Here is a 72,089-nt window from a genome sequence, read left to right on the forward strand (position 1 = left end):
GTGCAGCTGACCCATATACTTCCCGTCGAGATTCAAGTCTGTGTGTGGCATCATCATCCTAAAAAGACACTCTGCTTGCTGAAGCTTTCTAGGACACCTAGTCAGCTGCTTAAGGTCACCTCACCACAGAAGGCCACTGAGCCTGCAGTACTAAACCCCTTCTTGTAAATATACCTCCCTGCAAATAAATGGGCACCTTTCTTTGATTCAAAGACTATTGTTTCTGAACATCATTCCCACACTACCCCCAGCATCCCACACATATTTATAGTCGAAGTTGTGTTAGAGACAGGCACCCAGTGAATTGTAAATCAAGTATGAAAAACAGGGACATTTTAAATGTTTGAGAAACCAACAAATGCAACTGATTAGTCACGTAGATCTGGCCTTTCCTAACTTTAATCGCTACCGCTGTGCAAACTGGGATGTGTATTTCCTCATCAAGTTTAATCAGGGATTACTTTTTGCCCAGGACTACAGTCCCACAATTCATTGCAGCGATGGTGCATATCTTAAACATGCAAAGTGAAATCAAAATTATTTTATATCAAAAGGATAAAAGAAAGATAATACAAATAATCGCATGTAAAGTTTTAGTTAGTTCACAACAGGTTATATGTTAAATCATACCTTCAGATTCTTATTGATTGGCACTCAGTAATTATGTAGCAAGGTCAACAGAGAGAACGCTATGTTTTGTACTGTGTAATTAACCAGTTTTATTCTATTAATTAATACCAACAACATAAAACTTCTAAAAGGGAATTACTTGGAATATGCAATTATTGGCACACCCCTTCATTTTTACCATAAAAACAAACAATATGTTCAGAAAATAAAAGCCTTGACACCCATTTTGTGTATTTTTATTAAAACTTCATACGTCTATCTTTAGTTTTTTCACATTGTTAAGACACAGTTGGCCAGTAACAGTTGGCCAGTAACATTTCAAAGCTGCGCTAGGCTATGCAGAATCTGCACAGATTTCTGTGGGTGTTGAGTGACGTCTACAGCGCATCTCTGCGATTCTGCGATATAAGTATACAAGTTTCTGTGTATTAAATTAGTATGTAATTGTTACAATCAACCTACTGTAAATAACATCTTGTTGTTTCTTTGCAGCTACCTCAGTGTGGATTGTTGGGCACTGGGAGGAATGCCGTGCCAGGCAAACGCTCGGGCTGGTGGCACTTTTTTTTGGTTTTGTTTATGATTTATTTTTTAATTCCCCTTCTTCCAAACCTGATATCCTAGTGATTCATGCTGGAGGCAATGATTTAGGTAAATTGAAAAATGTAGATTTAACTACTGCTTAATAACAGGAACAGCATTTTATTTAGGTTTGGTGTTGAACTTAAAACACGTTCATGCCTGCCTGTGCTCCCACCCCCACGCAGGAACATTACCCTGCTAACTCCGCCTATTCAAAAATATATAACAATAATAACGATCTGGTTATCTCTTGCCTTTTTTCAATGAATAGAATTGAATTAATAGAAAACAAAAACAAATCAAACTAGCTAGCCTAAACTGATTTTTTTTTTTTTTAATCTCCACAAACTGCACGTTCAGTTGCATCACAGCGCTGATAATGATAGATATAACTAGATATTACTACAGCGCAAACCACCAATATTTGTGTAGGGTGCAGTGTGTGTGTGTGTGTGTGTGTGTGTGTGTGTGTGTGTGTGTGTGTGTGTGTGTGTGTGTGTGTGTATATATATATATATATATATATATATATATATATATATATATCAATGTTGGCCTTCTGGAGTCATCTGAATGCCTTTCCACTTTTTATTAAATTTTAAACCACTTAAATGCCAAACCATAACAAACCATAACTACAATCACTTTAATACTAAATACAGAGGTGGCCTTATTATTGCACTTTAAATTGCAATCAATATGAGCAATTAGGTCTGTAAAAAGTGTTCTTAATCATGAGGTGTCCTTTGCAAGCTTTTACTATATTTGAATACGGATAACATGAACTGAAGCTGCTACTGGGATCTCCTTACCCATAGATAATATGGTACTGATTTGAGACTAAAGAGCCACAGAAGCCACTTTTCTATGTGTATTGCATTGCTGGTTAACAGTTTCTGTCTTCTCGGGCTGCCTGGCAACAATTTATTTACACAATCTTTCCCAACTTCAAAGCACAAACTTTGAAGTCATTTTACATAATGACTGAAGTATTCTGTTGGTTATCTGTGAAATTAGTCAGGATAAAAGAGCAAATTGCTTGTGATATACCGGTACAGATTTGTTTTTTATATGGTCCCTTTCCTTAAAAGTTGGCAAAGGTACACAATAACATTCATTTCTCCATACAAGGTAATGAAAAATGCCTGCAGTAGACGTGAAGTTGTTTTGAAAATACTGGCTGCACTTCATAAACTGAACCACTAGGTGGAGACAAATGTTTCTTAATCTAATGAAAATGTGCATGCTGCAGTTTTTTATGCCGTTGTTTTTATGGTCAGTATCTCGATTTCAGATTTGAATATCAAATACATTTTCCAGTCACATTATTTTGTACCCATTTGAACAAAGCTTGACCAAATCTTAAAGAGAAACTTGGTATGTGTGGATATCTTAACAAATGCATTCTTGTTGTTTAGACCCCTTTTTTATATAATTTTATGTTTAAGTCATCAGCTATGAGTCATCATTGTCTTTTTAAAAACTTGGGAGTAAAGCACGCCAGTGGCGTCAGTGGAGTTGTCAAAACCAGTCTGAAGTCAATCAGATATACTAGAGTTTATGGAAAGTGGACTGGATCTCCTTTCTGATGATAAGTTAATAAAGCTGACATGACAGGTTTTTACATCTTGACGGCAATAAACCCTTGCCTTACCATCCAATTCAGTCTGTGGAAATGCTAACACAGATTTCCATTTGATTGATATGTATCAACAGCCCCTTACCCATGCAGACTAAACATAGAATTATAGCCATGCAGTTCCACTACGCCACTCGGTTTCGTTACATAGCAGCCATGTTTGTATTGCAGACCAAGTAAATGAAAATGACCTCAGAGGAGGCCATTGTAGTGACTTTCTAATGGGTTTGCTGAAGCAGTGAAATGGCCAAAGCACTGCTGGGCAACCAAGCTAGCTCCCTGTTTGATTGGGGAAGCTCAGGCTGTAAGCACCTTAAACTATGACTTGGTGAAGCAGGCCACTCATCAGAGACTGGAGGTCACTAAAAGAGACCCACCACCGTCGTTTCGACACGTACCACCTGCCATTGGGAATGGCCCAGTGTTTCAGGGCAGCTCTTGACAGATTACTGGGCATACTGTCTAAGTCCTCAGACATGGTCCATCAGTGAAACGGTGGACATTCTGACTGTTGTGCAGCTGACCCATATACTTCCCGTCGAGATTCAAGTCTGTGTGTGGCATCATCATCCTAAAAAGACACTCTGCTTGCTGAAGCTTTCTAGGACACCTAGTCAGCTGCTTAAGGTCACCTCACCACAGAAGGCCACTGAGCCTGCAGTACTAAACCCCTTCTTGTAAATATACCTCCCTGCAAATAAATGGGCACCTTTCTTTGATTCAAAGACTATTGTTTCTGAACATCATTCCCACACTACCCCCAGCATCCCACACATATTTATAGTCGAAGTTGTGTTAGAGACAGGCACCCAGTGAATTGTAAATCAAGTATGAAAAACAGGGACATTTTAAATGTTTGAGAAACCAACAAATGCAACTGATTAGTCACGTAGATCTGGCCTTTCCTAACTTTAATCGCTACCGCTGTGCAAACTGGGATGTGTATTTCCTCATCAAGTTTAATCAGGGATTACTTTTTGCCCAGGACTACAGTCCCACAATTCATTGCAGCGATGGTGCATATCTTAAACATGCAAAGTGAAATCAAAATTATTTTATATCAAAAGGATAAAAGAAAGATAATACAAATAATCGCATGTAAAGTTTTAGTTAGTTCACAACAGGTTATATGTTAAATCATACCTTCAGATTCTTATTGATTGGCACTCAGTAATTATGTAGCAAGGTCAACAGAGAGAACGCTATGTTTTGTACTGTGTAATTAACCAGTTTTATTCTATTAATTAATACCAACAACATAAAACTTCTAAAAGGGAATTACTTGGAATATGCAATTATTGGCACACCCCTTCATTTTTACCATCCAAAATAAAAACAAACAATATGTTCAGAAAATAAAAGCCTTGACACCCATTTTGTGTATTTTTATTAAAACTTCATACGTCTATCTTTAGTTTTTTCACATTGTTAAGACACAGTTGGCCAGATTTTCAAAGCATTAACGCAAGTCTTTAATTAAAGCCAATTTTTTGAAAGATTAAAATTCACCAGTAATGTGCAAAACTAAACATTCCTTAGATGTTTAATACTAGTTTTGTATAGTCAATAGGTGTTTTTCTCCTTTCAAAAAACATGAGTTAAAAGACTGATGGAAACGCTTAAAAAATATTGTCTAGCATTTTTTGAGAATATCTTTTGTTACTCTTTTCAACAGATACGTTTCAACTGCTCAATATTTGAAAATTGTGTTCTTTTCACCTGCAACCTCTTCAACTCAGTCAAGCACTATAACATACAAAGGAGATATAAATTATATAGCTATAGCATCAGTGTTTTGATGGCATTGTAGTTCTTGGCACTTCCCCTGGGTGAATCGGGTGCCATTCTTGGACTGGACAAATGCAGCAAGCCAGGGAGAAAGTATCCTGGGAGACAGTCAGCATGGTTTTAGGAAAGGACGATCGTGTCTAACTAAACTCCTTGATTGTTTTGAGTATGCAACATTGAAAATGGATAATTGCAATGCGTATGACACGGTTTATTTAGATTTCCAGAAAGCTTTTGACAAAGTCCTGCATAAAAGATGAATTCTCAAACTGAATGCAGTAGGGATTCAAGGAAATGCATGCACATGGATTAGGGAATGGTTAACACTTTCTGTTAGAAAACAGAAAGTACTGATTAGAGGAGAAAGCTCAAAATGGAGCGAGGTAACCAGTGGAGTACCACAGGGATCATAATTAGGTCCTCTGCTATTCCTAGTCTACATTAATGATTTAGATTCTGGTATAGTAAGCAAACTTGTTAAATTTGCAGATGACACAAAAATAAGAGGAGTGGCAAACATTGTTGCAGCAGCAAAGGTCATTCAAAATGATCTAGACAACATTCAGAACTGGGCAGACACATGGCAGATGACATTTAATAGGTACTGCACGCAGGCAGTAAAAATGTGCATTATAAATATCATATGGGAGATACTGAAATTGAAGAAGGAATCTATGAAAAAGACCTAGGAGATTATGCTGACTCAGAAAAGTAGACAATGTAGGGAGCTATAAAAAAAGGCCAACAAGATGCTAGGATATATTGTGAAAAGTGTTGAATTTAAATCAAGAGAAGTAATGTTAAAGCTTTACAATGCATTAGTAAGACCTCAGTTCTGGTCACCTCGCTACAAAACAAGAAAGAGTGCAAAGAAGAGCGACTAGAATTATTCCGGGTTTAAAATGCATGTCATATGCAGACAGGCTAAAATAATTGAATCTATTCAGTCTTGAACAAAGAAGACTACCTGGCAATCTAATTAAAGCATTCAAAATTCTATTTTGACAATATCGACCCAAGGGACTTTTTCGACGTGAAAAAAGAAACAAGGACCAGGGGTCACAAATGGAGATTAGATAAAGGGGCATTCAAAACAGAAAATAGGAAGCACTTTTTTACACAGAGAATTGTGTGAGTCTGGAACCAACTCCCCAGTAATGTGGTTGAAGCTGACACCCTAGGATCCTTCAAGAAGCTGCTTGATGAGATTCTGGGATCAATAAGCTACAACCAAACGAGCAGATGGGCCGAATGGCTTCCCCCTCTTAAAAATAAACAATATTGTATCTGGAAATGTTTAATTGTTATTGAAATGAACGTCAATATATGTTTTATTTATTTAGCGTGACCAGTTATTTAACCACTATATTTCTCAGGAGACCTAAAGGTCAGAGGGCATCCTTCGATCCTCAGGCTAATTGCCTCTTTACACCCAGGAGCTGTACCGGCCCCAGGAGGAGACCAGCCCTGCAGGTCTCTGCTTTCAGCTCACCGGGTGCTTGGCCATTAGAAAAAGCTCCTGATGATTTTGCTTCCATAACCCACTGGAGTAACAGAGCCAATGCTCCCTGTGCAATCCCTAGCAAAGATCAGAAACTGATCTGTATGATGATTCGGGTAACCGTATGAATCACTCTGCACACCACCTGGCTGTTCCTTTACTAAATGAGCCAGGGACCCCTAAAATATATCATTTAAAATTTTTTATGTATTTCACCTCTCAGGTTACTTGACAGTGTGATTCAATTGAACACACACCACGATTACTATTTAAAAAAAACCCCAAAAAAACATTTATTTTAAATTTAACATTGTATTTTTTACCTACTCCACAACAATATTTCATGCACTTCCAAATGGTTTGCTGTGCCATATTTCTCCATTGGATACATTCCCCTTAATTCATCTTGAAAATAACAAGGACAAACTTGTTTTTATTAAATGGAATGAAAAAAAGTATAAACTAGGGAGCAATTAAAAACGGATACATAGATAATGAGAAAGGCGAAAATATTTGGAAAATTCAAGGGAAAAATATGAACTTGAAATGGTTTGGATAGTGTTGAAAGTCTCAGTGTATTCCTCTGATAGGGAGGTCAGTATGCGTTCCCTGTAGAGAAATGTAGAAAATCCCCTCATGTATGGCCTAATTTTGTTGCTGCACAAAAGTTTCCTGGCCTCACAGATTTGGACTGATCTATTTAAACAAAAAAATGTTCCAGATACAGTAAATGAATACTTTGCTCCCAGGGGCAGCGCTGAGGCTCTGTGAAGGCGACATTTCCTACTGGTCTGCAAGTCATTCTGCTCATGCTTTGACCTAACTCCATGATGAAAGGTCCAGTATTAACATTCCAGTATTGTATGCCTCAATGGGGTTAAGCTTTCCATGAATAAATAGAGGTTACTCCATAACCACTCTTAGAGCACCATGTATAGTTACATCAGTGAGGGTAGCTGATTAGCACGTGAGACCCCAAACTATGCATCTTCAACTTGGGACTTGTTTGATGCTCGAAGGAGGCAGAGTAACAGGCTTAACATAAACAATCAGCAATCAACAGTCTTTTTATTAGAGGTCGGCACGGGTACAAGAAAACCTGGGTACCCATCAGGTTTTAAATTATCTGGGTCTCTTTTTACTACACGTATCGATTTATTAATTTGAGAATTTAAAGAAAATGTAGAAATACATGAAGCCTTTTCTTATCAATGTTTTACAGAAAACAATAACACATAGCGAGCAGCAAGTAGACCTCAATAATAATAACTGAGGCAACTGTTCTTCTCAGGAACTAAATCTGAGAGAAAACAACATAATAACATCCTGTTGGATTATGTCAGTGATAACTGTGTGATCTGTTAATAGTGTGGCTTCCAATAGGGATACGTTATCTACAGTTTGCACAAATATAGTTTCTTACCAAAAAGATAAAATAAGTTATTTAAAAACAAATAAGCAAATAAATAAAAATGAAATAATGGGAAGCACATTAAGTAAGTGTGCATCCTTCTTTGAATAAAATATTTCCTTACAAATTCTATATTCTCCTACTTGGTAAAGAAATTCAACCCAATGCTTTGCTTGGATGCTATTATTATGTATTGACAAGACAGAATTTAATGATCAAGAATGGCACTTTTTTTGTTATAACCAAACACAAGCACACATTTCCCAACTAACTCTTTTGCAATGTTGTCAAAACCCAGCTGGCTCAATTTACAGTAGCTATGGCAACAGACCATAATGTAATAGCAGTGCTGTACTACTGCATTAGTTTTAAAACTAGACATAACAGCCATGTTACAACAACAACAACAACAACAACAATAACAGCGGAATATGGCCAATATATGTTGCAAAGAATCCCACAGCATTAATTAAGATTAATAACAGTATTAAAACTGACGTGTTTATTATTATTATTATTATTTTGATATTTCCAGTGCTGAAAAAAGGTTACACAAGTCTATAGATCCGAAGGGACTAAATGTAGTGTACTATATAGTATTTAAATATCTATGATGCACTTAAAACTTTAATATATGTTGTTTTTTCTTTTTTTAAACTTTACCCGAAAAAGATCCGGTTCTGGATTTTCTAGCCGTGCCGACCTATCTTGATTCATCTCTGCAGATTATTATTTTTTTTCTAGCAGTTTTATCTTTTGGTCTTGTAGCAACAGCCAGCATAGATAGTTAATCATAACTATACATTTCTTGTTGCTGCTGCTTAGTATGTATTATTTCAATAGTTCAGCGCATGATCTTTTCAATGTCTTTTTACCCAATCCACCCTCGACTTGACTTGAACTTCGTAAAGGTGTGTTCCGGGCTCTGTCTGTGGTAACTAAAAAAGCTGGTATGTTGAGATCAGATAAAAGAAATCAGTCACAAATGTGTCAAAAAGTGGTAATAGAGCCGAGCTTTCTGTCACCACGTTACACAAAGAACGAGGATGTAGAAATTAGCTTGTCTGTGGCTACATTCAATTTCTTACATGTATCAAATAAGCTCACTTCTATTTTGCTCCTACTTTGCATCCAAAACAGCATCAGTATCTTGTTTAGCATAATGAAAGTTAATAAATATTTAAAAAATAATATTTCTTAAAGATTTGGTATTTCCAAAGGGAAAATAACTTCTGTACTTAATATTTCATTTTTGGCCATTACTTGTATTCAAAATTCTAACAGACCCTTGTTATCTGCTGTGGTGCAAAATCTTAGTAAATCTAGCCTAATGGGTAATCTACAGAGCTGGGAAGATGTCCCTGTGGCAAAGTGCCCCGCCCCTGTGTGTATTTTGTGTGTTAATGTTGGTGTATAGTCATTGGTACAGGGGATATAAACGGGTCTGTGTAACACGAGTGTTTAAAATGTATATTTGTATTTAGGCACGAGGATTGCACAGCACTTCACGTGCAAGTAAAAAGAAATAATATGTGAGCACGGGGAATTGCACTTTATTAATTCACGTGCAGTTGTACTGTGACTCCAATTGAATGATTGATTAGCAATCGAGTCTCGGTGCAGCTGCATAAAAGCAACATGTTTTCACTCACTTGGGGTTGTGTGTTCAGTGAGTGGAGAATGGGATTGGAGACGGAGGTAATAATCAAAGTAATAGTTAAAATATCAGCTCACCGTGATTGTCTGTGTAGTCCATTTTGTTTGTCTATTTATTTTGGCCAAAGTGCCGTGTCCTGTGTTTTGTTTGTCTTTACAACCTTTTATTTTCTGTCTGTTCATTATTAAATGCTGAGCGAAATCAATCGCTCAGCTCCACCCAGCTCCACCTCTCTGTTGTTTATTTCTTGGTTCCTGTTTCTGGTCTGACGTCACCCATTACAGACAGTCCCTTATAAAAAAATACCTGTAATCAATTAAAATTGATGATATTAAGGATCCTACAACATTGAAATATTTACTGTAGTTTTTTTTTTTTTAACAATATGTCCTTCTCACAATGCTTAAAATCCATTTCTGTTTTGTTCATGCAAGCACCATAACCATGAACATTTGGGTTGTCACAAAAAAAAAAAAAAAGGTCAGAGCAATGATCAACCTGACAAAAACACCAGCAGACTGTGACGTCATACAGTTTAATGTGTCCAAATGCCTGCTCTAATGACTGCCTGAATGGGGTTTTCACACAGCTAATGGGCCAGCAGATGACAAAAGTTGTTTGGTCAATTTATGAGATGAGACCTTTAAAAAAACTTTGGGAGCAGATACATACATGGTTCACCTGTATGGTGAAATACTCCTAGTCATCCACTAATATATTTAGCAAGGTAAACATGTTTAATGAAATGGAAAATTAAATTGCTCCTTTTTAGCCATATGTGCAAAAGTCTTGCCACATTGGTCACCAAGTGATGGGGACTATAAATATGGCCACTCCAAAGCTAACTTTCACAGCTACTTTCCACTACTCGCTATCTTCTAAGTTCTGATTTTCCCCTGAAGAGGTAAGCATTATACTTTTACTATTGATATTTTTGCTAACCATTGCTGTGATACTGCAAATCTAGGATCTGTGAGCCTGGACTGAAGGTGTGTGTGTTTGGAAGGGCCATTTCATGAAAGAACTCCTCAAGTTTAGGTCTTATATTGTGCTTGTTCTAGTGGTACCAAAAATACAGTTTTTATACTATATGATTCACTTTTTCAATTATATTCTCTCATTGACCTTTAAAAGGGTTAAAAGGGTTTCTGGTTTAAACAAGTTTTTTAAAAAGTGTAACATATTGTTATGGATTTCCAACTTTTGATCTTATGATACATTAACAGAAAAGTCAAACATAATAAAAAACTTAAGAGTGTTAGTAAGCTATCTCAGCTAAATCTGGCAAATTGGCTATTTTGGATTTATTATTTTATTTATTTAAAAAAAAAACAACATGTGGCTATTGAGGGCAGTTTAACAAGAATTTGGGCAAAAACAACAATCAGGATTTACGTCAGTTCGAGTAAAAGAACTAGGAACTGGCACAAGCCCATTGTTTGGCATTCAGACCAAAGAAGGGGCATACAATGACATTGTATTGGCTAACAAAGTGATGAGCCAGACAAGATTTGAGATCCTTTCCAGCTTGGGTTGACTGAATTGGCTAAAAGAAACAAAAAAAACCCAACAACATCATAAGTGCCTAGTCAAAATAGAACAGGTCTCCACCCTTTGCGCCTATCAACCGAAAGCTTGTGCCATCTTTTGGAATGCATCAGACATTAATCCCTGTCAAGTTACTAAGCAAACTATGCGTACATAGCAAGATAACAACTTTTATTAACATTGTCATGCCCAGAACCCTGGGTTAAGTAGCACGAGTTATTGTGCTGATTAGAAATGACAAACACAAATGTTTGTTTGATCTTACCATCTGGAAGGAGTACACCTGAGGCAACCATGAGATTACATTTCAGTATTAATTAGCCTTGAGTGGATTCACTTTTGTGAAATGAGACAATATTTTGAGGAATAGCTTTTTAAAAACAAGATGCTAATAGCATCAAACCTTTTAGTATCTCCCTGAGGAGACCAACAAAAAGGGAATTGTATCTAGCATCAATCACACCTGTAACTATAACATTACAGTCCTAGTCGCATGGTGGTCCTGATATAGATATACTATGGTACCACTGACAGTTTGTAATGGTTCATACCACTGTTGTGCTGTTGGAATGTCACAATACAACACTGTTACCCACTGTACACAGCAGCCTTTTAGCTGTGCTGCCATTGCCCCCTAAATCAGAACCATTGCCATTGTAATGACAGCACTGCAGGTTGGTAAAACAAACAACTATTATATTGTTATTTTTTGTTTATGAAATACATGGGCTTGCATGGCTCTTTCTTAATAAGGTTATAGTCTTACCTAATGTTTTAAAATAATTAGACAGTAAATTGGAATAATAAATTTAAACAGCTACGTGTCTTTAGGCCATCAAAGAACGACACCCTCTTATAAGTAAGCAAACAATTTTTTACAAGCTTGGGTTTGAATACCCATGCTTTATAAATATTAGCAAGTTGTATATTAGACTTGGTTTAAGGGGATGCATATAGCTGGAGTAAACATTTTAGATGTTTTTTTACCCATTACCTTTTGTTTTATGCAACATATGGGTTTTACTGAAAGGCCTATAACTCACTGTGCCCATGCAAACAGGTTTTTTTTAGATACATAAGAACATAATACAATTTACAAAGAAGAAGAGACCATTGAGCCCATCAGTGCTCCTCCAGTTCCTAGCCACTGAATGATCTCAAAACATATAAAGTTGCATCTTAAAGGATCCCAATGATTTAATGTAAACTACTTGGTAAACCAATCCATACACTCACCACTCTCTGTGTAAAAAAGTGTCTCTTACTCTCTGTCCCCACTTTATTTCCATCTGTCCTCTGGTCTTGCTTTTTTGTGCTCAAGTACTGAATAATGTTTACTTTGCCAAATCCTTTTCTGATTTGAAGGACTTCAATGAAGTCCCCTGTAACCCTTTGCACTAGGCAAAATAGATTCAGTTCCCTCAACCTTCAGAACCTGTGATTATCCTTGTTACTTTTCACACAATGCTGTCGAGTTTTGAAATATTAAATTAAAATTAAACAAACAGTCAGGTTAGCACATTATCTGTGACTTGAGAATGGCATCCTGACTTGATGTTTTCCTCCTCTGTGATGCAGCGCTCTGTACCATATTCACAATGGCCCTCTGGTTCCGAGTGCTCTCTCTGCTCGCTTTGCTTGTCTTGTCCTCGCCGCACGTGAGCAAGGCTGCCGCGAACCAGCATCTCTGCGGATCCCACCTGGTGGAGGCGCTCTACCTGGTCTGTGGAGAAAGGGGTTTCTTCTACACTCCCAACAAAGTGAAGAGAGACATGACCTCTCCTTTTAGTAAGTACAGTAAAAATACTATTTCTCAAGCTCTCCATATGTATTATTATAACAAATAACTACAAATGAATACAAATAATTTACTAGATGACAGACATTCAGGGGCTAATATTCTGCTAAGGATTGCTACATATAGTTTCCTGTGTTCCTGCAGTTATGTACAATACAGTATATACAAATATTCTATTATACCACACCTGACTGACCAGGCTGTGAAACAGGTGTTGATTCTTGTTTCAGAGCAGGAATATAGTTAATGTTTAGTTACAGGAGATGACGATGTCCCATTATAAATGTTCCAGTATTGTTTATTTTTCTACAGATAAATATGTGATGATGCCTGTGAATTTATAAAACAGAGCATGATGTGATTAATCAATTAATGGCATATCTTGTAAGACCTATAGTTATGTAATTGTAACTGCAAAATGTATGTATTTACTGCAAAAACAGGATTTTTCTTTTCATTCAAATAAACAGTAAAAGTACATGGAAAGGTGTTTCAGTAAATTAATTAATAATCTTTAAACTGATTCAATATTAATGTGCTTACTTTTTTGTATAGTTAACTTTATTTAACTTAACACATACTTGGTTATAATTAATTTAATTTAACACATAGTTCGACTAAATAAGTAACAGAACCTTTACACTTTCCTTCCATCAGTTAAACTTAATTATATTTTGTGCATATCTCTTAAATATGTTTGCATATATTCCACCATATGGGCTTTTCTTTCTAGAAAATAAATGGTGCAAAATATTAATAACCCTGTTCCATTCTGCCATTCATTCATTTGCTTTACTTGCCTTTTTCCAATCTTGCCATCTTAGGCAGCAAATGAAAACAGAGCAAAACAAGGTTGATAAAGAACACTAGATGTTTTATTCACTGAAGGATCAGCTCCTTAAAGAACATGTGGCAACCTTAAGCACCATATGGTAGCAGGCAACCTTCTGTAACTAATTACTGTAGCAACTTTCTCCTTTGAGGTGACCTTTGTAGTAAACCCAGCAGCTCCCACAAACCTGGTTATGCCATTGCTTAACAATCAGTTTCTATACCATTGTAATCTCCGAGCAGAAACAGAAAATCCACGGTAATTGTGGAATTTTTAACTGTTTCTAGGTTTCCTGTCTGGAAAGACTGCTTCGGAGAACGATGTGGACGAGTTTCCATTGAAGCAACAAGGAGAGGTGAAAGTGAAGAGAGGCATTGTGGAACAGTGCTGTCACAGCCCCTGCTCCCTGTACCATTTGGAAAATTACTGCAATTAAGCACAATTTCAAGGTGGTGTTTTTTTTTTTTTTTGCTATGCTAACTTAATAAAGAGGCCTTGTAAATTAATGTTTCTTATCAATCATTTTGCTAATGTAATGAGCCGTTTTATGCTGCACGTGAAAACAAATAAATACTGAAGACTTACACCCCCCCTTTTTGGATTATATTTGTGAATGAATGAATCAATAAATGCGCAGAGCATCAAGTACCACAAACAAGAGCAAGGGGAGCATGGTCCAAAAACTGAGAACCACTGGGTTAAGGAATTCTCCTAGTAAAAGTAGAAGTCCATCTTTGAGATGCAAGAAGGACACAAAGGGACTTGCTACATCCCATCAGGTGTCCCCTTTTCTGGAAAGATATAGGGAGTATGGACAAATATGGCAAAGCGATCTTTGTATGAAGATCTGTTTTGTAAAAGAGGCGCTTGTTTGTAATGGGAATGTATCAGCTGAGTTGTGTTTCATCATTTTTATTTTCAATAACTAATGGTTAACCTGAATACATCTAAATAATTCCTCCAGTTAGTTTATTACTAACCAAACATTAAGGAACTGACAAGTCTAATAACAAAGCCTTTGGTTTTGCACAGACTGGCTATAGATATTTTCTTGTACTCCACTACAAAAGAACCACCTGTGTGCAAATAACTTTTCCTTAGTATCTGATTTAAAAAGAATATATATAAAATAAATAAATAAATAAATAAATTCTTGACAAGGCCCTACCCATCGTTTAAACAGTGCTGCTCAGTGTACTTTGAAGAGAGAACATAAAAGAGAAGGACTATGTAGCAGTTGTAATTGCACTCTTTTTAGGCAGAAACACAACGTAATGGGAACAGAGCTGTTTCAACTGAAGGATCTGAAGAGCCGTGCTGAAGATGAAATGAACAAAGAGGTTTTAACTGGTACAGTCATTGATGATAACCACTATTGTTTAATATGTTTATAAAAGCAAGGGATCATTTATGTTATTTACACTCTCTGCAGTCTATTTACTGAGTTGAGTTTCTCTGGTCAATTTCATATTCAAATCTGACATCAGTTGCATGACAGTGTTGCTGATGCTTATATCGGAGTTAAACAGCAAGCTTAGGTAATAAAGATCTGAGGAAACTAGGAAACTAAGTGATTGGGTGTATTTTAGTAACGCTAAGAGTACCAAAATCTAAGACAATATTTTACACCACAGACGAAAGCAAACAAAACTTTACGCGTATAAGATCAGGTTACAATTTCAAGCGAAGGGAATTCAAAACACAAGGACAGATCCTTCTAGCTTAGCTCCCTCCTGTCTCTTCTTTTGTAGCTTTATACTGTCAGTGTAGCTATTTATGTAGCAAACCAATCTCTCTTTCAAGGGCTGATTCGCAATTTACACATTTAATTTAAAACCATACCAATGATGTCCTTTCAAATACAAAGCCCATTGTTTCAGTACAGGTATTCCAACAGCCTTGTGCAACTGTCTTCTTTATGTGTAAATTGGACTAATTTGCCAAGCAGGAGAGAGATAAGAATAAGAACATCTGTTCAAATGTTAGAGAAAACCCATGCAGTCTTATACATGGGGCAGAACTGTTTTATGAAAAAAACAACAAAAAAAAAACAAACAAGCATTCAAACAATGATACCTCCCCCAAACAAAAAACAATGTATATTATTGTGTGGTGAGTCTGTCAAACAGAAGCAAAACAATTGTTTATGACTGGTCAAACAATTTAGTGGTAACACGGGATATGTATGTCTCAAAGTGGTAGAGACATGTATTTTCCATTAGGCTGTTTAGGTGGATACTATTTTTCTTAAAGTAATTGTAGCTAATAAAATAGTTGCAGAAATGTCCAACGCCAAGCAAGTCAATTCACTGACTAGGTCTCAGTTTTGAAACACATGTTGAACCAAACATGTACTTTCAAAACATGACATCTGGTTCTATACCAGGTTAAAGTTTGCAAGTACTCTTTCTCAGAATGTATTGCATTTTCTTGCATTTCAACTGATGAGTGAAATTGTAGCCCCCTCCTTCAGGTTATTTTTTTCTCTCAGTAACCAACCAGCTGCTTCCCCTTCTGTAACCAGTATGATCATTTTTCCCAGAAGACACTGCAGGAAAACTGAGAACTTTCTTTAACCTTGTGTACCACCAGGTGTTTTAAAACAGTGCTTGCTTTAACTTTTATTTATTTCAAAATTGCACACTTGAAACGTATATGGTGAATAGGAGCGCAAGACAGGTAAGATTTATGGAACAATTTTGTTAGCTACAACTGCTTTACTAGCAAAGAACATGTTGATTATTTCCTCTAGATTTGTCTCTTACAGCAAGGGTGTCAAACTAAGTTCCTGGATGGCCGCCGTTTCTTCTGGCTTTCGTTCCACCCAGGCTCTCAGTTACTTAATTGGTGTAATTATTTGATTAATTTGACAAATTGAACACTTCTCTCCAGGCTTTAAGATGTTTTATAGGTTGTGTATCTTGAATCAATTGCTCTTTTTAAATCAACTTTAAAAGACCTTGAAAAAATAATAAACATGTCCAATTGAACAAATAATTAGATCAATGAAGTTAATTGAGAGCTTAAGTTGGAATGAAAACCAGAAGACCCTGCGGCCCACGAGCACTGGCATTTGACACACCTGTCTTACAGCTTTGGAATTACATTCCTCATCTTTAAACAGAAATCTACAAGCTTTGAAAATATCTCTGCACAAATGTATTGGGGTTTTTTGAATACATGCACAGGTCAGAGGGCTTGGAGAACAAAATAATAATAATAACAAAAACACGATTTCCTGTAAATGCTGAGCTTGTACAATGAGCTTCAGGGTCAGACTGTATATTCAGTATGAATCTTGATATTGGTATAATTTCAAGTTAGCACTGCAAACAATACATACTATCAGTGAGACATTCTTGAGGTAGCAATGCTCCAGCCACCAGATCAAAACTACTTTGGCTAGAATGGGTTTTGAAACAGCTGATCCTTTCCATATGCAAACCTATAAGGAATATACACACTGGAGTCCACTAGTACTATAACCCTTTATTCATTTTAATTCAAATAAATTCAAATAAACCAATTCTTCAAAGGCACAGTCCGCACCCCACAAGCAAGCATCTGAACCACGAATCTGGTTAGCCTGTATTTGTGTTTTTAACCTCCTCTCATCAACAGGGATCAGAATCTACAATGGCAGTGCATCACACAACACTGCCCATTCCACTCTTCCCCCTGTAACCTCAGCAATCGGCTGCACACTAATGTTACAGGATGGAGGCTAGACGTGAGTCAGTGACACCACACAAGCATCTTAACTACAGTACAATGCATAAGAGCCAGGCTCATCTGAAGGATTGGTTATAGAGTCTGTATCACACAACACTGCCGTTACACAGTATGACATATAGTAGCAGACACCACTTGTGAAAATGGGTAGCTTATATTTTCAAGCATCAGCACATTAAGATAATTTTTGAGAGAACTCAAGGGATTTGTAGAAGATTCCTTCCATACACTTAAGGCTGAATTTGATGTACTCGGCAAGCACAGGCTGGGAATTGTGCACCACAAACACTGCACTGGATATGTAGAAAGATGTGAGCAGGCTTTGTGGGCTCCTGTCTATCAACGACCAAAAAAACAATGCTTCAAGAATTAAGAGGAATCCCAGATGAGCTGGGGAATTTTGTCAAGGCCAAGATCAGGTGCCTTGAATCATTACTTAAAATGATTGAAGCTAAACAAAATATTTCCATAAACGGTTACACAATTCCACAATTGCTGATGCCTTTAAAACAAACACACAAGGTCAGTTGGGGATTAAGCCAGGATGGGAATCACCTGGCACTAATTTAATTAGGAACACCTGCCTACAATTAGACAGGCAGGTATACAAACCAGGCCTGAAATGTTTGGTTTGTTGGTGTTAAGGCTAAGGCCTGTGTTAGGTATTTAATAGTTATGGGTCAACTGTAACAAGCTAAAAGCAGTGTACTAACTAGGGATGATCCCGTGGTTAGTACTCAGCTCTGTACTAAACAAGTAAGCAAGTTAAATACCAATTGCAACAAACTTGGCAGCTCAAGATGGTCCCCAGCTGCATACTAAAAAAGGTCTCAATTGCAACAAACCCAAAATAACTGCTGCTGCCCTCTAGAGGATATTAAGTATGAGACTAAGTTAGTCTAACCCTTTCTATAGACTAACGATGTATAGTACCGTACTAAGTGAATCCCAAATTGTATTGACAACTTTTGTAACAGAACAATTCATAATCGCAAATCCATGTACCTATATTTTACATATAAAACACATTTTCACTTGTGTGTGTGTATATATATATATATATATATATATATATATATATATATATATATATATATATATATATATATATATATATATATATATATATAAGGGATGTCATTGATGGTATTGCAATATGTTCGTGTAGCGTTAGAATGAGTTTCGTGGCATTATAAAATACGGAAAACGATACCCCCACACTGGTCAAATTGCTTCCACAGTGAAAAATTATCTAACGGCAAAATATTACAATTACAGTTGAAAGGATTTATTACAAATATCATGAAATAATCGAGAATACATTTAAAGCCGTACAGTAATTATGTATTACCCACATGGAACAGAATTGCAGTATTTAATAGATGAGTAATATATTTTTAAGTTATATATAACAGGCTATACGTATACTAGTGTGAAAGTATGCTTTTAGTAGCCAATTCTACAACAATATTGATACACTCCTATGGGGTCCCGGCTCTCTTGTATAGCGGATCGACGTTGCAGTTGCTGTGTTGGAGATGGCGGGTTCAATTTCTGCCTGTGCAATGCAGTTTTGTTTTCTTTTTTCTTTTTCTTTGTTTTTTTGCAATTGCAATGGCATTATGTATATATATATATATATATATATATATATATATATATATATATATATATATATATATATATATATATATATATATATCCTTTCAAATTTAAAACTTAAGCAGTCTCCAACTTTGTTCCGCTTCTTTTTTCGTTGCAATTGGTATTAAGTTAGTACACAGCTGGGGATGATCCCAAGATAGAACCATACCAGCTGGCACGCAACTTAATAGGCAGCTCCCTACTAACTCTGCAAGTTCGTTGCAATTAACCCTATGTGTATAAGTGTTGGTGTTTGGTTATTGGTGAACAGTTTAGCTATCCAGTTTATTAGTTAGAAACTTGAAAGTGCTTAGCTAAACACTCCTGGTATCCATTTAATTTCCAGCTGTGTCCTCTGGCCCTGTGATTATAATATTGACTAGGGTTAACTCCTTTCAAGATTTCAATAATTTAATTCCAGTTTCCCTGAGCCTTTCTTTGTAAATAGACTGGGTTCCCAAAACTTTTTAGCTGTGAGATGTGTATAGTTCCTCATCCCTTGATTCTCTCCAAAGCTGCAATGTCCTTTGAGTAAAGCAGGGACCAGGATTTAATTTCAGTTGACAATTCTCAAGAATTTCCAAATATTTTGGTAAAATGAGAAAAAAAGTCAGTTCTGCCTTGTTTGGCATTTTCTGCCAGTCACTGTGTTATGAACTTACAGGTAAAGAACTGCACTTTGTACTTGATTATGCAGTATGCTTAATGTAGTTAGAAATAATAGTGACAGTTGATAGTGTGTAGACCCTCATACGTCACTTGCTTGAGAAAACTGGACTTTTAGCGTGCGATTAACCTAACATTTTGCATCCAGTAACCCTGCAAGATAAACATATTTAATTACCATTCTCTGCTACAGTATAGGCTGCATCGTTATTGGTGATCAGCAAGCCTTGTATTGATGTAGCCACTGTTGGGGAGTAATGCATTACATGGACATCAGAAAGTGCAATCAAACCTTACAAGTCACACTACATATAGCTAACATGAATCTGTAAACAGTCTACAATGCACAATATACAATTCCCAAACCCAACCTTCCTATACAGTATTTAAGAGTATCTTTGGAAACAGAACCAAAATAGTTATTTACTGATCTTTATCAGCAATAAAATTAGTCTGTTTAACCTATCCTAATTAAAATTCCCGCTACAAAGTGGTTCTAATTAAACTTGCGCTTTGTAAACAGTATATACTGTGTTTCAAATTGGTTTGTGATACAATTGCGTGCTTAGACCCAGATATTTAAAATATCCAGTAACAAAATATTTTTGAACAGCAGTAAATATATAAAACAAACTTTAAAAAACACTTAATGTAAATGTAAATGTCAATTTGGCATAGTGTTTCAGCAATGGCTATTTACAAGATTAGCAAGTGAAATACCCTGTTCTCGAATTTAAATAAGTGGTAAGACAATGCATTGGGAGGTGATCCTATTGTCAGAAAGCATCAGCTGAAACAGTTGAAATCTCCATGTCAGCCTGTGGTAGGGACTGAATATTTGGAATATGAACACATTAATTAGAGAATGTAAATGCTAAACAGAGAAATTATTCAGACTTGAATTAAGATTTCATGTTAAGAAGACCTTTTACTATTGACATGTGCTGTGAGAGCGCTGTTTTATTTGGGGACAGTGGGAAGCCATTAAGTAAAAAAGAAAATACTGGGTGCATTTTCTTTTAGTGCAGTGATATTTGTTCATATAGTGTATACTGTATACCTCTTTATACACTAGAGCCATCCCCATTTTTTTGTACTTGAATTCAAATATGCAGATTTTTCCAAATACAAACCCAGACTGTTGTTTCCTGTTCCCTTCTTGTGCTGCAGCTCTGATCCAGCCCAATAGTTTTATTGCATTGGACCATGTGACAGACATTTCATGGAGGATTAGACATCAGGAATCAACAGTTGGAACCCTGTGTTGGACATGCTTTGAGTCATGCTTTAAAATATTAGAACAAAAGAAAATGTACAAACGAAAGGAGGTCAATCTGAACTTTTCGGTTCCTAGTAGCTGATTCATCTCAGTCTCAAAGTTGAGTCTCGAAGGATCCCAGTGATTCTGCCTCAACAACATAAATAGGTAGCCCATTCCATACTCGCACCACTTTCTGGGTGAAGAAGTGTCTCCTTTCCTCTGTCCTAAGTCTAGCTGCGCTTGAAGTATTGATCCGGGTTAACTACATCAGCTCCTTTTAGGATTTTAAAGACATCAATCATGTCTCCCCTAATTAACACAGCTAACAAAATAATTCCAGTAAATCTTATTTGCTATGTATTATCATCACTTCACAGATCTCACGTTTTCCTGTATGAAAGAGGCACGCATTATGTCAAACGTGTATTTGATTTTTGGTATTTTTATAACATTTGTAAACAATGCAACTGGCGAATGTATCTTGCCCTATGCTAAACACAACTAATACGAGTTTGAGTCCTTGTACGAAAAACTATTCCCAATGTTTTGCTTTGTAACACATTTTTTTAATATAATTTTCTCCAGAAAAAAAATCCCGAACATTCTAAATATTTGTCATTCAGGAAGTATGTGGAGCATTCGATAAATATTCTTGTCTAACAGCTTCAAAAACTATCACCAACATATCAAATTCACCAAACTGTGGGTTCATATAGGAAAATCTGAAACCTACAAAATGATGGCAGTATACATTAGGTAAGACTCAGTGGGATTATTCTGTTTGCACCGTGTACTTTAAATGGGGGGGGGGGGGGACAATATCATTTTAAAAGACGTCACAAGAAAGAAAGACACTATACATCTTGAGTCAGCAGTGGATAAGAAAGGGAGAGAACCTGGGGAAAATATGCAAATGGAAAGAGAAATAACAAAATGCTTGCTAATGGTGTGCTTGGTTATCACTTCTTTAGAAGGTTGATATATTATCTTCCCATAGTTAAAAATATCAGCTCTGGCTATTTCCTATTAAATGTTATCAATATGGCAAAACACCATTTGTAAACAGGAGATTCCCTTTTTTACATTTCTTTACAGTTTTTTCCTTGACTACAGTCAATCTATCAGATGATAATCATAAACTCTTACCGGTTTAGTTTACAGTGGCAGAGGAAGATCACAATGAGGTACTGAAGGCTGTAGAAGATAGGCCTTATCAGGTAAACAAATGCGTTTAGGAAACCTAAGCACGCTTACAATACCACCATATTTCACCAGATGGCGATCTTCTATTAATTCTTAAAAGACACAAAAATACCTTAAACTGAACAATAATGTTAGTATGCTTAACAGTTTTATGAATGTGAACAATATTACAAAACCTAACATAAGAGCAGAAACCTTCAAATGTTTTACACATGCAAGAAGTCTTAAAAAATGAATGGGCTTTATTTATTTATGTATTGCATTTATATAGTGCTTTTTAAACAAAAAAGTATTTCAAGCACTGTACTTAGCAGAAAATAAAGACCACACTACAATATATTTGTATAGCATGTCATACATACAGCTGCCACAATCAGACCATTTAAATAGCAGATTCAAACAACAGTATACACAATAATAATATAAAAGCAGCGTTTTAAAGTTACATTAAAATCCACTAAGATAAGTGTGTTTTTAGTTTTTAACTGCAAAGGTCCTAGCTTCCCTGACAAAAAAAGTCATAATTTAGGAGCGCTACAAGAAAAAACCGTGTTGCTGTTGCTGACCCTCGGAATAACCAGCAGCCCCACGTCCTGTGATCTCAGAGTGCGGTTTGGAAGATACAGGGTCAGTAACTCCTGCAAATAACTAGGTGCTAATCCATTCAGAGCCTTGTAAATTAACAGCAAAATCTTTAACTCAATTCTATACTGCACAGGAAGCCAGTGTAAAGAGGCCAAAACAGGGGTAATATGTTCACTTTTCCTGGTTTTAGTCAGAATTTTAGAGGCAGTATTATGAATAAGCTACAAGCGGGATACCACATATTTTGGGATACCAGAATAAAGTGCATTACAATAACCAATTCTAGATGAAACAAAGACATGCATTTGTCTATCTGCATCAGATATGGAAATAATTGGTCTCGGTTTGACTATATTTCTCAAATGGCAAAAGATACTTTATTAAGTTCCCTAATATGTCTCAAATGATAGATCAGGATCAAAGATGACCCTCAAACTTTTCATTTCTAGTTTAAATTTTGATGAGCAACTGTAAGAATCAAGTTTATGTAATCCCACATTTTCTTTCAGCTGCTTTAGACTGCTTCTTTTTCAATGTACACAGGGATGCAGTTAGAAATAAAGGGGAGACAGGACAAGGGGCAGGAGACAATTCTTTACACAGAGTGGTGAGGGTATAGAATGGGATACCAAGTCATGTTGTTGATGCTGACCCATTGGGATCATTTAAGACCCAACAGGTTTTGGGATTAATCAGCTACTAGGAAACTACGGGCATTAATGGGTTGAATGGCCTCCTCTTGTTTGTACATGTTCTTATGTTATGAGGGATTGTGTGTATTGGTTTACACCACTGTGATATAGTGGTGATGAACATGGCACCACTGAAATACCATTGCTGGAATGACTGCTTCATGGCATTGTAGCTGCCCTTGTACCTCTTGCCCCTAATAAAGCATTGCATTACCAGTGTAGTGCAACTGCTGCATTAATGATCATTTGATGAAAAATACTGGGGTATATTCATACAGATTTATTTAATCTAGTGAAGTATCAGATATCTACTATATAATCAGACAGCACAGTGGTCAGGCTACAGGTGTAAGTGTGGTGTGTTGTGTGTGAATTTTATTTATTTTGTTTTTTTTAAACACTTCTCCTATACTATATAACCAGATACAATCTACAATATAAGATGTGTTTCTTTCAAAACTGCACATTTCTGACCGACAAATGGGAGTGAACAAAAGGTAAAATTTAAGGAATTATATTCTGTAGATCACAGAATGTAGGATTGTTGGTTATTTCCAAGGTTAATAATAAAAAAAAAAAAACCCTCAAATTATGGAATGATTTGACTGTTTTTAAATCTAGAAAAACTCAGTTTTATAAATGAGCTTTTTTAACCTAAGCTTTACTTTTATTTATTAATTTATTTTAATTATTAACATTTTTATAAGCTTTTTATCTTAGTTTTTCTAATTTTACAATATAACTGTAAATTAATTCCAATTGTATTACATTTTTATATTAGATTTTTTTTATTCTATTTTTACAAACTAGCTTTTTCTTTTTTTTCCAAATTTTATAATTAAAACCCATTTTTTGTCGCTTTTTTAAATTTCAGTTTTATAAAACATTGCATTAAACTGTTTTCATTTAATGGTTTATTTTTTGTGTGTGTCTGAAGAGCTTTGGGATCCTTGGGGTGTAAGGCACTATAGAAATGTGTAATATTATTTTGCATAAAATGTAACCAAATTCACCAAGTCATTGATTATACCTCTCAAACCAGGAATGGGTCGCTACAGTTTCTAATTTGCCTGCCTCTAGTTTAGAGTTTACTAGGATCCCCTAAAAAACGCTCCCCTATTTTCCCTGGCTATCCCACTCTCTGACCAATGCTGTGTTTGTATAAATGTGTGTCATAGCGTTACTACAGCAACACCTTTTTTACTCTGTGTTTTTGCAATGTTTCAATTAGGAATAAAAAAGAAAGCCCTGATCCATTGCTGTGGAAGCCTGTCCTACACCATATACCAAGGAATAAACTTGATGTCATGCTTTAAAACACACGTTTTCCAGCCCTATTAGTGTAGTCTAGGGAAACAATAGGTAATTCCAGATGTGGGTCTAATTAAACACACAACAGGGATCTCAGTTTCTAGTTTATGAGGTCAGATATATATTTTCGCTTTCGAAGTGAGTTCTTTTCAAGATTGGCAACATTGGTGGCTGCTTATACACCGAGCAGGAATAGCCTGGTAACCACAGTGCCTCAACACTACACCAGGGAGGGAGCTCTTTCCAGGGGGTGTGGGTGGCTGTGGCACCACTCATCTTCTCCTTCTCTAAAGAGATTCACAGTAATTTAATATTTAATACTTCTCTCAGTGGTGGTTTTGGAATGTTCTGTTTTTTATTTCAGGTACACTTGTTAGTGGTGTCTCCTTAACCATGTCACAGTAAATAAAAGATTCCAGTCTGTAATAATAATATATATATATATATATATATATATATATATATATATATATATATATATATATATTATATATTTTTTTTTAAAGGAGGAACCTCCTTGGTACCACGTTAATGGTAGAAAGGTAGAAACAATATATGTTTTAAGAGACCTTGAATTATACTACTCGTTGGTTCTAGTTTCTAAAACTAACAGGTGTTTTTCTAATAAAAAAAAAAAAAAAAATAGACGTTAAAGGTTTTATAACCTCTTGTTGACACATTGTTCTCAGATTCAGTAGATAGTTCAAAGACAACACTATAGGAGTAATGTTGTTGCCTGTTATGAAATGACTTCTAGTGCTGCTGTAGGGTATTGCCATGTAAAGAGCATTTGGCAAGGATGTACTGGCAGTGGTGTGGTCTTGTTCACATTTGTTGAATGTACCCCTTTATGTGCATACTCAGAACTGATAATCTGGAGATGAAAGGCATCAAATAATCAATTCATTAAGCCGCCCACCTTCTGTGAAGTTCTTTTGACTATAAGCTTTTGCTCTTTGAAATCTGATCACAAACATACCTAATGTAGGTTTCCCACAGGTGCAAGGCACAAGATAAACCCCAGCCCCCTCCATCTCAGGTATGTGAAACAAGTGCCTTGTCTACAGGTGTAAATGAAAAGACTCTAGTGCAATAATAACATAGCAGCCAACAGTTTAAAAGTTTGCACTTTGTTCATGAAGTCTCTAAGGTTGGGAGCTTTGCTGACTAATACCTTCTCCCCCAACTAATGACAGCAGCCACACTTTTAAGCACTCTACTGCTGTTATTGACTGATATAAATGGTGTTTGTGTAAGGCTCAGCACTACAATACACAGTTAAGCAGTTAAGCCACTACAAGGTATTGTCAAATACTGGCACATGGCTCCACGAGTTGGTTTAAAAGAAAGCAAAAAAAGCATATTTACTTTGTCTATTTCTACTGCTTGAATTTATTTTTCTGAAAAGGAAATGATTCAACACAAACAACTTTCAAACCCAGTTTTGTTGCCTACTGGCTGACGACAACTAGAGGTAGGGGATTTTAAATTGGGGGCAACTATGCCACCCCAAAACAGATTACAAGATTATGAATACATTTATGAAAGTTAATAATCTGTTTTACTTTATAATGTTTAATTTCTGTTAATATTTGAATAATGCATATCAACCATTAAAAAATGAATATTTCAATGCCAAATTGTTTTTGACACTCGTGCTTCAGTATTGATATGTTCAAGGATACCTATGCAGTGGTTTGAATTTATAGATACCTTTGACATGATTATTAAAATTAATAGAAGGACACTTGTTGCCATGTTATAAAGTTCAGTGTTATTTACTGTTATCGCAGCAGAAACTGTTATATTGTGGACAGAACTGCTGTCAAACTGTGAAAAGTATGACTATAATAAAAAAGGTACATGGCTATTTCTAGAGGGTAACTAGATGATCTGTCATCCAATCAGAAACAGCACACACTATTTATTTATTGTGACAACCCCCTCTGTCGTCATGTTTCTTTTCTTCCCACTCGTTGCAGCAGGTTTTCCAGACAAGAATTCTAGTCTAAATGCTTGTCATTAAATTTAAGTTTACTTTAGTATTTCTAAATATAAAACAACAAACACTTGTAATTGCAGGGTTCCTATGTGCACCTAAGCTAGTTCTTACTTGATGCCTTTCAGAGGAAAACTAACACAGGAAACACGATACAACTAAAGAAAATATTAAAGAAAACTGAGAGGCATATATTTTCTGGGGGAATGTATTTAGCCTAGAACAAAGAAGATTGAAGTTTGAACAAACCGTATTCATTTTGAAGTGCAGTACAGAGACCAGTTAACAACTGAGTGGTGACACTTAGAAAGAGAATTAATGGGCCAAACAGCCGTGTCTCATTCGCAACTTTTCTTATTTTCTTATATTTCAAGTTTTCAATTGCCACACTGCTTCATTTTTATAGCAGGTTGTTAGACAGCCAAGATGTGAGCCTGTTTTGAGGGACATTGCCAAACTGTAGTTCTCAACTCTTCCTGTAGATGGTTTATTAAATGTTTTGTTTTTTTGTAACCTGAAACACTGGTTTATACTTTAAATAAGAAGCAGTGGTGGTGATGGTGCTGTTATCAATTTCAATTTGCCAAAGAAATGAAAATATTTGAAAATAAACAACGTTCGACCAGCCTATGCTCTTCATTTTCCATAACAAAGTAGTGCCAGACTCTAAGTGTACAGTAAAGTCCATATAAACATGTGGAATATATGTGTGATTCACACATCCTATGAATAGTTTATAGGTTTAATTATATAAGCCACATAATATATGTGGTACTTGGCAGATTAAAAACAAATACAGTAAGTAAACAGTGCAAGTTATTTTTAAATGCAGTTTAATGTTAGTGTAAATACAGTTCCTGTGTTTCAATTTTGCAGTGACTAGTTTTATTTACACTTTTTTTTTCACATTACTCCTGTCATTTTTGAGACTGGCATCTTATCCCACCTCCAAATGTGGGGTGCCTGACTAAATTGAATGGAGTCGGCTTTCTAGCTGATCATTGTTGTTTATCAGATGACAAATGAGATTTCACGCCATTTCACTGACAAATTTTCTGGGTATTGGAGGTGCCTAATACGCTTGATGATTACAATTTTTCTACTTAAAAGGGAGTTCCCTGCAAGAACGACCACTTTGCTGGATTATCAGGATGCAAATATGGTACACAATAGCTGGCACTAAAGAATAGAAACTCTGTAAACATACAGTATTGCTGGGAGATGACCATGACCATGGTCAGGGCCAAAGAATGGAGGCGACAGCATGGAGAGGATCCTGATCTTAGGCCCATCCTACAGTGCTGGTGGATCAGCGGCTGCCCCGCTGGGAAGGAGTGGCACTGTGGTCCCCAGCGACGAAGGACCTGTGGTCGCAGTGGGCTGGACTGGACATCCACGCTGGGGTCCAGTCCTTTCGCCAGTGGAAGGAGCCATCTACAGGAGAGGTGAGGCGGCAGGTAGTGGTCTCCCTCAAGCAATGAGGGAGAACGTGCTGAAGGCCCACCATGGCAGCCCCTGCACCGGGCACTTTGGGGTCACTAAAACTCTGTGCAGGGGATTGTGCAGGTGAAATGTGGAGGACTACTGCACCGCCATCAAAGGACCCTCGGATTGGTCACACATCCCCCTCCAGCAGTTTCCTGTTGGCGGACCCGTGGAGAGGGTTGGGGTCGACATCTTGGGTCCGTTCCCCCATTCAGACAAGGGGAACTGATACGTGCTGGTAGCCCTCCACAACTTTACAAAGTGGCCTGAAGCCTATGCACTCCCCCACCAGGAGGTGGAGATGGTAGCTGAAGTACTGCTGGAGTGGTTCTTAAGCCGATTCGGGGTCCGTCAGGAGCTCCACAGCGATCAGGAGTGGGTAAGGGTGTCCGCAGGGATGTGTCAATGACTGGGCATCTGCAAGATGAGGGCCCCCCTTTAGCCGCAGAGCAATGGCTTGGTCAAGCAGTTCCGCATGCTCCCGGTCCAGCTAGCCATCACCACCATAGCAACGGCTCTGATGTGGTCACACCTTGCTGTTGAACTTTCACAAATAATATGGTGGAAGCATTTCTTTCTCAGATTTCTGAAGATGAGCTTCAACAAATCATTTGTAATTATAATAATAAAAATTCTTCAGAAACACTCCAACACTCCAAAAATATATACTTTGATGTTATGGAGAAATACGAGCCTCAAGACCTTAACTCTTCCACGAGAGTTCTGCACTGTGGTTTGGAAATCCAATGTACATAAAGCTGTCTTTCAAGGTTTAATAAAACATATATGGACTGGATATTTGGGTATAGTGGAAATATTAAATTGATAGTGTCTGTAAGATATGTAATTGTGCAATTAACATTTCTACTAGGCACTATATGTAGGAAAGTGATCAACATGTTTTAGGTTGAAATGCCTTTTGAAAGACTAAAGGATTTAGAAGGACTAAAGGATTTCCAAGGATTTGTTTCTATTACAAGATTCATAGTACTGACACAACGTTCCCTCGGTCTGGAAAAAAGAAGGTTCTTTCGCCATGAACAAGTAGATGAATTGTGAGGAAGGTTAATAACAATCTGAGATTGACAGCCAAAGATATTCAAAGTGAATTGTCTGCAAGTGGGACTGGGGTTTACATTTCAACCATTGGTCGAATATTTCATGGGGAAGTTCTCAATGGTCGCAGGCCAAGGAAAAAGACTCTTAGGACAAATTGTTTAAAGTTTGCCAAAGGGCATTTGAATGATGGATATAAGTTCTTGTCAAAGGTTTTGTGCAGTGATGAAACAAAAACCTAGCTATCTGGTCATGCTGATAGTTGTTACATTTGGAGAAAGTCTGGTGAGGCGTACAAAGAAAAGAACACCATACCTACTGTCAAGCATGGAGGTGGTAATATCCTTCTAGGGGACTGTTTTTCCTCTAATGGCATAGTAGATTTAGTTCCAATACATGGTAAAATTAATTCCATAGCATACCAAAAGACATTGGCCAATCATCTGAAACACTCTGCTACAAAAATTGGTTTAAAGCACAACTGGACGTTCCAGAAGAAGGCTGTGCACAAGAGAAGTCCTTGGAATTTGAATGAACTGGAACAATTTTGTGTTGAAGAATGGTCAAAAATCACTAAAGAATCATGCCAAAAGCTCATTGACAAATATCTTAATTGTTTAAAAGAGGTTATTATTGCTAAAGGTATCTCAACTAGCTATTAATTTCATTTTCCTTGTCAGGGTATAAATACTTTTGAAATAACATTTTTGGAGTTTTGCGACATCTATCTTTCTTGTAACATCTATTTTTTTTTCCTCATCCACAAAAGCAAAACTTTTGCTACAAAAGATTTTTCCTATAATTACTTGTTTTTGAGAAATTTCTAGAAACTATAAATTTCCACTGAGGTATGTAAACCTTTGACTACAACTATATATTACAGGTTTATTTATTATGCAAAATTAATAGAGATTCTTAGTCAGTAATAATGAAATCATGCCATCTATCCCTGTGGTCTACTGCTGTTACTTACTAGAAGCATCCCTCCACATACGAATACAAATTTGTTGTATACCAGGCTATTCTCAAGTCAAGCAGACAAACATTTCAGTATACTATGTCCCTTTGTGAGGGGAGTTGGATTTGAACCCAGGCCTCCAGGGTGAAAGGCATTATTATCTGTAGTGAATTATATAGATGTGAAGTGTGTATCTTCTGTCTTATGTCAGTACAATTAGACTAGCCACTGTTCCAGGGTGTGGGCTAACATGTAAGTGATGATTCTATGTCAGGTAAACCATACTATTTAACCACTGGATTGAGGAAAGAATCATATTTCCTTACAGCATTATTTATCCCTTAATTAAAGGAAAGGAAACTGCCAAACACAATTTTCAGATCAGAGAAACTAGCAACTGTAAAAGCTGTTGCATGATATATGTGGCAGTAGATGATGAATGGTTTTAATAAGTTCAATTATTATAATAATATTAGATTGCTAGGTAACAAAATGTCATGGTGTATTGATAAAGGTATAGCTAATCTCAGTCCGTGAAAGGTTAATTAACCAACATTTTCTTTGCTCTCATTTTTACTCCCTCACCATCCCTTATTATCCCATGCTGAGGATGTCTGTCTGTGGCACACATTTTTAAATATATCTAACACTGAAAGAAATGATTGTATAAACATAGTGTTCTGATTACACCAACTGTCCTGGCGATGAAAGAGAGGCGGTTGTAAAGTATTGGCACCTTACACTTATTAAGGACAAGCATTCAGTTAACTTTAACCACTTTTTAATAAAACAAAAGATACACACTTTCTAGTAATTTAACAAATAATCTTTATCAAAAAACACACTCAAGTCAAGTATTTGTTCATGTTAAATTAAATGAATAGCCTTTAATGCCATTCCCATTACATCTGGTGGTCTGCACTAACCCCCAGAGGACATTACTCCACATATCATCAATCAGAGCACACTACCTATAATACAGAAAAGACATTTACAATGACACTTTCTTACCATCTCATGACTGAGGGTTTAAAGGTTATGTATGATTCACGAGCAATACATTCACAAGCACTAACATTGTTTGACACAAAGGTTTTAAAAATTGCTGACCTGGTATTTTATGAGTTTATCTGTATACGATACAAGTCTCTAAGCTGTAACCTTATTTTAAAACAATGGGCCATTTTCCCCAATGTGCTGTGCCTTATATAATTTAATAAGGTCATAAAATTATGTTACTGTAGGATGTATGTTTATAGATCATTTTTATGATGTTTGTTTCTTAATTATTATTTGTTTTGATAAATCTGTCTGAAGGTGCTTTGACTATCAGCTCAGGATCTGCTCTTTGGTTTTAGTTGCTTACACATGTCATGAAGGTTAAATTAGCCATAGCGTCTTGACATTAGTAAGCATCCACTCGTGCACAGCAGTGTATTGCCCATAAAACAAATCACTTGTTTTGTGATTTTGTTTCCCTAACCCGCAGGAGATGCCCACGCCAATGTGCCCTGTGGAATCCCCAGCGAAGACCTACAACTTCACATAGCAAGGACACAAACTTGCACACATCATCCAGTTCACATTTGAATCATCAATGATCTCTGCAAATTCACAAAAAGCATAAAAATGGGCTACATTCTCAAAGTTATAGACCACTTTTTTCTGCAAAGAAAAAAACAACAATTACAACTACGAAAAAACAAACAATTCAATTACTTTCAGAGCACTACATTTAAAGTCAGAGTTGGTTATTTCCGATTCGATAACTTTACTGAAACAATTGCTCTAACGACGATTTATGTTACATTAATAGCAATGATGTGCTTCATCTCAAGCAAATATACCAAAGTAAAATGCTAGGCCCTTTTTGAGGATTTAGCATTTTCTGTGTACTCTTTAGGGACTGCAAAATCCTTGCATATTAGAGTATTTGTACAATTTGTATGAAATCAACCTTTTCTGAGATTATATCCAAAAGCAATCCTATTGGAGGCTAGGGTGTATAATAAAGGTGCAAAATCAAGCTTTTTACCTGGTTCACAGAGTGTGACAGACAGATAGCACACAGTCAGTACATAGGGGTCCCCATTGTTTTACCCTAAAAATTAGAGTCCTGAATTTATAAGAACTGGTGTAAATTGTTAATAAGTTTAACTTAAAGTTAGCAAGATTGATTTTTCCTCCTAAACGAGTCATACTTTCTGAACATGTATATTATTTCCATTAGCTATGAGATTACATGTCATGCTTTATAGGTTGCATATTTCATTATCATCTATTCCTTTAGGCAAACCTATAGTCTAGACCAGCTAAACTTTAATACAGTTCTGTAAGACAAAACCTGCTATTGTTTCGAGAATAAACATCTGATTTGTACTTACTCACATGCTATAATGAAAGCCATTCTAGTTACATACTTATTAGTCATTGTTACCAGAACACTGTGATATACTAAGTAGTTGGAAGAAAAATACTTTTTTTCCACGCTGAGAGTTTTGGCAAATAAATGCTGTCTAGATTAAACAAAACAATAAATATATATTGTGCCTAAAATCCCTGTTTTAATAGCCACTTATTTGTGATTTGTTTCAGTGTGGTAATTAAAGTATTGTAAATTACCTTCTGTGCGCCATAAAATTTCAACATGTTGTTAGTCTGTCACAATGATTTCACACAGAAGTTATATGGGACGATAAGCTAAACCTTAAAACATACACAAACAAGTATATTCACTGACACCAATTCTTGCATTCATGGTTACAGAGCTTTTAGCCTCTTCTCATCTGTAATAGCTGTAATAGCAGTGCATCAGACAAAACTGCTCGCTACACGTAGATGAAAGATCCATGGCAAGGTCCAGATTTGAGACTCTGTATGGCCTCCTTGGGCGACTGGCCAGTAGGGGTCGCTAAAGCCTGATGGGGTCAACTATCCATAGTTGATTTTCCTCCCCCAGCCACAATTCTACATTTAAATGAATGTTTTAAAAGGAATGTCAACAGGAATAAAATATGTATTTTGTTTCATATTACATTGTGAAGATGGCAGTTGGAGTAGCTGAGGGGTATTTTTACAAACTGTACATACCCTGGACAGTAAGAGGGTGGATCATGGTTTCAATTATACATAAAAACAGATGAGATGTTAATTATTTAAAGCAGGATATCTCTATGAATATTTAGCCAAATGTTTAATTCTGTCTTAACCCTTTGGGCTAATGCAATATTTAACACATACTGTACCTTTACCTAAAGTTGTTGAGGACACAGCAGCGGTACACTGGAAAATTTTTACAAGGAATTGACAGTGTTATCTGCTTTATCCATACAGCCTGCTGCTTCAATATCAATTGCGCAACTCCTGATTGCTGGTTCAATCGTGTTTACTGTAAATAACATATTCCATTGGCCTTGGCTGGTAAAGAGAATGAACATTTTAATGCTGCTGAATGCAGAAGAATCAGTACATTTTATAGAACACACCATCAGCCCATCTCATCATCAGAGCAGTAACAGGACTGGCAAGACAGACAACAGCAACAATATCATTTTTGACCAGGTAAATACTGGCACAGCAATCTGAAATAGGGGCGGCAAGACAATTGTTTTAAATATGGGCAACTTTGCACTTAAATGATCCATTGGGTTAAATTTAGTACATTTGCACCTGGTGTCACCTACCCTAATTAGCACTAATCTTGATTGCCTTACCTAGAAACATTAGGAGTGATATTAATGCAAATTATATATCTATATTAATGAATCTTTCTCTGTCCAACACCATGGTTTACTAAACATTTTGTTATTTAAAATAAGGAATGTATCCAAAATGGAAATTTAAATGTTACTTTTCAGCAATTTAAAGTTTTTTCGTGCTTTATCCTTGAATTTAAAACATAATGGAAAGTAAGCTGGAAGTCTTCTAAAGCACTGACTCCAATGATCCACAAACACTCAGAAATGCCCTTTAGGTTCATTTGCCTTTCCATCCCCAAAAATATAAAGGCCTGTCTGTGGAAACCAATCAAACAATGCACAGCTCAGTTCAGAATTTCCATTTTACTGTATGACTAAGTGAAAGCGACAGGTCACACTTGGGTAACGTTCTTGGTGATTAGGCCCCAACCGTTTGTGGGTGACATTTGAAAAAAAACAAACAAACCAAAAAAAAAACACTCAAATAAAATTAAATGAATGACACAGAGGGAAAGTGAGTCATCCCAAAAGGTGGCATGTTTGTTAACCAGGGCTTAAAAATATGGAAGAGAATTCTATCTATCAGATTTAGTCATGGCCCAAACTCCTGTGAGCAGTTAGTATAATCAAAACATCATGGTTAGATGTTTGCCTTTTTCAGATGTAGCGTCCTCTAGCGACAATTACAAATAGGTATAAAGCATTCTGGGGTGGGGCTCTTCAAAGTCTCCAAAAATAATTCCCAACACCCACATTTGGAAGAGTAGCTGTTTGTGCCAGACAAGGGATCCATGATTCTAGGAAAGCATTCTACATTATTTTCAAAAACAAGTAACGTTGCTGATGTTTTTAAACAGTCCTATCCTTGCTTTGAATGCCACAGACTGTAGGGATTGCTAGGGACCCAATGGAGTCTTGTTATAAAGACAACACAATTCCATAGAATTCCAAACACCTTCAGCAGTGTAACCTTCTAAACTGTATTTCGTAACTGTAACTTTCTGTAAGAGATTTAATGCAAAAAACAAAACAAAACAAAAAAAACAGTATGTTAAGATTACACTGTTGTATTTTGCCATAATTTTACAACATGCTTTAACAGTGAAACTTTAAAAGATGCTGGAATGTTTTTTAGGTACATTATCGTGCAACTTTGTTTGTTGCCCTTTCAAATATTAAATGAAACAGGATGTTCTCAGCATCCCAATGCTTATATATTTGCATTGTGAGTTTTAGATATATGGACCATCATCGTCTTGGCCCTTCTCATATCCAAGACATTCTAATCCTTTATGTCCCAATCATTCTCTGGGATCAAAGAATGCTGAACTATGTTACTAATGATTTCCCTGAGCTGGGGCATGTGTGGTGGTTTTGTGATGTAGACTAATGGTCTAAACTAAACCCTAGCCTCCAGAGGTACTTCAGTCCATTTAGCTCTGAGCCTCGTTCAAGCAGAGACTGTGCCAAATTGTGTGCTTGTTAAAAGTTGTTCTAGTGACCATTCTTAAATGAATACTGCGTCTAATTCTATCAGAACATTGGGGTGGGAATCTTCAGCAAACACTTTTCTTTTTCTATATAACAGATTCATCACTAGTGGAAAAGCAGTACATCATCAAGGAATCTCGGATAGCATCTGCCCAACTTGAAAAATGGAGATGCAGCTTTTATGTATTCCAGAATGTCTGGGGTATAATTTGTATAATATAATAATGCGACAAGAGAGCACATTCACACAATTTTTTTTTGACCGCTTTAAATGTTGAAGATAAGTTAATTGTAACACTGATATTTTAACTGCAGTTTAAGTAAAACAAAAAAAGACAGTTGTGTAGACAGACACAGTACCTTAGGTCTTTTCTGCTAGAGAATGCAATACATTTGATGGGCTTATTATAAAACAGTAGGCTTATAATGCCTACTTACATACCAAATAAAAAAAACACTCTGCATACCAAAGGTATGAGTAGACATTTTCAAATGGGACAATATTTAATATTGTCAGTTTTTTTTACAAAAGGTTTGATGAATATATTCATGAATGTGTCCATTTATCAGAACTGACCACCTAGCTGTGTACAGCACTCCAGGAGACGGCTGTTCAGGCAAGCAAACACAATTGCACACCATTGCCAGATTTCAAAGTCAATATTAAATGAAGCTGTTTTTCTCAAAAACTAACAATAGATTTCTTCCAATACGGAGGTCAGGCATTTTTGTCTTTGGGACAGTTGTTACAAATAGGATCACAAACAACTATTTCAGTTTTGCACTATACTATAAAACGCAAGGAATCAAAGGTAATGTCCCATAGTTTAAACACGTCTTTAGAAATGTTAGCTTTCAGGCACATGTTGAAAAAAACTCAGTTTTAGTTTTTTGTATAACACAACATATTTTGTTTTGAAAGGAAATCCCTTTTTCTCCATTTCTTCCATTGTAAATGCCATTTATAACCTCCTGCTGCTGCATGTGGTAGTTTAAGAGTGACATATTTGACAAAAGCTTGTGGGCCTATAGTCAAAAATACATTTACAGAATGTATACAAACTGGAAGCCAACAGAGTCTCATTTCATATGTAGCAAAGTATCATCCAGTTACATATAATCATACAATGTAATTTAACTGTGGGACTATGCTACTTTAGTTATTTGAAAGTCTGTTTGTGCAATGTAAGCAATGCCTTCATTTGACAACATGATTAAAACCTGTGGCAAAACTATATATTAACTCCATATAGTTGCCCCTATTTTAAACACAGGAGTTTTATTAAATATCATAGCTCTAATCAAATCTTTCATCTATACAGAAGCAAGGGTTTCTTGCACAACAAAGGCTTTTACTGTCCTGGGGGGAGAAGTTGTTTACCAGATAAGAGTCCAGCACTTGTTTTTCTGCAGGTTTAAATTCTCAAACTCATTAGTTTCTTTTGTGTTGAGGAAGGGGGGGGAGGGGGTATATTAGTAAGTTAGCCTTAGGCAATTACCCCTTATTTAACACCCCGTATGCTGACCCTTTTATGATAATCAGAAAAACAACAGGTTCTCTCTGGTCAGCTTTTAGATCGGTTTCTGCTTTTAAGACTAACTCACCATAAAATATAAATACATAATAATAACAATAATAATAATAATATAATAATAATAATAATAATAATAATAATAATAATAATAATAATAATAATAATAATAATAATGCCAGCTAGATAGACAGATACATAATGTATTTTAAATATGAATTGGTTTGAATTATTTTATACAAATTAATTCCAAGTACGGTACAGTATAAAAATGAATTTTAAGACTCGTGGACGCTGCAGTTACACGTCTTATATGAATAAGAAACCGTAAGACGTCAAAACATGAACAAAAATAAAAAATTGTCTGTGTAAAGCAAACGTTACTAATAGCCTTCCAGATTTAGTTTTCCTAAGTGCTGTCGCCTGTAGCTTCCAGCCCACAGCCTCTCTCAAGACGCTTGACTGATACCTCCTTCATTTACACATTAATGTTTTAGGTAGCGTCACACATGCGCAGCGCGGGGAGGGGGGTTTGGTATATATTAGTTAACACTCTGAAGTTTAGCCTGTCTCCTCAGCAGCGGAGCAGCCTTACACAACATATCAGCAGAAGAAACTGGGAACCTGACACAAGACCTACAACCTTAACCCTCAGCACCAAAAGAAATCTAACAAACCACTTCAGAAATGGAAGATCATCTTAGCAATAACAAGCACCAAGCGTACTGCCACAACTGCATAGAATCTGGGAATAGCAGCAACAGCATAAAGGTAATGGAACAGAAAAAAAAAAATGATGTTATTTTGTTAGTTGGTGCAGGTTTTTACTAGTTTGTCTAAGTTTTGAAGTGTGGTTCAATTAAATGAACGTCCTTGCCCTAGCATTGCAATGGAGAGACGATTTTTTTCTTTTTTTCTAAAGCATAAGAATAATATGAAATGTTTGCAGAAACAAACTTACAGACTGCTTGATCCGTATGCAATGTTGCTGTCTTTAGTGTCAGTTAAGTTTACAAACTTATTTGAGGATGTCAAACGTTAATCGAGTATTTAGCCTTTGTTTTCTTTGCGATCTGTCTATCTATCTATCTATCTATCTATCTATCTATCTATCTATCTATCTATAGAAATTAATATTAAAATGTATTATACATTCATACTGTAACTTGTTTTGCTTGGTGACATAGCTATCTTTGAGTTAACTATTTGGTCCACGAGGGGGCGACTACATTTCATTAAGTAAGTTTTCACCGTGCATATAACTTGAACAAGTTACTTGATGTGAAGCTGTTGTTGCAGCTCCTAACACGATATGGCTAGGGCAGCACATTTCATTTGCGTGTGTGTGTTTATATATATATATATATATATATATATATAATATATCATAATATTTATATATATATATCTAAATTGCAATTTACTGACATGCAGATTTTTTTACTGTAATTTGTTTATGGAGTTATTTAAAATGTCAATATGTTTAAAAAATAATAATAATAATAACACAGTTCCACACAGTAGCAAGATTTACCCTCATGTGGCTTTACTGTACACAGCTGAAGACGGCGTTGTAATTCATACTAACGTCAAATTGGCTACAACGATTTGCTACAGATGTATTGTTATTGGGGCATTGAGCGTCTTTAGTCTTTTAATCAAATGCAAGATTATCATGACAGCCACCTGCAGCTTATAATTGTGTCCTTGATGGGGGCATTAATATATTTCTCACCTTTTCTTAGGTCAGAAAGATGTCTACCTCAAGGCAGCTACTGGTCTTCACCATCGCCCTGACAGTCTACATTGTAGATGTGGCCAATTCTATAGCTTCAGCTGAAACGCTATGTGGCGGTGAACTGGTCGACACACTACAGTTTGTTTGTGGTGACAGAGGCTTTTATTTCAGTAAGTTAAAAAAAAAATACTGCTATTTACTGTAAGTCAAAGTTAGTCAGGTCGTTCAGGGACATTGAGTGCCCTTGGAATGGAATTGAATGCAATGAGAAACACATCTTTTTTGTTTATGTTTTGTTGATGTCACTGCTCATAATTGTGGGATCATAGTGTGTTTACATCCAATAAAAAAAAAAAAAAAACAGAACTAGAACTAGAACAGTAACAATCCTTTCTTTTATTCTGTGCACGGTAAGTGCTCCACTTATCTTCCAATGTTATAAACTGTCTTTTGAGAGTAAATTAGTTCTTTAGTTAAGCAAATAATACATGACAGCATTCCAGCTTCTTAGGGGGGTAGTCACTGGTGTAGACTGCAGGTATGCAAATAAATCCTTGCGATGTGTAAACTATAGCTAAAGATCCCTGGCCCCGCGATTGTGATGAATGGGCACATTTTGTCACTCTGTTTCTCCTCAATATGAAAGGGACACACAAAGCTAAGGCACACTGCTAAATGAGTCACAATGGACTATTTGTTTACTTCTACATTCCTTTGGTGAAAGTAATACCAAAGTAGCATTCCATTCTCCACATCAAAACAGTTCCCAGGCTTTCTTGAAACAACTTTGTGTGGACAAATACATAAAATACACTTTCATCATAAGTACATTTTAAAAATAGTTTTGTTGGTCGTTTTTGAGTAAATAACCTTCTGTATATTTGGTGTGTGTGGGAGAGTACGGTAGCTTCGATGTTTGTGATATGAAACTGAGTCCATGTTCTAAAGTTATTAAACCTGTTTAGTTTCTCAGTTTGTATTTCAAGTACAGCTAATATATGACACATTTCTAGAAGGCTGTGTGATAACTGTTACAATGGTTGATCTCACACACCCATCTCCAGCAGCTCTTTGAAGGTTTTAAAATGACGGGTAAGGATTGAAGGAGTTAAGTAAGGAAGTGTAGCTGTTTGGGACGTCATGCTGAGAAACGTTATTGTGTGATTTATATATTGTCAAGCAAAATTGAGATACTAGAAGTAAAATAGTTGTGTGCAGTGAGAAACAACAAATGTAAATTTATCAGCACAGCTTCCACCTATAGAATCGGCCCAGAAAAAAGCTCAGTGTGCAAAACGTGCAGTCCCCAGTAAACAGTCACTGGCATGTAAGCATCCCTGGGGAATACAGAGACCTAGTATTACTTTGGCTATTAACTGCTGTCTGATGTTAATGCCACCAAGTTTACTGGACTTCTCCCCTTCATGTCACCTCATCAGTGCTGAGCTGGCAAGGTCAGGAAATGGCCTCCAAATTTTTGTTTCACAGAAAAGAACTGAAAGTTTCAGTTTTTAATGTGAAGGTCTGTTTGTTCAGAAAGATACAAGTTTCAAAACCACAGCTTAGCGGCTGGGTTCTATGTGATTCATTACAATAGTTTTAACTTTGGGTTTGTGAATTTACACTTTTGTGGCATCGTAACTTCACAAATGTCCCAAAACTTCATATATTAGGTAAAACTATAAAACTGCCTGAAACAGTTGTCTACTGTACTTTGTCTACAGTTTAACCTCTTAATTTATCATTTTAAATAGGTGCTAGTAAAAAGAAAAGAAAAAAAAGCTCTTATTATTTATCTTTTATTGAAATGTTCCCAAACCAAAGAGTTAAACACTTTGATTACTATATCAAAACCATGTGTGCTGAGCTAGATTTTATAGCATTCGCAATGTATTTCTGCACTGGTAACATTGCTTCTTATTCTTTAGGCAAGCCACCAAGCAGATCAAACATCCGACGGACTCAAAAAGGAATTGTAGAAGTGTGCTGTTACAGTAGCTGTGATCTGAGGCTTCTGGAAATGTACTGCGCAAAACCTGCCAAGTCAGAACGAGATGTGTCCTCCACACAATTCCAAGTCATCCCATTAGCATTAAACAAGGTATGTGCAAATAATACGCTGACGTCTCAAATCGCATGCAGAAATCCTCTATCTTTTTAAAGATCTGTACTTTGGGTTTTGTTTATTAAACCCAGGTACAGGCGATCAAAAAAGTGCTTGCCATTGCAAAATACACTGTAAACTGAGATCCTTTCATGCTGATTGATATGAAAAGTAAGCAAAGCAGTATTTTCACACCATCCAAAACATCAGATATTGTATTTACCCCAAAACAAGTCCTTGACGTTAGTGCTGACCAGGACCTGCCTGTGTTGATGCTGTCCTTTACCCATCCGGCTAGTTAGTCAGCTTTTCAAATTATATGTCATTACCATAAATAAAGCCCCAAAACAAGCATTAGAGTATTAGCTGCCTTATTGAATCATAACGCTGTGTGCCTGGGAGATATTTTAAACACAAGCATTCCTAATTGCACACCAGCATCAGACCTAAGTATTATATAGCAAATTAAACAAAATGTAAATACATACTCAACAACAAACAAAAAGGAGCATGCAGTTTGTGCAACATTGAAATCTCCTATTTATACAGCATTATCTGAACACTATCCAAGTCCCAATGACCTTTTGACCAATTTGGAGGCCTTGTTTACCAGGAACAGGAGTAGAATCAGGAATTTGTTTACTTTATTGGTGCAGGGATGCAATGTGCAATGGCTTCTTTTATCTTCAGTTAAATATCAAGGAAATTAAGTCTTCCTTTGATTCAACTCTGCTTGAAGTTAAGGTTGAATAGTCATTATATAAACACAGAGAACTAACAACAATAATAAAACCTGTAAAATGACCCAGGTCAGCACTGGAAGGAACATGCTATATCAGACTAGAAAACCATTTTGTTTTTATCTGAAATGATCACTTTTAAGAAGGTGAGTGTTGGAATGCAAAACACAGCTTCAACCATTGCCCTGAGGGTTGACTAATGTCATTCTGTTTTATTTTCAATTATAGGATGTCTCAAAGAAGCCAATCATTGCCAAGTATTCTAAATATGAATTGTGGCAGAAAAAGGCTGCCCAAAGGCTGAGACGAGGTGTCCCATCTATCCTGAAAGCCAGAAAGTTTCGGAGGCATGCTGAAGAAATCAAGGCCCTGGAGCAGACCAGATTTCACAGGCCTCTCATCACCCTCCCAAGCAAACAGCCTGTTACAGTTAAACCTTTGACGGAGAACTACACCAGCAAGAAATGAGTTTGGATTTTGTTTGCACAACGGAATATAAAAAGACTGGGATTATAGCTTTGTTATTGGCGTCTTTTTCTGTGGCATTCTTCTTCTTGCCCCCCCCGTGGGGGGGGGGTGTGTTATATAAAAAAAAAAGAGAGTTAATAATTGAACAGAAGGCAGTACAGGTGGAACCAAAAAAAGAAAGAAAAGTTAGATAGTGTGGCAAGTTTAAAATGGGGAAAAAAAAGCTACATAAAAAGACTCTATTCCATACAAAAATTTCCGGAGATAAAACTGTCTCCTTTTGTTAGTTCTTTTTTTTTTGTTATTTTGCACCTGTAATGATAAAAGGGAGACCAACACTTTTAAGGAGTTTATATCTAAATTCCGGACCCAGCACCTTCTAATCACACACAAACAAACAAACAAACAAAAAAGACGGACATTCAGCATCATGAAGAAAGTCTGCAGTTGCACATCGCCACGGATTACGTCGATTTCTTTTTCTAAAGAAAAAAGGCACTATTTTTTTTTTATGAACGATTAAAGCGTAACTATACAAAATGTCATGGTGCTATCTTTGAGAACTGACTCAAAGAAGAGGGATATGAAAATGCACGTCTTTTTTCTTTTTTTTTCAATAATTATAGAACTTGAAGTGAACTTTCCGTTTTAGGGAAAGTGTGATTATTTTTTTTATCTTTTTTTTTTTTTTTTTTTAATGAATAGCTTGGTTTTGGCAGGTAACATAGAGATGTCACAGTATACCATAATGGCAGTGATTTACAAACAGCACAATCAATCTGCAACTGTTTTTGCTTGGAGCATTTTGCTCTGAAGATCATTGGCACATCGTAACAAAGGGAATAGGAGTCACCTGGAACAAGATCATGCCTAACTTGAAAACAACATTCATTCATGTTCAATTTGGAAGATGTCAAAAACTGTGGTACTGTTGTAACCGTAAAAAGTTGTTTTCCAGACAGCTGTCACATTCTGGCATTGTGACATTCCTGGTGCAAGTTAGGCTTTTGATTTAGAATTTTTTATTTTGAAATTTCAATGGCACAAATGTCAAGTTAAAGGGAAAAACATTTTTCATTGTGTATCAGTAGTATTCACACGCTTTTGCTTGAAAAAAAAATACTTGAATATGTTTAAAATGAGTTTCCAGGGACACCATGTAATTTTGTCAATCAGGCTGTATTTTGCATAATGAGCCGCCAAGTCTATTTGTTCTTAATTTTTTTTTTTTTTTTTTTTTTTTTTTTTTTTTTAATACAAATAATGGCACTGTATAAAGGCATTATTTATTTTCTTATAAAATATATATATGAAATTGGTCCAAATTAGCACTGATACACAAGTGACAGATGAACTATTTTGTTAATTTTTTTTTTTTAAAACTAGTAATGCTTTTGTAGATGCTTTGTACCAAAAATTATTATTTTTTTTTGTCACTGAGTTGTGTTAAACATATGAAGCCTATTACAATGAAAAAGCTGCAGTAGCTTTCTAGTTATGTCAAAAAGGAAGTAGATCTTGTCTCATGGTCGCATACATTTGTTGTCTCAATTTTTCTCTAGATGTTCCCAGTAAAAGTGCACTGTTTTTCCAAATACTGAGTATTTGATCCAACACTTGTATACCTGCAAAAATGAAATGAATTATATATATATATATAATATATATATATATATATATATATATATATATATATATATATATATATAACCTACAAGACTGCATTACATTTACTAAACCTTATATTGCCACGCCACTTCCAGTATTTATTTCTGCAGAATAGTAAAATTATTTAAGTAATAGATTGTAATATAAAAATGTACCCACTCATGGTCTGTTTTAAAGTGGGTTGAATGTGTAAATGTGGCACAGGAGGGTTACTGCAGCCTCATCTCAATCAGTAAGCCTTGAATGAGGCTCAGACGTGTATTTAATCCTATTTACTCAGACCTGACTAGATTCAGTTGTCACAATTCAGTGCAATTATTTGTTCAGAGCTTCTATTCATGCTGTTCCTGCAAACCATCCATGTACATTGTGGACAGCATTTATACACAGACTGGTTACTAGACTTCTGTTTGTTTATCCTGCATTTGATTTGTAAGGAAATCATTCAATATGAAGGGATATAGGTCTGTAATGCTTCACATGGACAACATTTATGTTATTAAATTCAGTTAAGCCTATGTGTTCCTCATTCATTTAACCTCTGCACACTAGACTTCCAACAGGCAAGATTCACATTTGATGTATTTCATTTTTAATATCAATAAAAAAACAATTTATCATAAACCTCAGTATGTTGAGTCTTTTTTCCCATCCACAAGTAATATACAGCTGTTACAAACTACATTTTAAAAGTTACTGTTTGTTATTGGTAGTGCTTTTCATATATGGGATAAAAAGCTTCCTAAAAAAGGAAATTTAAATAAATCATATTTTCACCTGTAGTATTGTACAGTAATGTAGTAATGTTTGTAGTGATCACCAACAGATGGATTCATTAGCGTCTTACTAATCACATGTAAAAAATAAATCACTCATGGATTCGACAAAATACCATCTTCTGTACAGATAGCTTCCCTATATTTGAACACAGAAGTCCAACAAAGGTTTAAAAAACAACATGTATATAGGAGACCTCATTTCAGTTTGAGAGACTCTTACACACTCTTAGACTGCAGCTCTTGACATGTGAACTTATAAATTGATATTATGAATATAAATCTATTTTAGTGAGAGTCAGTGGGCTTAGCCAATGAATGGCATGTTAAAGTTACACACACATCTAACTGTCCTTCACCAAACCAGCATTCTGTAACCTTGAAACTTTAAGATGTGTAAATAAAAAGCAGGTGTCTGCAGCCAGTCTCCTCCTAAATCTGCTCTTAACTGGTCAGACTGTACAGGAGTGATCCAGTCAGTAATTAGTCTCTTATGACTCCAGGTCTTTAATTTATAATTGGCTGCAAGAGATCTGGGACACCAGGGAGAAAGCAGCTCAGATGCAGCTAGGTATGTTTCAACCACAGGACTACTGCAGGATAAAGGTTTCCCCAAACCAGGGTTTCCAACAGGGCAGTACTAGATGTTTTTATTATACAGTAAAATAGGAGGAAATGCCAAATTAGCTGTGATATCCTATAAATTCCAGATCCCCTTCCTTAAATATTTAGATAGCAATTCGCTCTTTCCGAATACAGCATATACAAAAGTACCAACAATGGAAGCAGTCTGCACCCCATAGTCCCTGTTTACTAACAAGCTCACCAAAACTGTTCTTCCCATGATCAATTTTACCATCTGTCTCCCCTTTTTAAATAACTTCCCTTAATTAGCTCCCTCTTCCTATTGGTGGCTATCTGCAGTAAATAATTAACTTCATCTCTAACAAAGCTGAAGTCTGATTAAACTTAAAAGCACTTCAGAACTAAAGCCTGAGCTGGCTGGCAAGCTAGCCAAATGTATACACCGCAACAATTAGAAAATACGACACAAACTAATCAACAGGAAAGAATTTGGAAAGGTGTTCCCTGTAAATTATATTAGTATAACATAAAACACAAACATCTCCTTCATTTTTCTTTTTACGTTTTAAGACTGAGCTACACCAGAACTTGTAAGGTGTCATACCTGTTGCAAGTACACTTAGAAACGGGTGGAGCTAGCTTTTCATGCTGGGGGGTGAGTCTTACTGTAGGGGCCCACTCGGGGCAGAATGAGCTGGAGTATGGCAAGCCGACACTGAACGACAGGGGAGCCAGCGGGAGATGGCAGAAATGCACCGCACCTCTCACCCTGACAGACGGTCACAGCACAGAGGACACGATTGGGCAGGGTCCAATCCTCCCAGAAGCAGCTGACAGCGCCACGACCGTGCCCACACGTTGGCGGTCGCATCCCAGGATAGCCTATCAGCACAGCCAGGGGGTAGGACCCAAGCCCCTCTGAAGTATCTGACCATGCAGACAAGTTCCAGGAGCCAGCTACAGACTGCCAGTTCACCTTGGCTAACCTTGCAGCAAATACAAGGCCGCTTCAGGACTGTAGCATTGTCTCTTCGGGGACGAAGAGAACTGAGGGGGAAGCTGTGTTATTTGTGTTATGTGTTGTATCATTTTATGTCATTGTTCAGTGTTTTGTCTATATCCTGAGGGCTTATGAATGTGAATGAGCGCACCTGTGGGGCAGGGGGGCAGCGTGACTGAGTCGTGGCCCCTGTGTGCTTGTGAATGTTGTCCAATCATGTTGTGTTTGTGTCCTGTTCAATTTGTGGGGTCCAGTAACTTGTTATGTCTACATCGTATGTCTTGTTATGTCTAAATGTCACTTGGTTTTGAGGTATAAAGGGGTAGCTTGCATGCTGCTCTGGGCTGTGTTGTGGTGTGCTGACCTTGATGAATAAAATCTGTGAATGAGATTGTGCTGTGGTCATCTGGCTCCCTTTTGTTTACCCCGGAATGCTATAGTATTTTTAATTTTAATGAAATAAAATACAAAATAAAAAATAGAACAAATATTTATAAAATACTGTTGTCGAACAACAACAACATCCAGAAAATGTGACAGCAACTTTAATGGTTCACAGGTGGAGGCCAATGGTAAGGTAATTGTATCTTCGTTTGGGCAATTTTTTTCATCGGTGCAAACTGGGAGCTTCCACAGCACAGGGGTTGAATACTTACTACTAATATGTTTTGTTTGTTTGTTTATTTGATTTCTAATATGTAATATTGGGTTGTGTCGGCATTGTTACCCTCAGTCAGTGACCATCTTTCTATCCTGTTTCGGTTGCTGGGTTCTCTGCCCCTGGGTCGTGTCGACATCGTCGCCCTCAGTCAGCGATCATCTTTCTATCCTGTTTCAGTTGCTGGGTTCTTTGCCCCTGGGTTGTGTCGGCATCGTCGCCCTCAATCAGTGACCATCTTTCTATCCCGTTTCTGTTGCTGGGTCCTCTGCTTTTACCACCAAAGTCCTCAATAATTCGATCCAAGTCATTATTTTATTACTATAACATCTCAAAAAGCTCTGCAAATGTCTATGATATTCTTTGAGCGCTGGATGCGGAAGCAGCTACCTCCTTTGTTTATGTCTGCTTATCTCTGTATTGCGCAGCTGTTAAGACTATTGCTCACACGCCCTTTTTTTTTTCTTTGGTTTCATTCGGCTTCTATCGGCCTCACTCAGCTATTGAATTTTCTTGGCTTTGTCTGGAGAAAAAACGACTAGAGACCTGTGCTTTATGTCTTTTCGATGATGTCGGACAGGGTCCAACATTGGACTGGAAAGAGAAAATCGTAATGTCAGACCTGGTCCAACATTGGAACGCAAAGGGTTAAGGAGTTAATGACAAATTAGAAATCGTCATTTCCTTCTGTTGAGGTGGTGAAGGTGTAACAGATTTGTGATAATAACTAAATACATTTAAATTATGTTTTTTTTTTTTTTTTTTTTTTAATCAGGGGGCTGACTATAGGTTTTTTCAGGTACATTGCTTTTTACATTTAAATGATAGATCCCACCGATGTCGGCTGGTTTTGGTTTTGTCCTGTCCTATAGCTGCGAATTGAGCCTTCAATACGGCGTCCTGTCATAGACATGATTTTGCTTGCCTCTAGACCATCATCAGAAAGTATGTTTAAGTAGCTTTTTATGTTATCAGATTAGTTGTAGACTAGAATGTTGAGAAAAAGCTGGTATGTATGCATGGATTGATTTAAAATTTAATTCACAGTTAAACACTTCAACGTTCCAGCGGGCATGTATGCAAAATAGAAGCCCACTAGATCTGGATGCTGATTGGCTGTTCGCACTCAATCATTTTCTATTTCTGTATGTACAAATAAATTACTAATTATTCCACACAATAAAACTCTCACAAAATATTTGCCTTTTCAAATCACTCGACTCACACAGACAGCACACAGGCACTCCTCAGCAGAGACCACAAGAGTATATCGCCACAGAACGAAAGTGATCGTGGCTGATGACTGCTTGGGTGCTGAAAAGGGGGTGTTGGGGATGAACGTCATCTCACATTGCTCGAAAGAGCGGTTTGGTGGAGGCCATTCACGGGTGACGGCATTCAGGCCACAGTGTCCACCAAAGCAAAGGAAGAATGGGAGAAAGCCTTTGTGGAATGCCAGAAGATTGAACAGGCAGAAGCCATGGACGGGTGTATGGGGTCTGCCAGTTTGACCTGACAAGCTCCTGTACAGATCCCCCCCAGATAGTGAGATGATTGTGTGGACCCAGGTGCTCAAACAGCCAGCTTATGCAGAATATTGGCCCTAATTGAAGCCCCAGATGAAGAGGATGGATGGCAGGTGGCAAGAACTCTGGCATGGGTCAAGCAGGGATACGTGCCTTTGCGACTTAGGAATTCCAACCCCTACCCTGTGGAAGTACCTCTTGACTTCTCCCCAGCCCGAAGCTGTGGAGGTTGCTATCCACCCCATTCAAGTACCCATAGCCCAAGATGTCCCCTATTGGTCACTGCAGGGGGAGGGACTGACTTCTGTCCAACAGAAACGCTTGGAGACCTTTTTGCAGCGCTGAAAGTCAGTGTTTGCGGCCCATGAGGAAGATTTCGGAAAGACCAATGCCGTCTTCCACCATATCCCCACTGGAGGTGCTCCCCCGAGTCGAGAGTGATATCGGCCTTGATTAAAGGTGGAGTAATGACAGGGAGCAGCAGCCCCTGGGCGGCTCCAATCATCCTAGTTAAAAAGAAAGATAGATCATAGAGATTCTATGTTGATTATCGCAAGCTAAATGCGCTAACCCACATCTAGGAATCTCTGACGAGCCTGAAGAAGGCCGAGTGGTATTTTACCTTCAACCTAGCCAGTGGGTATTGGAAGGTGGAGGTAGACCATCGCGATAGAGAGAAGGCCACCTTCATGACCCCCTTAGGATTGTACGAGTTCGAAAGGATGTCTTTTGGACTCTATAATTCCCCTGCAACCTTCCAACGGCTTATGCAGCATTGCCTGAGAGAACAGGTAAATGACTCTCTCTTAATCTATCTTGATGACATTGTTGTGTATTCTCCTGACTTCAATACACACCTTTTCCATCTTGAGCAGGTTTTTTTGAAACTACAGAGTCATGGTCTAAAGCTGGTTAGCCAGGAGGGAATAACGACTGATCCGGAGAAAAGGTGTTGTGTTATATACAGAGGTGTATACAACACAACTAAACATATTGATTATTGATTAAATCACATACATATAGAATATTGTATAGGGTGTTGTATGTTACTTGATATCAACCTATAGTGGAACAAAATTCCACTTACATCTTTTGCCATCAAATACTGCATTTTGTATTATCTATAGTAATAAGAATTAAACCGTAGTGGTAAAGATAATCTGGCTAGACTTTAAAACAATGGTTGCATATTTTAGGGCTAGAAAAATCATTACAAAATGTATTTGACGTCACATCAACATCGGGGTATAATATGTGTTATATGTTCATACCAGGGACATTATGAAATGTAATACATTGGTTTGGAGACTAGCAGGTTAGTTATGAATATGAGAATGTAAAACAATGCCTACCTAATTAATAGGCGATCATCACATTTTGAATTGTGCATTATCTGGGTAGTGTAACTCCAATCCTTGACAATTCAAGCAATATAGAAATTAATCACTGATAGGAAAAAGGTACGACAAAAGAGCTCCACAATGGGTAATGTACCCTCTCTGACCTCCAGGATTTAGTGCTTGTTTTAAGAAGCCGTTTTTTTGGCTGTGTGACTGGATGGTTTTATGAGGTACAGTATTGTTGTGTAAATGCTGTTCTTCATTTAAAATGTCAATGGCTTCTTACTTGAATGAATCAAATGATAAATTCACTCCACTGCCCCCCAGCCCCCATACAGTAAGCGTCCCATCTGGGTGTAAGCTGGGTTACAAACATGAGGTGAGCTGAGCTGCTGTTTGCTCTTCCTGACATTAAGAAAGGAAGTTAACAGCGAAGCACAATAAAGATCAGGTGCAGATAAAAAAAGTGACAAAGGAGGTTTACAGTTTTATGAGCAGCTAAAAGAAAGAACTAAAACACCATAAGACTCAATTTCATGCATATGAGCTACGGGTCATTTCAAGTAAAGCAATGATTCTAAAAATAATTGCAAACCTAGGCTTTTTTCACATTACAAACTATCAGCTCAGGTAAATCTAAAACAGTTAAAACTTCTGAAGACAGTTGAGGGAAAATCACTTACACACCCTTTCACATCTCTGGTATTTGTTTTTTTGAGGATTAAACCGTTCAGTTCATTTTCTTATCCTATTAGAATTTGTATAATCATCCACACTTACCATATTCTTGTGCATATACGAAAAGCACAGCCTTTTTCTTGGAAGTCGAATTGTTTTTTAAAACCAACCCCCAAACACTCCACTGATATATCATGTTTCCAGAGTCAGAGAAGGGTGTTCTGGGCTAAGCGTCAATATAAAGATAATCAATCAATCAATCTTTGTTTTATATAGCGCCTTTCATAGTGGACCACCATCACAAAGCGCTTTACAAGATGCAATAATAAGAACATCCATAATAATTTAAATACAGAGAAATGCATAAGACATGATAAACTGGTAATTTTGCACCTAAATTAAAAAATATAAAAAGATATAAACAAAGAAGACAATTATGTTTTATAATTAAAATACAGAACTTAAATAATTTGATTATTATTTTTTTAATAAATTGTAAATTAATTTTTTAACAAACAATTCCAGTAATCTTATTTACTATTTCCATCTATCTATCAGATGTTCTGAATTATAAAAGATAAAAAAAAAAACTATTAAACTATTTTCCTTAAAGCTGTTAAGGAGCAAAATTTACTGACACAAACATATAATGTATTACTGCTATACTTCCATGATGTCACATGAATGAACATTGCAAATATGAGAGTCACTGGAAAAGCAATGATTGTTAACTAAAGACTTCTGTGAGCTTTGAAAGAATTCAGACTCCTAGAAACCTCATGCTTTGCCCTCTTCAATACTGTAACCAATCGCTGCTTTCACTTTGATTCACATGTTTCACAATGTCTCAGCGTTCCTTTTTTCAGGGGTTCCCAAATTGCAGAGTGGGCTGTGGGAGCAATGATAGTCTATGTATTTTATACAACCAACAATAAAATACTCAACAATAAAATAAGAAAATGTAATATTCAAGTTTATTTACAGTGTCATAGGCTTAAAAATGTTTTTAATAAATGCTAATAGTGGGCTGGAGTTCCCAAGCAGCTGGTAAGTCTTAGGTAAGACTGGAATTATTTTACATAATTTACTACTGTAATAAATGATAATGTCTTAGATAAATAACCCTGCAAATAATGCTCTTGTCATTAAACCGAGTGATAAATCAACTTTCTGCATTTGTTTACAAGTCAGAATCCCCCTGTTATATAATTAAAAATCCTCACTGCCAACAATTCCTTGATTAGTGAATGACAATTAGATCACTTTGTGGAGCACTGCAGGAATACAATCAGAGCTCTGTGTTTTTGTACCACACTAAAGAATGTGGCTTTGACAAGGATGTGGAGTGAAATTAATTTCATAAAGGAAACGGGCTGCTTCAAGCGCACACAAACACATACATATATAAAAACAAATAATGCTTGTCATGGTGCATTAACAACATATAAGCAATTTAAAAAAAAATGTTTCTGGAGAGTTATCGGTGGAGTACATTGGGGTGTGAATGGGTCATAATTAAGATGAGATTTTGTCAATGTTGAAATTGAACATTCCTTTGAATCCTGCTCAAGTCTAAGCATTCTGTATTCTTTTTGTTTGTATTCTATTTGTCTGTTTGATAATTATCAGTTTTATTTCGACTGTGGATGTTACTCCCTTAACTATTTCTTCAACACTTTTACAGTAAATAGTTTTCTGTTATTCTTTAATGTTACAATGGCTATTAGGAAAACCCTGTGATACCACCTTAATCTGCTGCACTCCTTGTGTCCTAGCAGTAGCCATATTCACCTAGAGAGTTCTGTTTTTACTTTATGTAAACCACTGGGCATCCTTCGGAATTGCTGCCTCACTCACCGTGGCTCAGGCGTGATTTCTTCCAGCATTATTGTACTGGTAATTGAATCCTGTTCTCGGGCCTCTGTTTGTAAGGGTGCATTTTAATATTCTGTGCAACATTTCATTGTCAACTGCTCCCAAACCACAGTTCACTAGCCTGAGTAGCAGTTTGCCTCAGAACTGCGTCGCTTTATTTAATGCATGGCAAATAAATCTGTGTTGCTGAATGAGTTTGTGGTGGGTAGAAACATCAGAATTTTTTGTTTAACAGACTTGGATAAATCATAAGGACACCTTTCCACTTAGAGAAGCTACACCTCCTGGATTTTCTTTCCAACAGAAACCATGCTCCTTAGGGCGTGGAGGGTTTGTGGCTTCAATAGTTAACAATGCACTCTCTTCCAAAGCACACTCTACCACAGTCTATCTCCTTTGTACACTTTTCTATTTTTCGGTCACGTTTGCTTTCAAGTACACAAAATACTCATTAGGGGTGATTTCAAAATTCCCATTGCACGTTTCACTACCTCTCACAAACGAGTGATATTAAGTCCTGGATGAATAACAACTTTCAGCAGCTAAATTTAGTAAAAACTAAAGTTATGCTGATTGGATTCAGACATCAGTTCAGAAGATCCTCCTTTTCACTGTCAACTTGAACTTAAATCTACAGCAAGGAATCTTTGCGTTATCTTTGATCCTGAGCTATCTTTTGATTCTCACATCCGTCTGATTACAAAAACCTCATTTTCGTCTTAGGATTATTTATAGAATCCAGCCCATGTCGTCTCAAAAAGATGCAGAAATGCTGATTCACGTTTTTATCTCTTCCAGGATTGATTATATCTTTAAAGACTTCAGTGCCTCCAAAAAACTAAACTAATCTGCCCGCCTTCTAACACAAACTAAACTGAGACAGCACTACTTCGAAGCTGGTGAAGCCGTACACTCTGGGTTGTTCTCTTCATCTCTCTAACTCAGTTCTACTCTCTTTTCTTTCTTACCACCTTGTCTGGGTGGAAGAGCTTTTTCTAATTACGCTCCCAGACTCTGGAATTTGCTCCGTGAGAATATTAATTTGGCTGACTTGATTTTGATTTTAAAAGTAGGTTAAAAGCATACCTTATTTTTTATTGTTCAGCACTTTGTGATAACTCTATTATGTAAAGCGCTATATAAAAAACAATTGTATTATGAGTAAAAAAAAAAAAATCACATAACAGTCACGGTTAAAAATAGACAATTTCGTGAAATGATCACAGCTAGAAGTTTTGAACTTGAAAAAGATGTTTATTAATGCAATATATTGTAATATTTGTGGTAAATAACATATATTTAATGTATTTAAAAGTATAATAACATATATTTAATGTATTTAATGTATTTCACTTTTGATGCAACCTCTGTCATCCCTAAACACATAAAAGATATGAAGGATTGTTCTGCATCTACACTGTTGACAGGTACTGTTAAGCACTGTAGAACAACCACTGCAAGAGCTGCAAATCAGGGTGCTGCTCCCTCCTATTTAATAAAATTGTTTGGGATATTGCTCTGCTAGGTGCTTTGAACTTAATTTCATAGTTCAGTGTAAGTATTTAGCTTCATGTGACATTTGTTAACTGCTTTAATTTTGCATTGCTGCCCATTCAAAAGACCTGTACCGCTTCCTACTTTTACACTGAGTGGAAACAAATGGCACAGGTTCTGTGGAAGTTGTGACCACTGTGATGTAATCATATCCTTAGTCATAACTCCTCGATATAACACTAGCTTAGGGTTTAAAAACAGTGGACTTCTGAAATGTATAGGCTATAGCTTTTTTAAATCAACATATAAATGGAAACAAACGAAAGCAAAATATGCAAAATAATTCTGCTACAAGTTCTGCAGTTTTTGCAAAACAAGGTAGCCACACGTACAATATTACTAGAATATTGTACTTTGGTTTGTGCAACCTCAGATTGGTCCTATGAAAGAGGGACATTACCAGGTGCTGAACACACTATCTTTTTGGTAGACAATTTCAGGTCATAAAATCAGTTGCCGAAGATCCTGTGCTGCTATATGGCCCTTTTTTATGGGTCTATTCAATTAAACTGTTAGACATAAGAGGACACTCTCAGAACACATCAGTACATTAGCAAACAAGTCAACAACTTGAGTTAAAGTTATTTTGAACAGTACCATAGAATTTACAAATAAGGCTGGAGATATAATTTTTGGTTGAATCTCACCAAGGTTTGAAAGATGTTGAGGTTTAATGGATATGCCATTAACAGGGGTGACAATTTGGTGCTATAGGGTATCTCAAGTAGCGCCAGTAGACATGTTTAGTTTGTATTTATTTATTTTTAATTCCTTAGCAAGCATAGATGATGGCAGTTTCTCATTGGGGCTGGACTATTGGGGAGTGTGACCCACCCACACTCATCCACATATACAGGAGAGAAGGCTCATGTCATGTGAAAAGTTCTGAGGAGGCTTGATAAATTAGCACATGTTGGCTCTCTGGTGCTAAACTTTCAAAACAGTTTAGCATCAATTTTCAAAATGATTGCTCCCCTGCATTACTATCTCTATACATTACCAGTCTGCTGAAGCCAAACAACGCATCCTGACACCATGGCTCTGGTAACTGGTGGAGGGTAGGCTACACAGACAATGGATGCCTCACATTCCCCAAGAAAACATTTTACCCACTGCAAAAAGGTCATGATCAATTATCACTGTACCGCTAGGTTTCTGTTGCTACAAACCCTGTTCTGAACACCATTCTCAAGCATACTGGTTACATTGATTGCCCTCCCTTCCCTCTGCGAGCTGGTTCATTCAGGTCTTAGCAAAGATGGTTAGTAAAGCATTCTCAGGGCAGGTGGAGAGAGCAACACAGGACTCAAAAGTTGTTATAAGTGCTGATATGCTATGCTTCTTTTGAAATGCAGCTATAGAAATTAAATCCTGTGGAGTTATAGAAAACAGATATGAACATACAAATTGAGAAGACTTCACTATTTTTTGTATGATTAAGTAAACTTAAGAAGATGAGGAATTCATATTTTATATTTCGAGCACTTGTGTTACTTCCAATTCTCTCGACGAGTTTCTCATTTATTAACAAGTTTGAGCCTGTCGGTGGAAACAATTACTAGACTCCAGTGCACTTGTTCAAAGCGAACCCATCTTAGCACGTGCCCGAGAATGGCAACGTTGGGCTGTAAGTTTAAGTTAGAAACAAATTAATAAAATCAACAAGATAAAAGCAGTTTGTTCTTCAGTCTGTACAGAAACAAGTCTCCCATCTCCTCAACACAGATACAATACCAAACACTTACACAGATACCAGCCATCCAATTTCAATGCTACCAGATGCCTGACATGTGTCCACCAACAAAAATGACTCAACTGAATCCTTCAAAACACCCAAATTTGACATGGTTCAGAATTCAGCTTCCTGGACACCCCATACTTTGTGGTTGCACAACTATGGAAAAAAACATGTATTTATAGTTGGCATTAATAGCTGTTCCGCATGCACCTCATGGTTGTTTTTCTTGCTCACATTTATTGTAGTCCCCCCCCCCCCCCCCCCCTTTTTTTTTTTTACTGTGTAAGCTGTCCTGTTGTGCAAGTTGTGCTATCCTGTAAATTAAAGTGGCAGCATTTTACTGCTGTAACTGTAGCTACTATGAAATATTTACTATTCTACTTTTAGTGTACAATACCTGTCGTAAAAAGTGTGCTGTACCTGCTGTGCATATCCCTACTACAGTAGCTCCCAGATGTGTGGATAACCTAATGTGCAAGTATTATGTTAAACAACAAAGCTGATCTACTCTGAATTATAAACCTCTCTGACGGCTATCCAATCCTATGGCAGATGCTCTCTAAAATTAACTGGACTTTGGAATTGTACAATAAATAAATAAATAAATAAATAATAGCATTAATATCATCTGTATATAGTTTGTAGATAACTGACCGTGTCTCTCCATTAGCACAGGACATCTAACTAATTATGAAACAGTTGTTTTTTCTTCTTCTTTAGAATGCCCAATTATATTCCCTCACCCCCCACAATTGCTCAGGAGAACTGAAGGTCAGACGTCGTTCTCCGATCCCACTGCCACACCTATTTAAACTGAAGAGGTTTGCTTGAGATCATCAGTAGGGGCTGGTGTAGCGTGGTGAGGTGACTCACTCCCTGCTGATGTTGCCTTCCTAATTCTGAGCCCGAACTAAAACCAATATGATGCACCCTGTGGGATCCCAGCTAAGATGTGTTACTTTGCACAGCCAGGACATGAACCTGTGCTCCCCTGAATGTATGACTAACCCTGCACACCTGTGACTGTGCTTTACCAATTGTGGTCAAATATATTTACAAAACACTATAATCACAATTTTGTATTATATTTTTTAAACATCAATTTTAAATGTTTCCACATTCCTGACATCTCATTGGAATCTTTCAAAATACCCCAATTCAGCATGGTTCAGAATTTAGCTTCCTGCTGAACTTCATGGTATCACAACTATGGAAAAAAAAAGCTTAAGAAGTTGCCCTGCAAAACTTTGGTAGAAGGGGATATAAATGGCATAAGAACACTGACATCTATAGAGTTTGCATTACAATTTTGCAGTTTACCATGGTTTACTCATGCTAATGCAGTGCATTCACTTAAGAAATACAACCCTGATGAGAGGGCATTACTGTCTGGTAGTAACAGGGAGCAATAGAACATCAAAACATGATTTTATTGCCATTAGAAATTTCCTTCAAATGGTATATCTATTTACTTTTTTAGCTAAACATTCTATCTTAATGTTCCGTGGATATATAGTAATTCCCAGTAATAGAGCTTTCTGATTGGTGCATGCATGTTCTTTGATTTCGTTAACATGTAAGAATGACTTTGCTGTCATGTGATTAACAATGCAATGCTTTACTACACTTTACAGTATAACTTTGCATAATTTAACAGAGTGTACTTTCATATACAACGTTCTGTGGGTATAACTTGTGCCCTTTTCACCATCTGTTTCTTGTTTTCTATTTTGCAAAGATTGACCAACAACCTTTTGGTAATGAGTAAAGGTCAGAAAGGGCAGCAGAATCATGACTCAATTACTAATAAAACTTCCAATGGTTTATATGGCTGCTGTTGAGTTTTAACAAAGTGATTCATTGTACAGCTCTGCCCTACATTTCAGTTTATATGTTTTTTTATACATTAATGAAAGGAAATTAGTGCAAACACCCTGGGCTACATTCTACTTGTTATTTTTTTTTCAATTTTCCCTTTTATTTTATTTTATATTTGAACTAACCTTGGGAAGCCCTCTAATTAGCAAGACAAGACATGATGTAACCCGAATTATCCAGTTATGTACTGTAACCAAATATAATTACCTACAAAGCTGAAGTCATATTTAGATGATATTAAATCTTGAAACTGGCACAGCGAACAATTTAGGATTATGGTGTACTTCTTTATCTGCTGTGCCACTTTGGTTTCACGATCTCAAAAAACTAACTTTCAAACAAAATACGTCCTTAATGATTGTGTTAAAAGCATGTTTATAAACCTATGAGGATTGTAGTAGATTTTGGGTTTCCTGTAAATGTCACGAGAACACCACATTGAATAACATGAGATATCCTTTAATTTGCAGACATTCTTGTTTTGCTTCCCTGAGCTACAGTACAACAGAGCTGGCAGATGTAATTTAAAACCTGTTGCCAAAGGTTATATAGCTGTATGGCTGTTTCCTGTACTAAAGTCGTCCCTCATAAAGATTTACTATATTAAAGGCACAGTGAAAGTACGTGAAGCACTGTGTCATTGAGAGGCATGGTAAAACCATGGAAAACTGTGGTAAATGCATGTATAACCACTGGAAAAAAAAAAAAAAAATGATGTCAGTGCTGATGGATATCTAGCCATGTGTCATAATCCCCAAGGCTGTACTGGGAGCTCCTGCATTACCACAGGGGTACTAGGCTACTGGGTTTGGAATAACCATGGATAGATGGCTCATACAATCCAGGACAATTACTCAGTGTTGTAAAATTGTTTAAAAAATCTGCACAACTTTTCACAGCCAGAAAGCGAACCTGCGCTCCCATGACTGAGTATGAAACAGTAATGTGCATTCAGTTTAACATGTTCCAGGATGCTTGTTATAGTAGAATACAGACGGCACTCTGATACAGTTTTGACTTCCCCATCGTGATTTATGATCGGTGGGTGTTTGTATGTCTGTGTATGTTAATGACACAAAGCAGGAAATGCAGCAGGCTTTGTGTATGCTACCATATTTCAATTTCATTTTTGGTTTATTGTAAACAGTCAGCTAGTGAGGATGAAATGGTGTGTCCTGAGGTGTCCACAATAAGAGTATTATAATTTAACCAATATACTTATGGATGCCTCCTTCTAATAGAGCCACAGGAATTATGATCTTGCATTTCTGTTGTCCGAATACTTGGCTGTTCCCAGGAGCTTGTCATTATATTAAATTGACTCTTGTGACTTGTGCTGGTCACTGAATTCTCTGAAATATGTTTCTCTTTGCCGACCCCGAAGCTCCTCCTGAATATTACCTTGTTTCCGTGGACAGCCAACTCGAGTTGACTTGAGTGCGCCAGAATTGGTCTGAATTCTCCCAGAACTCGAGTTGATTAAAAAGAACTTGTAGCAGGGGAGATCTGTGCTGATTCTGCTGGCGTGTTCACAGTACTGCAGGAAGAGGGCGGCAGTCTTCCAACAACCGCCTGTGAGTCATGGTAGTGACACGGGGAGGTGGGAAAGTGGGTGTGTGGACTTTCCTCCTCTCTGAATGGCTGAGAGGCGAGTCTTGGGAAATTGCTAGCCGTGCTGTGTGTGCGGAAGCACTGGTCGAGGACGGAGAAACCAGCTGGGAGCAACGAACAAGCCAGAGAGTGACAGCGGGGAACACTTGGGCAGAACCATGAAGTATTGTTTAGAGCAGGCTGGGAGCCTCTAGAGTAGGACGGTGATCCGGGTCATGCGGGTAGCGGCGACCGGGATAACACTGCCGAGTGCAGCACCTTTTATTTGTAGTTTTATTACTGTTTTATTTTTCCTTGTTCTTTTCGCCTTCTGTTCTCTGTATTATTTTGAGCACCTGCGAGTGCGCCCGCAGTTAATTCAACTTACCAGCTTTGGTATTACCGTGGTGTTGTTTATCATTGTTGACAGGCAGCCCATGGACAACAGTGCCCTCTGCGGGTAAAACAGTGAAAGTGCCGAAAATAAAACTGGGCACCTGGGTGGTGTTCCAAGTACAACTGTTTTGTCTCGTGTGTCAGTGAATTACCCACCACCCTTCCACACGTGGTGTGAGAGGTGGGATTCACTGGCATTGCCCGTAAAAGCAGTGCACCCACACGCGTGACACGAGGAAGACCCTGTCACATATGGTGTCGGAAGTGGATTCCGCTGCATCCTGCCGAAGCAAGGCTACAAATTGGGTGGCATCCATAGCTTCTGTGTCCCTGTTCTGTGGGTGCACTGCTTTTACGAGAGAGGAATTATCAGTATGCATGTGCCTGACAAGCGCTGAATAAATGGACCCCGACACACACACACACACACACACACAAACACACACACACACACACACACACACACACACACACATATAATGGTGTATAGGCCACTAAAATGTGATTAATGTGGATCACGAACTACACCTATTAAAAATACAAACTTTCAAGGAAACAGTTCTCGGCCTGTAGGTATACCCATATTAGCCAAAATATAAGGCAAGGTTTTTTTTTTTTTTTAATGAAAATAAGATCTGAAAAATACAACTTGCCTTGTCAAGTCAAGACTGTTGTGAAAGTGCTTATTGAGTATAGTACACAGTAATGAAAATTGAAAAAATGAGTCAATTATCAAAAGGGATTACAAATAAGTTATGATGCGATTTTTAAGATCATGGTTATCTGAAAAGCTGATTCATCCAGAAATTATCGTGCTGCAGAAAAATTTGTGTCACCTAAAACAACACAAGCGGGGACAAAAAAACTGCTATTGAACCACCCACCACTCAGAGGAAATCGTTTTGTGGACTATGGGTTGTCTGTTTCTTAATTTCCTTGCTTACCTAAAGAGCAAGTGAGTTACAGTATTTCAGTTACATACAACTAATATAAACTGATTGTAGAGTATAGATACTGAAGCATATATTATTGGTAATCAAACACATTACAATCTTGGAAATTATATTCACCATGCAGTGTTGCCAATTCGCCACAGGTTTTGGAGGGTCCACAACTCAATTTCTTGTCGTTCCCCACTTAGTCGCTGCCTCTAATCAATGGGAGCCCGTTGCCTCGCCGACGGTTCATACATGTAGGGTTGTGGCCCCTGGTCGCTAAAATATCTTTGTTTATTAATATTTTTTAATCACATAAAAACTACTTTATTTTTGTTAATGAAATCTATACAGAAATGTATTGGTGTGTTTGACCTGCAAGATACACCTTAACCATGAAAAACAAACCATCCATATCAAACTAAATAATTTCAAAATAAATAATTTTCTAAATAAATAATTTCATTGTCACCAAGAAAAAAGAAAACACCTTTTAAAACACAGCATTATATTTCATTATTAAAAAATATTTGCAAAGTATTTTAAAACTAAATATTTCCCCTTTGGTCATGTGACTAGACCTGGACCTCTAACTCAGTTTGTCATAGTAGCAATTATTCAACTTAAAAATACACAGGGAAGTATCTTTCATATGACACTATTTTAACAAAATGAACACAAAATAAGATTTAACAAAAACAGAGTTTCAACTAATGTCAAAGTTATTGTATTGTTATGCATTTGATGGGAAATGTTAAACTGCTCTGAAGTGGTGAGTGGATGTGAGAGGGGCTGAGTCACTGATACACACGGAACCAGAGATGTTCTTTGCGATGTCACACAGACGCACAGGTTTATTTTGTTACCAACAATGTCATTTTTTTTCTTTATTCCTTTTGCCACAGTTCTTTCAGCTCATGCAGGTGCCAGAATAATGAACAGAATAGTCAAAACCAAACAATGAAAGGAAAGAGAACAAAACACTGTAAACCTGTGCTTTGAACAAACAATACAAAAAGGTCCAAGTCAAATAATGGACAACAGAGTCTGAAATAGCCTTCTCATTTTTAATGTACCAGGCAAGAAAAATAAATAAATAAACAATATATGATGTTCTTAACTTGCCCATTTTTTGCCATAGTATTGTCAAGCAAGTGTCCCCAGTTGCGACATTGTTGGCAGAATCAAGGGACAAGATGTTGCAACTTCAGGGGATCAAATGCGGGAAGCCGTGTCTGCTTGGGATTGGCGGCTGGTGCACTGGGGGGTGTGCCCTGGGCACAGAGATAAATAATGGGCTGCTGCTGCTGCTGTTGCTGCTGCTGAGATGGGGAGTCAAGCATGAGAGAAAAGTGCACAGAAAGAAGCTGGACTGCAGTAAAGAGAGGAGAACCGTGGACTGCGCTTTGTGGCTGTAGTACACGACCAAAACAGCGTGCTGCGGACATCCTTTTCTTTTATTATTTGTCACAGGTTGAGTAGCACAGTGCTGCTCAGCTGTATTTGTACCACTGGCTGGTAAATCAGCTTGTTTAATCACCAGTGCAGAGTCCCAGATTTAATAAACCTTGAATTTGTGATCTGCATTGCGACCTGTGGAGTCTTACTTGCACTGTTCATTACAATAACCTCTGAAATCATCCCCTTACTTTCCAGACCCTGGTACTCATCTACAAAAGGACTTAGCAAAGCTACAATGGTAGCTTTGGATTAGAACACATATCCCTGTTATTTCTTTTTCTTTCTCTTTTTTTTTTGTACTTATTACTTGGCCTACAATTGTATATTATGTATAACAGAGAGAGAAATAATATGTTAATTGTTCATGTTCAAATCTTCTTTTATTTCGTCTTCATTAAAAGATAGTTAAGATTGTAATAGGGTCAATAATGCCCCTGTTATACTTCACATATGTATTTGTCACTTGCATGTTTAATTTTTGTAATTGACACTTTGATTTGATTAGTGCATGTTTTTTAAATATTGTCGACAAGCACTTTGTAATAGATTTATTACATTCTAGTAGCTTCTCCGCTCAGTCCTCTTGTAATGCCTTATTGGGTCTAGAGTTATTGATAGTTTTACCCATCTGTGTGTGGAAACTTTTTTACTTTTAACTTTTTGGGAGAGAGAGCTAATAAAAAGAGTGGTTTTACCTGCTATTAAAACCAGCCCTGGAGTCCTGCCTTTCCTGCACCGCCGCTGGAACCCAGCACGCCGTCGCTGCATTGTTGTCAGAAGTGGAGGCGAGGCAGGTACCCTGGCACCCACTTCTCAATGATCAACCAATGAGCACTGACACGAAGCAAAATGGGCGGAGATTTGTGATGCATGCCAAAATGGACTGTGTGAGTGGATGGAATGCATCCACATTGGATGAAAAGCAGATGAAGTAATTCCCAATACCCAGTAGTAAAATGACCTCTCATCAAAAGTGCTGAAAAAGGTGCCTGTTCACAGTCTGAAAGTGGATGACCCAGGCAGAGGTTGTGTATCATTTTGTTCACTCCTTTTCACAGTGCACACAGAGTAGAAATATGCATTCTTCCTAAAAAAGTGGAATTTCAAAGTTTATATTTTCCTGCGAAGGGACTAAGAACAACCAGTTATAAATGAAGATAAAATATTTTAACATTGTATATACAAAGTTATCTTGAATCCTTGGGAAGAGATCCAGGATCATTAAGCACACACAACAGAGACTAAACCAGACCACCATACACACAGAGGTATACGAGTACAAATGCTTGTCGGGTAGGAAAATCCTTCAGATAGTTGAAGTTACAGCACTACAGTGCTTTCTTTGTTACACTGTTTTTCAGAAATGGGAATTTTTATGGGGAACTACATATGACACGCCAATGGGTAAAATTAATAGAAATCGTGAAATCTGTGATAACCATTTAAACAGCAGAGCCTTAGTCATGGATTGATTGCATGATTTCAGCTGTCGAAAGACACAAAAAGTTACACTCAACAGTAGCATTAGACATCGGGATAGTATGATCAGAAGTTTTGCAATACTCTACTGAATTACCTAATTTTGCTTCATAAAGTCGAATGAATCCTGCTGAATAATGTTACGTTAACATTAGGGATGTGGAAAGGACCAGGTTCCATGAGGGGTCCGATCCAAATATATGGAAGTCCGGTACACCTTAAGGAAGTCCGGTACAGAGAGTGGACCGGTATGTGGCCGGTTCATCACACATACACTGGGCCAGGAAGCTTTTTTTTCTCTTGGTTTTAAAAAGATTGGAACTAGTGCAATGAAGGAATTCTGCATTCTGCAATAAAACACTGCATACTCCTAAGACTTAAAGCATTCACTTTTTAAAAAGCTCTAGAGTAAAAACTAAAAAACACAATAACTACAAAGCCAAATCCCACAGAGGCTTTAATGAGAAGTTATGACAGTATACAACACAAGAAACAACATGTGGATTTTATATATTGTCATGTAATAAACCAGAGCCTGTGAACATGTCATATGATCTTTTAAATTCTCTTTCCCATGTGACATGGGACAGTGTTTACCCTCAAACAATTATCTTTTTAAATGATACAGTATTTTAATAAGTTGTTCTCTATCAAGAAAATAAACAGGATAGAATAACATCCAAAATAGCAGAACATTAAAACATCAGTAAACACAAAGCTATAGACTAAGATATTGTCAGATGTCTAATCTGGTATCCCCTGTGTTTCTCACTGTAAATACACCCAATATCAATCAAACCCTTTGTAAGTGATAATGGGGCACAGGTAGACACACTGTGCAAGTTTGACATTTCTAGGAACCCCACTGACTGAAATGCACAGGGGATACCAAATAATACAACCATAGACTAAGATATTGTCAGCTGTCTAATTTGGTATCCCCTGTGTTTCTCACTGTCAATACCAATCTTGTGTGTGTACTGTATATAAAATAAATATATAAACACATATCTGTAAACGATATCTTTATATGTAATACATTATGCATTTTTAATATAATTTACACGACTCATGTTTATTCCAGACATAGCAGCACAAACCACAGAGCAACAACATTCGTGAAAACTTTCGTGATCATTTACTTTCAACTTTTAAGTTTTGAAATCCAAAAATATAAATTGCTGTAAGGTGTGCACCGTGGTACTGGGCTGAACCAGATATCAAACCAATATTTACGGTCCAATATGCATCCCTAGTTAACATATTAAACTACATACCACTTCTAGTTTTCCATATACTTAACGAAAAACTGAAAAAACTGAAAAATGTGACACATCAAAATCTAATATGCTGTAGTACTATTATGCCTTTTGTGATGTAATTTTGTAATTTCTTTGTTTACATGATATTAAATAAAATAACTAAATTATGTTTAATAGTTTTGTTGTTTAAATTATGTTTGAATCGTGTTATTCTAGGTGATGCATAACTTTTGGCCATAGCTGTAGATTCTTATATGATATAGCTGCTCACTTAATGCAGGACTCAGAGTATAACTGCAACTAAACATTGTCTGCTATAAGCGCCTTTATTCACGCTGTGCACATCTTTCAGATGGTCCGACACCTCTGGTTCCATTTAGATAACATTATTCTTTTTCCAGTTTAGTAAAGCCTTTTTATGAATAGTAACTTTATTAAGGGCAGCTGGCAACACTTTTTTTCTGCTACAGTCTAAACAACTGTTTTGTTTGTTTTGGATTATTAAACAAAGGACCATTTTTGTACATTTTGTTCTGTTTTCCCTTTTAGATTTCGTAATGAAATCTTCAAATGCGTAAGAGAAAAGTTGCTGTTCCACATAATTAAATCAAGCTGAAGGAAATGGCCTGCCATTCACATTCACCCCCCTTTTATTACTGTTCAATGTGTGTGTTTACTTTTTAAAGCTATGTCAAGTTTAAATAAATAAAAAAAAGACATCAGCAGAACAAATGGTGGTTTGAAATGTTGACTCTCGTTCTGGAAGTATGTCACTGATAACTTCAGTAACATGAATGGGAATGACTGTTCTGATCACTTTTAATGATTGCTGAATGCCATGGATACCACAGATGTTTATAATCAGATAAATCTCAGCTCTATGATTATGAACCATACAAAGAACAGTACACAAATGTTTAAGTAATGCAACACTGGACCTTGGTGATGTGAAATAATTGTATATCCCTTGCCTTATTCAATTATAAGTGAGTGGGGTAAAAGGGACAATAAATGCCCCATCCCCAGCTGTTTACTCATCTCTCCCAGTACTTTTAACATTTAAAGCAAGAAAGTGGTCAAATAAATGTCAGAAAATGCCATATCAGAAAACTAACCTTTTATGGTGGGAATGTGGCCTACACAAAACAGTGCAGGTGATCTAATATCACACTCTCTTGATCTAATTAACCCTTCCAACTGTGCATGACTTCACCACAAAACCCAGTGAACTTGATTCGCCTGTATCTCGGCCTTATTATTACCATATGCAACAGCTCTGGGTCCACCCTGAAAGTGACCCCAAAGTGGCATTGCTGTCTAACTGGATCCACCACAAGAGGTTCATACCTGCTGCATGTAGAAAACATACAGTCTTAAGAAATAATACAATACAGGGATTACATTAATGACATAAATACAATTCATTGTTCATGTTTAAATATCTGTGTCTGGTCTTGATATGAATGCATATTGAAGTTTTCAAGTATGAGGTGTGGTTGGATGTGATTATGTCTTTCAGAGGTGTATATTAACTTAATCTGCAAACCAACACAAAAGTATTGGGCGTTCCCTACAGTAGATGATATTATTTACCATAGCCATCAGGTGTAGACTAATACACCTTTGAAATGCTTCTGCTTAGTGGAAACAGGATACATTTACTGTTATCCTCATTTAAAGATGATGCATCTTCACTGCTCCTTTTCTCATTATTTAAACACTAATATACACTGCCTGGCCACTTTATTACGACCAGTATCCCCATGTGGTGCACACTCTCCCGGTATAACCTGGGATTCATTCATCACCCACAATCCTCTGCACCAGTTAGATGTAATATTAATGACTGAACAGATTAACATACCTTGAGACACCTTCAAGTAGTGCCAAGGCTGTGCTCAGGGCAAACAATGGCCCGCCCCAATACATGGGTTCTTCATAAACACAATTTATGCCTTTTCAGAGTTAGACAATCGTGGTTGCAGGAACACAATTCAAAATACATAAGTCACAAACATAATTCCACAGTATTTTTATTATACTGTGGGGACCTTTGGTTAGACATGAATCCGGGACTTCCCGCTCTGAAGCATAGTGCCAATACCGCTGTACAAAAGAGCCGACTACCTTGCAGGAGCAGATACTGGACTTATGTCTTCATGTTTAGATTGTGTCACCTACCCCTGCCTCCGTGCACACTACAGTATGTTATAATGTTAATACACAGGTGTATTAATCATATACAGATACAGTGAATACAGATTTAAATAGCGGCGGTATTTCGATCTGCTACTATTTAGATCATTAAAATAGACCTCTGCTCATATGTATAAGTCATGGGCATTTGCTCATCATGCAACAGAGGCTTTCCATGAAAAGTGTTGAGACAGACCAATACATCTCACAACACATGAGAGAGTGAGAGAAAGAGAGAGAGAGAGAACAAAAAGAAAGTGAGATCATACATCACAGGCCTCCGGCTTAAAACAAGACGGTCTAAAATACATGACAACAGAAGCAGGGTATGTTGGGTATTTTGTAAAAACCACAAGGTTTGTTTTTAAGACACAAGATTTCTCACATGTGGCTTAAATTGGACAAAATCATGAAGCACTTTGAGTTGATCTCAGCCTGCCTTCATTTTAAACCAGAAAAGTAGGAAGTTAAAAAATATCCAGAAAAAAAAAAAAATCACTCATTAAACTCCATAATTACAATTCATTGTTCCTGTCTAAGCCCAATCACTCATCTGCTTGTATCATAATATGAAATGTTTCCTGTTGCACCCATGTTCCCTTTTGTTAATGCTGGTAAATGTTTTTTTAAGAAACACCCAGATGCTGAACAATGGTGGCATTCCACAATATCCATTAATAGATAAATAGTTTTCCTGTGCACGAGAAAGGATATTTCATTAAGGAAACCTCTTTAATGATTCATGTTATCTTGGTATGCTTTGGTTATTTTAATGTTTTTTATGGAATGCCTGTAAACTGCCAAAATGACAATCAGAAAAAATGAAATGTACGCTCCTTTTGTATAATGGCTTGACACAAGAACTTGGCACAAACAACTGTTAGAATTAAATTCATTATTTTGGAATTTAATATTAAATAAAAAAAAAAAAAATGCTTGTAAATTTCTACTGATTGGTACTAATTAGAAGAAAGGACTAAGTAGAAGAAACGATAACATGAAATATTTTACATATTGCTTAAATCTCCTGAATTATATTGCTAAAGTTAAGTATTTAATTATGTCGCATTTTAAATGTTAACCTTTAGGTGTGGTTCAGAGGACAGGAGGTAGGGCTCCACCTCCTTTCTCAGTTCGTGACAATTCAATTGTCAATCATGTATAAACCCTGAGCGCTCCCCACTCAGTGTCTGTGTACTGTACATTAACTCAGTAAGACTTTTGTTTGTGATTTTTGAATCCAGTGAAGGCATTGCCCAGCCTGGAAACCTTAATTTCGTAAGTTTTGCTTTTTGTCTTTCTTTTTGTGTTTAAATCATTTGTTTTGGCCCTTGTGCCCTTTTATTTTTGTGTTTATAATAAAAGGATATTTTTTTGAGCTGCAGTCTGTCTCTGGGCCTCTATCCACTCGCCAGCCTGTTACACGTGCATACTGATAAATCCTCTCCTGATCACTCGTTTTATCACCAAACTCCTCAATAATGCAATGCAAGTCATTATTTTATTACTATAACATCTCAAAAAGCTCTGCAAATGTCTGTGATATTCTTTGAGTGCTGGATGCAGAAGCAGCTATGTCCTTTGTCTGTGTCCACGTTATCTCAGTGGTGCATGGGGCTATGAGATATGCCCTTTTTTTCAGCTTCATTCGGCTCCTATTGGTCATTGAAAGGTTTTCTCAGCTTTTTCCAGGGAAAAAATGACTAGAGGCCTGTGCTTTATGTCTTTTCGATGATGTCGGACAGGGTCCGACATCAGACTTGAAAGGGAAAATTGTAATGTCGGACCTGGTCCGACATAGGACTGCAAAGGATTGAAGACAGTTCAGTCGATAAATTCATGAAAAGTCTTTTTAAAAGAGGTATTCTGATTCCAGCGGAGAGCGACCGCAAATCCATGTTTATTCTATACTACAACAGCATTGCAGCCGAACCTATCTTTCTTCCTCAGCCTGCAACTCAGCCTTTCAGGAATCCACGCCCCCCTGCATCCTTGCATCAGGAAATTCTCAAGAACATTAAATAACTCATTCAACCTGTTGCCGATGCCATTTCGGATTGTAGCACCAGCCTGGGAAATTTGGATGAGCGAGTTTCTTGTATGGAAGCTAATTTGTCTGTCCCTTCAGCCACCATTTCTGTCATTACTCCAGTAGCCGCTGCAATCTCTACCGCATCCATCACTTCCGCCGTTCCAGCAACTCCTGCCCCAGCAGTCAACCTGCCAATCTACAGCTTGGCTTCTGCGTCTCGTGCTGGCTTCGCCCGCGCTTCATCTGCTCACAGGCACTCCCTGTCTCTTCAACTGAGACGCAAAATCATTGAAGGTAAAGATGTTAATTTAGTTTCTATTCTTATTACCACTTTGGAATTTTTTGATCACAGAGTTGTTGAAAATTACACTGGGGGAATTTGTGCTGGCTTTTTCTGTGTATAGAGATATACTGTGTGACTCAAATCCCAACCGTCAGCAAGACCTGGACTCCTATATGTTCAATATAGTAGAGCTGTCTGTAGGTACGAATACCACAAATAATATTCAGCTAAAGCAGTCGCAGTTCTCGCTATGTATAATATCATCATTGACTGGTCTCAATCCGATCCAAATCTTTTCAATAGAATTTTCATTGGGCTCAGAGCAAATGCTTGTGGTATGTGCGCATCCACTGCACACTCAACCTACCTCTGTCTGAAAGCAGCTTCTTCCCATGCTTCATCCTCCACCTCAGACATGCCATTTTCCATGCCAACTCCACCTCACTTTAAAGACCATCTTTCAACAGTTAACCCCACCAGAATCTTCACACAGTAAGGATAAATACGGATATGTAATAAAATTTTCTGGCGGTAGACAGCTCTGTAATAATTTCAGTGAGAAATACTGCTCTCTGGATCATTGTAGATACATTCATATGTGCAGTTTCTGCTACGATGCCCACTCTTGGTCCATCTGTCCATTAGCTTCCAAATGACTCTCTCCACTTGGTATCGCCTCCCTTGGATCCCCCAGCTCAAGCAATCACAAATCTCAATACCCTCTTTATATCAGTTGGCGTTCCACTCTCAAAAAAGAAAACCATTGGGCCAGTGCACCCTGGAATTAGCAATTGGAATTGGAATTAGGAAATAGCATTCGCTTCGAAGCCCGCCTTCCTCCCCGTAAGCTCATTCAAGAATTCCAGATTTCTAACACTATCAAGAAACGTTATCTACTTTCACTGCTTGGTCACTTCAACTTCGCTATTTGTATTATTCTGCAGGGCAGGAAAGCCATTTCTCGTCTTCTTGCTATGTCTGCCAAAGTAAAAAATCTCAACTCTTTCACTAACATTTCAGCAGAGGCAAGGAAAGATATCTCTATGGTATGAGACCACAGACTAAGGCATTACAGTCCCTCTGCACCCAACCAGTCATACAGCTGGGTCTATAGAATGGCAGTACTACTGAGTCTTCCCAAGTAGGTAGTAAGGTAAGTAAGGTATCTGACTATCACTAAATACACCTTGTTAATTGTAATTTTAGTTCCTGACTTTTTTTGTTTTTACCATAGCACACTGTATTCTGGAGTACCATATAGAGCATTAAATAAAATGTTAATACAACATGAGTATATTATTTCAATCTATAAATTAGTAATACAGTAATATATATATTTTGTGTTGTTGTTATTAATATCAAGTAAAGAAATTGATATCATGGTCATCCTTCATTAATTCACTGTGCACATTACACTAAATTGTTATTATTATTATTATTATTATTATTATTATTATTATTATTATTATTATTATTATTAATTATGTCAAGTCAGTTGTTTATTTGTACAGCTTGATCCAGAATAGTTATTAGTTTAAGCAAAGGCTGGATTAAATTGGTTACCTAAAAGATTAGTTATCGTTTTTATTTTAGTTTGGACATCATGTGTTAATCTACTTCACTTTTAAAACATAACTCGCAATTTGTTTTCTTCATAACAATATCCAACCTCAATTTAAACCCACATTAACAATTTCCATTGCTTTAACTAAAAGGGTTCTAACTGCGAACTTGGAAGTGAGTATTTGTAATTTTTATTATAAAAAATCTACTGCATTTTGTATACTATGTCTAGCAATAATAATTAGCGCAAACTCCAGGAATGGTTATAATTGAATCTCATTTTTTATTTGAAGTAACTCAACAGCATAGCGTCATGTACAATCTAGATATCTGGTATCTCAGCAAACTCATGTGCAAACAACAATAACCTTTTGGCCCATAATTTTGAAAACAACAAAATCAACGTTTGTAATGTTAGAAACTGCAGAAGGGTTAGCCCAAAGGTCAGTCCCACAATACCGTTTAATTGCCTATAAACAGCAGTTTGGGGAAGATTATTTCATACTGGCTGGTGATATATTTTGATATATTTTGTGGGAATATTTGTGTACTCAGTGATTCAAGGTGATATGCTATATACAATTTACTTGAGGGTGAAAGACCTTAAACTTAAAGACCCTAAAGATAAACACTGGCTGTACTACCACCTGATAATCTAGAGATTTCTAATTGTTTTCCAACTTACATTGACTGAAACCCTTGATATAAACAGTGCACCAGCTACAGTGCAATACACATAATATAAAAACATATATAAATAAACGAAACAAAAATGAAAATCATACTAGGTAATTGTTTTGTAACACAAATCTCTATTAACACAGCACAATGGCCAAGAAACAAAACAGTTTAAATAGTATACATCCGTAGGGCAGAGCTGCCAGGACAGGGTCTGCACTTTGGAGCAGTGGATCTCTTTCTTTCATTAGTCTGGCCACACTGTACTTTTGAAACTCCATTTCTTGGAGGTGTCGGTCATCTCTTTGTCGCGCCTAAATCCGAATAATTAGCAGTTAGGTAAATCCGTGCACTCCTGTTTGAACAATGATCAACCTTTCCTCTCCTCTTCTCTCCTCTCCTGTGTATCATATAACTCCTGGCACCATGTGTGGTTTTCCTCTACCAAGATGGCCACCACAACCTGACCATAGACTCTTGGAGAGGAACTGGAACATTTATATGTTAATGGGCGCAACCACAACTGGTCTTCATCCATCTGAAACCACACATTTCTCAATTGCGACAATCATGTGACATGCAGTCAATTGAATACCAGTTTCTGAGGTCACCTGACACTTTATGAGCGACAAGTTGACTGTTTAGTATTACCGCTAGGCTCAAGTAACTGTGTCCATAACACTGGAACTGCGATCTAGCTACTAAGTCAGCCTTAGTGGAGATTGAAATGAGCAACGAATTTTAACATGTGTGCATCAAATATTATTCAATTTTTTAATTACTTTATAATTTTTATAAAATGCACTTTTTTTTAAAAACAACAACTGAATTACAGCAAAACTAATTTGGTAATACTTTATATAAAGGGGCTGCTTATTAATGTTTTATAAAAGTATAATAGGTGCTTAACAACTGTGTTATAGAGTATGGAATTATGTTTAAACGCTACAAAGTAGAATAGGTGGCTAAAAACTGTCCCCTTTATAAAAACTTAATTACATTTATGACTATTGCATGGTTATAAACCACCCATAATGCATTATTAACATTTTATAACATATTAAGCATCTGTTATATATTTATAAACAATTGATAAAACATTAATAAGCAACACCTTAATATGAAGTGTTACCACTAATTTCTAGGGAAATTAATCCGTAGCTAGAAATAACAATATACTTTTGGTAGT

The 72,089-nt window shown here is 36.9% G+C and overlaps 2 protein-coding genes across 2 annotated transcripts; both read left to right on the plus strand.

Annotated features, from left to right (window-relative positions):
* The first annotated feature begins 12,215 nt into the window (after positions 1-12,215).
* LOC121330389 (insulin-like) lies at positions 12,216-13,952 on the plus strand. The gene is made up of 2 exons (XM_041276871.1): positions 12,216-12,544; positions 13,674-13,952. The coding sequence occupies exons 1-2, from the start codon at positions 12,355-12,357 to the stop codon at positions 13,820-13,822; spliced, it is 339 nt and encodes a 112-aa protein (XP_041132805.1). The 5' UTR covers positions 12,216-12,354; the 3' UTR covers positions 13,823-13,952.
* A 23,296-nt stretch (positions 13,953-37,248) lies between these two features.
* LOC121329499 (insulin-like growth factor II) lies at positions 37,249-41,781 on the plus strand. Its single transcript, XM_041275083.1, has 4 exons — positions 37,249-37,470; positions 38,445-38,607; positions 40,366-40,538; positions 41,510-41,781. Exons 1-4 carry the CDS (start codon positions 37,387-37,389, stop codon positions 41,747-41,749), a joined length of 660 nt encoding a protein of 219 aa, XP_041131017.1. The 5' UTR covers positions 37,249-37,386; the 3' UTR covers positions 41,750-41,781.
* The last annotated feature ends 30,308 nt before the right edge of the window (positions 41,782-72,089 follow it).

This window comes from Polyodon spathula, chromosome 17, assembly GCF_017654505.1.
Source record: "Polyodon spathula isolate WHYD16114869_AA chromosome 17, ASM1765450v1, whole genome shotgun sequence".
In the NCBI taxonomy this organism is placed as follows: domain Eukaryota; kingdom Metazoa; phylum Chordata; class Actinopteri; order Acipenseriformes; family Polyodontidae; genus Polyodon; species Polyodon spathula.

What these genes read in the sequence shown, in the direction of transcription:
- LOC121330389 (XM_041276871.1), top strand. Translation starts at nt 12,355, where the DNA reads ATGGCCCTCTGGTTCCGAGTGCTCTCTCTGCTCGCTTTGCTTGTCTTG. An exon ending in AGACATGACCTCTCCTTTTA is followed by an intron (nt 12,545 to 13,673) that starts GTAAGTACAGTA and finishes AACTGTTTCTAG; the next exon opens with GTTTCCTGTCTGGAAAGACT.
- LOC121329499 (XM_041275083.1), top strand. Translation starts at nt 37,387, where the DNA reads ATGGAAGATCATCTTAGCAATAACAAGCACCAAGCGTACTGCCACAAC. An exon ending in ATAGCAGCAACAGCATAAAG is followed by an intron (nt 37,471 to 38,444) that starts GTAATGGAACAG and finishes ACCTTTTCTTAG; the next exon opens with GTCAGAAAGATGTCTACCTC. An exon ending in TGACAGAGGCTTTTATTTCA is followed by an intron (nt 38,608 to 40,365) that starts GTAAGTTAAAAA and finishes CTTATTCTTTAG; the next exon opens with GCAAGCCACCAAGCAGATCA.